The sequence below is a fragment of the Prionailurus bengalensis genome, chromosome C1 (assembly GCF_016509475.1).
Source record: "Prionailurus bengalensis isolate Pbe53 chromosome C1, Fcat_Pben_1.1_paternal_pri, whole genome shotgun sequence".
NCBI lineage: Eukaryota > Metazoa > Chordata > Mammalia > Carnivora > Felidae > Prionailurus > Prionailurus bengalensis.
The window spans coordinates 108253746-108325834 of record NC_057345.1 but is presented as its reverse complement, the minus strand read 5'-3'; the positions used below and the strand labels follow the sequence as shown (position 1 = coordinate 108325834).

The 72089-nt window shown below is 42.2% G+C and overlaps 1 protein-coding gene and 1 long non-coding RNA gene across 2 annotated transcripts; both read left to right on the top strand.

Moving 5' to 3' along the window:
* The first annotated feature begins 26001 nt into the window (after positions 1-26001).
* LOC122481205 lies at positions 26002-30703 on the top strand. The gene is made up of 2 exons (XR_006296783.1): positions 26002-26088; positions 28252-30703. It is a non-coding gene; the product is annotated as an uncharacterized LOC122481205 (long non-coding RNA).
* Positions 30704-35056: 4353 nt separating this feature from the next.
* On the top strand, positions 35057-49344 carry PGLYRP3 (peptidoglycan recognition protein 3). The gene is made up of 10 exons (XM_043576409.1): positions 35057-35400; positions 36349-36590; positions 36825-36920; positions 38070-38177; positions 39001-39202; positions 41959-42077; positions 43240-43392; positions 44633-44831; positions 48017-48135; positions 48802-49344. Exons 3-10 carry the CDS (start codon positions 36866-36868, stop codon positions 48978-48980), a joined length of 1134 nt encoding a protein of 377 aa, XP_043432344.1. The 5' UTR covers positions 35057-35400; positions 36349-36590; positions 36825-36865; the 3' UTR covers positions 48981-49344.
* Positions 49345-72089: the final 22745 nt, after the last annotated feature.

Below are 72089 nucleotides of genomic sequence, written 5' to 3'. Positions count from 1 at the left end.
TATGGGAATACCCCGATGCTGAACTCTGAAACTACACTGTTTGTAAATTGTCATTCAATTAGCTTCTTTCATTATGATACAGGTGTTTATAAGGTTGTACATGGAAGCTTATGGGAGTAGCCATATGTTTAACCCAATTTACACTGGGTATGAAGACTCCTTTAGAAGACAGCTGCTTTCATTCAGATACAAGTGTTTGGAAGCATATGGAAACATTTGCTTAACTCTTTGAAACTACACTGGTTATAATTCATCCTTCAACTAACATTTTTCATTCAGATATAAATGTTGGGAAATATATGGAAATGAGTGTATGGGAATAGCTGTATTCTTAACTCATTGAAATGACACTGTCCAAAAACTCTCAAATAACATCTCCTTTCATTAAGATAGAAGTGTATGTAAAGTTATGTGTAGAAGCATATGGGAATACCCCTATTCTGAATTCTCTGAAACGATATGGTATGTAAACTGTCATTTAAGTAACATATTCTTTCATTAAGATATAAGTGTTTGTAAAGTGTGTGGAAGCATATGGGAATAGTTTGCCTAACTCATTGAAACTACACTAAGTGTAAACCATCTTTCAACTAACTTCTTCTTTAATTTAGATACAATTGTTCATAAGTATGTGTAGAAGCATGTTTGAATAGCCTTGTGCTTAACTCAATAAAGTTACATCAGGTATAAACCTTTTTTCAAGTAACATCTTCTTTCATGTAAGTGTTTGTAAACTTGGGTGTAGAAGCAAATGGAAATAGCCATATGCCATATGCTTATAGCAGCATTAACAATAGCCAAATTGTGGAAAGTACCCAAATGTCCATTGACTGATAAATGGATAAAGAAGATGTGGCACATACACACACACACCGTAGAATATTATTCAGCCATAAAAAGAATGAAATCTTGCCATTTTCAATGACTTGTTTGGAGCTAGAGTGTTTGCTAAGTGAAATAAGTCAAAGACAAATACCATACGATTTCACTCATATGTGAAATTTACAAAATGAAACATATGAACATGGGAAAAAAGAGAGACAAACCATAAAACAACTCTTAACTATAGAGAATGAAGTGAGGGTTGCTGGAGGAGAGATGTGAGGGCATAGGTCAAATCGGTGATGGATATGAAGAAGTGTACTTGTGATGAGCACTGGGTGTTAATGTAAATTCATCAGTAAATTCTACTTGTGAAATTAATATTACAGTATGTTTTAGCTAACTGGAATTTAAATAAAAACTTAAAACTATAAAAAAATAGCCATATTCTTAACTCATTAAAAGGGGCGCCTGGGTGGCGCAGTCGGTTAAGCGTCCGACTTCAGCCAGGTCACGATCTCGCGGTCCAGGAGTTCGAGCCCCGCGTCAGGCTCTGGGCTGATGGCTCAGAGCCTGGAGCCTGTTTCCGATTCTGTGTTTCCCTCTCTCTCTGCCCCTCCCCTGTTCATTCTCTGTCTCTCTCTCTGTCCCAAAAATAAATAAACGTTGAGAAAAAAAAAATTTATAAAAAAAAAAAATACACAGTGTATAAACCTTATTTCAAGTTACATGTTCCTTCATTAAGGTATGTGTTTATAAAAGTATGTATCGATATATATATGACCAGGAATATGCTTCACTCATTGTCACTACACTGTGTATAATATATCCTTCACTTAATATCTTTTATTCAGATACAAGTTTTTAATTTTTTATTTATTATTTTGAGAGAGAGAGAGAAAACACGTGAGTGGGAAAGGGGTAGAGACTAGGGGTGGGGAGAGGATCTGAAGTGGGCTCTGTGCTGACAGCAGAGAGCCCAATGTGGGGCTCAAATTCATGAATAGATCATGACCTGAGCCAAAGCTGGATGCTTAACTGACTGAGCCACTCAGGTGCCCCCACATACAAGTTTTTAGAAACTTATGAGTAGAATCCTATGGGTGTAGCCATATGCCTAACCTATTGAAACTACACTGTATATAATGCATCCTCAACTAATATCTTTCATTAAGGTATAAATGTTTGTAAACTTATGTTATAATCACATGGGACTCTGTATTCCTTCTTCATCTTTTGACACTACACTGTGTATAAACCATTGTTCAAGTAATGTCTTCTTTCACTTAGGTATACGTTTTGTAAAGGTATGTATACAAGCACATGGGTATAGTCCTGTGCTTATCTCATTGAAAATTTTCTGTATATAAACCATATTTTCACGTATTGAAAGTACACTATGTATAAACCTTCTTAAAAATGACAGCTTCTTTCATGAAGATAAAAGTGCTTGGAAACTTATACGGAGCTGCCTATAGGAAAGCTGCATACTTAACTCACTGAACATACAGTGTACATGAACAGCTTTCCAAGTAACAGCACTTTCATTAGGATATGTTTTTGGAGACATATGGGTATAAGCATATGGGAATAGCCACATGCCTAACTCATTGAACTGTACTGTGTTAATGCATACTCAAGTAACATTTTCTTTCATTGAGATACAAGTTCTTTAAGGTTATGTGTAGAAGCATAGGAGAATAGCCCTGTGCTTATCTCATAGAAACTATACTGTGTATAAACCTTCTTTCAATTAACATCTTCTTTCATTAAGATACATGTTTGAAAACGTGTAGAAGAACCCTGTGATCACTCTTTGAAACTACACTGTGCATAAGCTGTCAAGTGACATCTCCTTTCATTAAGGTATGTTTGTAAAGTGGTGTATAGAAGCATATGGGAAAAACCATATCTTAATGCATTGACACTGCATTGTGTACAAAGTGTTTTTGAAGCCACATAATCTTTCATTAAACATAAGCATTTATAAATGTATGTGTACGAACATGTGGGAATGGGTATATACTTCATTCACTGAAACTACACTGTGTGTAAATTGTCCTTCAAGTAAACTCTTTCATTAAGATATATGTGTGTGTATGTATGTGTAGAAGCATAAGGGAATGGCTCTATGATTAACTCTTTGAAACTGCATTGTATTTAAACCGTCTTTCAACTAACTTCTCCATTTATTAAGATAAAAATGTTTGTAAATGTATGTGCAGAAGCATATGGGAATAGCCCTGTGCTTATTTCATTGAAACTACACTGTGTATAAACCTTCATTCAAGTAATATCATTTTGATAAGTGTTTGCAAACATATGTAGAAGCGTATGGGAATAGCCGTATGCTTTTTGAAACTACACTGTATATATTTCATCCTTCAACTAGCATCTGCTTTCATTAAGATATAGGTGTCTGGAAACCTACAGGTAGAAGCTTATGGGCACACCTATATGTTTACCTCATTGAAACTGCACTGTGTATAATATGCCCTTCAACTTACATCTTCCATTAAATTATAAATGTTTTTAAACATATGTGTAGGGACATGTGGGAACAGCCATATGCTTAGCTCAGTTGTACTACACTGTGTGTAAACCGTTGTTCAAGTAAATTTTCTTTCATTAAGATACAAGTGGTGGTGCCTGGGTGGCTCATTGTCAGTTAAACATCTGACTTCAGCTCAGGTCATGATCTCACAGTACGTGAGTTCAAGCCCTGTGTTGGGCTCTGTGCTGACAGCTCAGAACCTGGAGCCTGTTTTTTATTCTGTGTCTCCCTCTATCTTTGCCCCTCCCTCTCTCACACTCAGTCTCTCTCACTCTCAAAAATAAATAAACATTAAAAAAATTTTTTAAGATACAAGTGTTTAAGGTGTGTATGTATAAAAGCATTTAGGTATAGTATTCTGCTTAACTCATTGAACTTACACTGTGTATAAACCTTCTTAAAAGTAATATCTTCTTTCATTATGATATAAGCATATGTAAACTTGTGTGTAAAGGCAAATGAAAATAGCCTTATGCTTAACTGAGAGTACATGGTGTATAATCCTTATTTTATGTAACATGTTCTTTCATTAAGATATGTATTTGTGAAAGAAGGTGTGGAAGTAAATATGACTAGCTGTATGCTTAACTCATTGAACCTAAAGTTTATAACCTTCCTTCAAGTAATATTTTCTTTCATTAAGATATTTGTGTTTGCAAAGGCTATTTGGGAATAGCCCTGTGTTTATCTCATTGAAATTATACTTGTATAAGCCATCTTTCAAGTAATGCCTACTTTTATTAAAAGTGTTTGTAAACCTCTGTGTAAACCAAATGGAAATAACTGTATGCTTAACTCACTGAATATACACTGTGTATTAACCTTCTTAAAATTAACATCTTTCCTTAAGAGACAAATGTTTGGAAACTTACGTGTAGCAGCCCATGGCAAAAGCTGCATTCTTTTAAAAAATTTTTTTTAAATGTTTATTTACTTTTGGGAAACAGAGACTGAGTGGGGGAGGGGAGAGAGAGAGGGAGACACAGAATCTGCAGTAAGCTCCAGGCTCTGAGCCATCAGCAAAAGCCCAATGTGGGGTTGAACCCACAAAGCCCAGGATCATGACCTTGGCCAAAGTCGGATGCTCAACTGACTGAGCCACCCAGGCACCCCAAAAGCTGCATTCTTAACTCATTGAAACTAAATGGCATATGAACAGTTTTCCAGGTAACATCTTCTTTCGTTAAGATGTAAGTGCTCAGCAAATACAAGTATATGGGACAAGTATATGGGAATAGCTGCATGCTTAATTAATTGAAACTACACTGTATATAATACTTCCTTCAAGTATTATTTACTTTTATTAAATATCATTTTTGTAACATTATATATAGAAGCATATGGGAATAGTCATATCCTTCAGTCATTGAAACTAGACTCTGTAACCATCCTTAAAATAACATATCCTTTCATTAAGATACAAGTATTTGTAAATGTATGTGTAGAATTATATGGGAATAACTCTATGCTTAAGTCTCTGAAACTACAATGTGTATATACCTTCTTTCAAGTAACATCTTTTATTAAGTCATACATGTTTGCAAACATATGCTTCACTCAACACTGCACTGTGTATAAACCATTGTTCAAGTACCATTTCTTTCATTAAGGTATAAGTGTTAGCAATGTTGAGAAGCATATGGGAAAGTCCATATGCTTAAATCTTTGAAACTACACTATGTATAATGCATCCTGTAACAGACATCAGTTTTCATTAAGTTACAAGTGATTGGAAACCTGGAGATGGAAAATTGTTTTCTTCTGTTTTGTGAGAGTACAATTCATCTTTTTCTTGAGAACCTGCATTGCTGATGCTAAATAAATATGTACTCAATAAATATTTCATTTCTATTTTAAAAAGTTATATGTATTTGCAAACCTGTGTGTAGAAGAAAATGAAAATTGCTATAGGCTTAACTCTTTGGAAGTTATATGTGTGTTTTGTGTGAGGTATATATGTTGTGTGTGTGATGTACATGTGATGTTTGTGTGTTTTTTAAGTCTTGTGTGTCTTGCGTATATGGTGTGTGTGGTGAGTGCGTGGCTTATGTATTTTTTTTGTGTTGCATGTGGTGCATGTTAGTAACATATGTGGTATATATGTCATGTATGTGTGGTGAACGTGTGTCCATATTTGTGTGGTATATGTGTGCTATGTGTGGTTTGTATGTCCTGTGTATGGTATACATGTGGTGTGTACAAGTTATATGTGGTGTGTCATGGTAAGGATTGGTAATTTTGAGTTATATGTGTGGTATATGTGTAATGTGTGTTTAGTGACATTGTGGTGCATGTGGTATATATGGTATATGTGTTTCATGTCTTTTGTGTGTGTGGTGTGTGTCTGAAATATGTCTTTTATGTGTGATGTTGTGTGGTGTCTGTGTGGTGAAAGTTTGTATATAGTTTGTGCATGGTGTATGCTTTGCTTATGTGTGCATGTTATATGTATTTTGTTTATGGCATGTGTGTGGTACATATGTAGTGTATGTGTTGCATGTGTTGTGCATGAGTAGTGTACTTGGTAATTGTATCATCTGTGTGAATGTGGTCTATGTGTAGTGTTTGAGTGGTGTTTCTGTGGTGTATGTGTGTGTGAAATAGGTAGTGTGTGTGTGTGTGTGTGTGTTAGACTCTGGGTCTGGAGTTCTCTCATGTTCAGAAAGAAAGCAGGACACAGGATTAAAAATTCAAGGGAGGCAAAGTTCCCAGAGAAGACAAGAGCCCCTAGTAAGGGTCCTTACTCCATTTTTATTAGGATCAGAAGGCTCACAAACGTGGTGATGGGCATGCACAAAGAGACAATGAAATTGTGAACATAACTCAGGGCATGAGGGAAAGGAGGTCTTGAAGATATTCGGGGTTAGGGGTTTGGGTTAATACAAAACAAAATCTTGGCACTGGGCAGAAGGTTGTGTACAGCAGATGTGAGGCATCACCCGTTTACCTAAACTGGTCTAGGAGACAAGAAAGAGCATGCTACCTCAGGGTCAATAAGGCACCTTTCTTCTGCTAATTAGCTCTGCTCTGGGACGTTCTATAGCAGTCTACATCCCTATTTACCTGTTCACCTAATTTGGTGCCTCCTTCCAGTGAAAGCAGCTTTGTGCTTTGTACTAAGTTGGGGGGTTTTTCCAACCTGAATACCTAATCTTCTTTACCTCATCTTGGATGTTTTCATCCTGAGATTCCCGATTCCTATACCTTTGTCTTATACTGGGACATTTGCCCCACTTTACCTATTCTGGGAGCTTTTGCCTTGTTTACCCAATCTTATTTACCTAATCTTGTCTATCCAAACTTGGGTGTGTACATCCTATGGCTTTTTATTTCTTTATGCCTTGTTAACCCATCAGTGTAAGCTCAGGGAATTCCTAAGCTTATTCCCCAATGTGTGTGTGTGTGTGTGTGTAGGGGCTATTTTTATGGTAGTCTGTTTTGTAGTATATATGTAGTTTGTGTGTGGTGTATGTGTGGTTTGTGTGTGTTATTGTGAAGTGTATGTGTAGTGTGTGGTATATATGTGTTGTGTGTGGTATACCTATGATCTATGTTTGGTGTATGTATATTGTGTGTAGGGCTTGTGCACATGAGCATGGTGTATGTGTGATGGTTTCCTGTATCTGTGGTATGTGTTTGTATGTAATATTTTTGTTATGTGTGTGTGGATTCTCTGTGGTGTGTGTAGTGTATGTGTTGTGTTTATTATGTGTGTGTGTGATCGCTTCTCGGCCTTTTGGCTAAGATCAAGTGTATTATGTGTGTGTGTGGTGTATGTCTTGAGTGTGGGTTGTGATGTGTGCTGTGGGTTGCTATTATATGTGTGGTGGTTGTGTGGTGTATGTGTCATAGATATGTGCTGTGTGTGTGTAGTATATGTGTAGTCTATGAATGTTATATGTTTGGTTTGGGTGGTATATGAGTTGTGCGGGTGAAGTGTGTGTTATCTGCTTATATTTTGTGTGGTAGGTGTGTGTGGTATATGTATGGAGTGTGTGGTGTACTTATCTCCTGGATGTGTGGTATGTATGATTTTGTGTGTTGTATGTATTGTGTGTATGGTTCTTGTGTGGTGTCGGTGTGTGTTTGTGGTATATGTTTGTGAAGTATGGTGTATGTTTGGAGTGTTTGTAACATGTGTGGTCTGTGTTTAATGTGTATGTGGGGTGTGTACTTGTGTTTGGAATGAGTGCTAATGTATGACATATATGTGTATTATGTATTATGTATATATTATGTATATTACATATATACATATATATATGTTATGTGTGTGGTATATGTGGTGTATGTGTGTATGTGTGTGTGGTATGTGTATGGGGTGTGTATTGTATGTATGTTGAGTGTGTGTGGAGGTTTGTCCTGTTTGTGGTGTATTTGTGGTTTGTGTGTGTGATGTAGATGTGATGTGTATGAGTGTATGTTATATGTGTAGTGTGTATGAATATTACAAATATGTGGTTATTGTGTGGTGTATATGTGGTGTGTGTGTTTGTGTGGTATATATGTGTATGGTGTATAGGTGTGCTGTATTTGAGGTGTGTGAAATGTATGCGGCAAATGTATGAGGTGTGTGGCATATCCATGGATACATGTGGTGAGTGTATGATGTGTGTTGTGTGTGTGATGTATGTGTGGTGTATGAGCAGCATGTGTATTTTGTATATGTGTGGTCTTTGAGTGTGTTGAGTGTGTATGTGTGTAACATATGTATGTTTTCTATGTGACGTATATGTAATGTATTTGGTGTGTGAAGTATATGTGTGATGTCTGTGTGGTGTAAATGGTGTGTATGTGGTATAATTATTGTGTGTTGTGTGATTATTGTGTGGCATAAGTACTGTATATATGTTGTTATGTGTGCTGTATGTATAGTGTATGTGTGGTTTGTGGTATGTGCACGGTGTGTATGTGCTCCTTGTTTACTGTGTTTGTGTGGTATTTGTGTGGCATGTGCATTGTGTGTTGTATGTGTGGTGTTTGTGTGACATGTGTGTTGTGTCTGTATGTGGTATAAGTGTGAATTATCATTGCGTGTGTTCGTTGCATATGTAGTGTATGTGTGGTACACCTATTGTGTGTATGTGATATATATTCAGTGCATGTGTATTGTGTGGTGTGTATGGTTAGTATACACGTGTTGTATGTGTGTTGTTTGTATATGTGTGGAATAAATGTGTGGTGTGTATGTGGAGTAAAAGTGATGTGTGTGTGCATAATAATAATAAATGTGTGTATGGTGCCTGTGGTGTGTGTGTTGTGTTGGTGTGGTATTTGTGTGATGTGTGGTGTGTGTGTGCTATATCTGTCCTGTGTGGTATATGTGTGGTGATTTTGTATGGTATATGTGTGATGTTCATGTATATATGTATAGTGTGTGCTGTGCATGTGATGTGTTTGTGTGTGGTATATGTGTGGCATGTTTGTAGAGTATGTTGGTGTGTGTATTGTGTATATGTGTTGTATGTGTATGTTTGGTGCCTGTGGTACCTTTGTGGAGTGTCTGTGGTATGAATGTGTTGGTTTTTTGGTATACTTGTGTTGTATGTGGTCATTTTGTGTGAGGAAGTATAAGTGTGAGTGTGTGGTGCACATATGATCTATGTTGGATATGTTTGTGATATAAACATGGTGAATGAGTATTGTATATGTGGTGTGTGTGTAATGTATGTATGATGTATATGGTGAATGTGTGGTATGAATGTGTATGTGGCACTTGTGTGGCAACTGTGGTTTGTGATATGTGAGTTTTGTATGGGGTGCATGTGTTAAATGTGTGATGAGTATGTTGTACGTGTGGTTGTATGTGCTGCATGTTTGATATTTCTGTTAGTTTGTGTTATCTGTGGTGTGTGTGTGTGTGTGGTAGTTGCGTGTTGTGCATGGTAGTTTTGTGTTTTGTATCTGTGCTGTGTTTTGGCATATGTGTGGTGTGTGTACAGTGTATGTTTGATGTCTACGTGTTGTATATGTTTATTGTGTGTTGGTATATCTGAGGTTAGTGTGCATTTGTGTGGCATAGTTTGTTACGTATAGTGTGTATATGGTCAGTGTGTGATGTGTCTGGTGAATGTGTGCTGAGTGTGCTGCATGTGTGGGGTTTGTGGGTTTTCTCTGTGTTGTATGTGTGCAGTGTGTGTTGAATGTTTTGTATGTGTGTGTGTGGTATGTGTGGTGTGTATAGGGTTTATGTATGGTGTGTGTGTGTGTGTGCGTGTGTGCATGTGTGTTGCTTTCCTTTGGTACACATGTGGTGTTTGTGCAAGTGTCATATGTGTGGTGTCTGCAGGGTATCCATGTTGTATGTTTTGGTGGTATATTTATTACATGTGTGTTGTGTATGTTTGGTGTTTGTGCTGTATGTTCAGTGTGTATGTGAGGTGTATGTGTGTTTCTGTGTGGTGTATGTAAAGTATGTGTGTTGTTTATGTGATGTGTGAGTGTGGAGTTTGATATATATGTGTTATACGTGTGGTTAGTGCTTGTGCATGTGTGGTGTGCATAGTATGTTGGTGGTGTGTTGTGAGTGTGTGATTACCATGTGGTGGATGGGTTTTGTTTGTGTGGTGTGTATGTAGGTAATATATGCATGGTGTACGTGTTGTGTGAAGTGACTGTGGTATGTGCCATGTATGTATGCTGTTAGTGATATATATGTATGGGTTTTGTGTAATATATGTGCAGTATTTGAGTGGTGAACGTGTGGTACATGTGTGTTGTATGTGTGTTGTGTGTTTTTGGTTTGTATAATGTGTGTGTTGTGTGTGTTTGGCATGTATATGGTGTCTGTGTAGTATAAGTGACATTCATGTGTGGTTTAAGTGCACTGTACAAGTGGTATGGATGTTGTGTATATGTGGTGTATGTGTAGTGTATTGCGGTGTGTGTTGTATATGTGTGATCTGCATGTTGTGTTTCTGTGTTTTATTTGTGATGTGTGTATAATATATGTGTTGAGTTTCTGCAGCATATGTATGGTCTTTAAGTTGTGTATGTGTGGGTTGTGTAGTATCTTTGTGGTATGAGTGGTATACAGGTCGTGTGTTTTTGTGTGGTATAAATGTTTTGTGTGTATGGTTCATTTGGGTTATCTGTGTATATGTATATGTGTGTATATGTGTGTTGTGTCTGTGATGTGTGCAGTGTATGTGTGGTATGTGTTGTGGTATGTGTACAGTGTGTATGATGTATGTGAGGAGTTCTATAGTTTCTGTCTATGGTATCTGTGTGGTGTCTGTGTGGCATGTGTGGTATATGTGTCATGTATCTGAATGTGATGGTGGTATATGGCTGTAAGTTTTATAGCTTCTGTGTGGTGTGCTTATATGGTATATGAGGTGTGTGTGATGTGTGTTTTGTATGTGTGGCATATATGTCTCATGTAGTGTAGGTATTGTGTATATTTAGTGTGTATATGGCATGTGTAGAGTGTTTTCCTGTGTGGTATGTGTGTGCTGTATGTGTATGTGTATGGCATGTAGGCTGCATGTGTGGTATATGTGTGTGGCATGTGTGCTGCATCTCTAGTTTATGGTGTTTGCGTGTGTGTGGTTTGTGTATGTGGCATATGTGGTGTGTATGTGTGAGGTATATGTGTGGGTGTATGTGTGATGTGTGTGGTGTGTGTGTTTAATTGTGGTTGAAGTGTGTTGTATATGTAGGATGTGTAGTATATTTTGGCATATGGTTTTATATATGTGTGGTGTGTTTGTGGTGTAATTATGATGCACGTGTGGCTTATTGTTGTATGTGCATTGTTTCTGTAGTTTGTGTGTGGTACATGTGTGGTGTGTGTCATATGAATTGTGCATGTGGCATATGTGTGCTATGAATAGCATGTTTGGTTTGTGTGTCTTCTCATGTATATGTGTGGTTTGTGTGGCATATATGTGCACATTTTGTAGTGTATGTGTGGTGTGTGTATGTGGTATATATGATATGTATGATGTGTGATGTTTAAGTGGTGTGTGTGTGGTATATGTGTGGTGTATATGTTGTGTATGTATGGTGTGCTTATGGTGTGAGTGTAGATTGTCTGTGTTTGGTATGTTTGTGGTGTATATGGGGAAAACGTGTGCTGTATCTATAGATTTTTTTGATGCCTGTGAGGTTTGTGTGTGTGTGGCATATGTGTGCTAATGTGTGTGACGTGTGTCTGGTGTGTGATGTGTATAGTATAAGTGTTGTGCATGTGTGGAGTAGGTGTGATTTATGTGCAGTGTGTGACATGTGAGTGTGGTGAAATTGTGGTGTATACATAGGTGTGTGTGGTGTACATTTGTTGCATGTGACATGTCTGAGCTGTATGTGTGGTATAAGTCTGTTACAAGTGTGTTCTTTGTGTGTTGTGTGTTTGGTATTGTGTCATGTGTTTATGATGTATCTTTGGTGTGTGGTATATATGTGATGTCCGTGTATGGTTATTTGTGGTGTTTGTGGGATATATGTGGTGTGTGTGTGATATGTATGGTGTGTGTTTGGTATGTGTGGTTGGTGTTTGTCAAAAGTGTTTTTTGTGTGGTGTATACGTGGTTTGAAGTGTGTGTGTGTGTGTGATGTGTATGTGAGGTATATATATTATGTGTGGCATAAGTGTGTAGCTTATGTGTGTGTGTTGAGAGAGTGGTATATCTAAGTAATATATGCTTGTCATATGTATAGTGTATGTGAGATATCTATGCATTATGTGTGGTGATTGTGTGGTATATGTGTATTTTATGTCTGGTTATTGTGATGTGTATGCTGTGCAGTGTATGTGTGCTATTTGTGTTGTGTTTGGTTGTATATCATGTGTGTGGTGTATGTGTTGTTTGTGTTTGTGTTATATGTGTGCGTGTTTTGTGACCTATGTGTCGTATGTGTGTTTGTGTATGTTGTATGTGTGGTTAGTGTGTGGTGTCTGTGTTGTGTACCTCTTCTGTGTATGTTATGTATGTTTGTGTAATATACATCTTGTATGTGTGGTGTGTATATAGTGTATTTGTGGTATATGTGTAGTGTTTGTCATATATTTGTGGGATGTGGGAGGTATATCTCTAATATGTGAGTGGTATTGTGTATTGTGTGTATGTGAGGTTATGTGAGGTTTATATGCTGTGTATGTGTAGTGTGTGTTTGGCCTGTGCATGCAATGTTTTTCTCTGTGGTATATGTGAGTTGTGTGTGTGGAATGTGTGTGCTGTATCTGTAGTTTTTCAGTGTGCGATTTGTGTGTGTGTGGCAGGTGTGTTGTGTGTGTGTGGTGTATGTGTGGTATGAATTGGTGTGGGTGTGGTGTATATCTGTGGTATTTGTGTTGTGTATGGTGGTGTGTGGGTGTGATATATGTGTGTATATGAGTGGTGCTTGTGAGATGTATCTGACTCTATGTGTGTAGAATATATAATTGCTCATAATATTCTATTATCGTTTGTATTTCTGTGGTGTTGGTTATGACCTCTCTTTCATTCATGATTTTATTTGGGTCCTTTCATTTTTCTTTTTGATAAATCTGGCTAGAAGTTTATCAATTTTGTTAATTCTTTCAAAGAACCAGCTCCTGGTTTTGTAGATCTGTTTTTTGTTTTGGTTTTTTTTTTAATCATTGGTTTCTGCTCTAATCTTTATGATTTCCCTTCATCTGCTGGTTTTGGGCGTTATTTCCTGTTCTATTCCTAGTTCCTTTAGGTGAAAGGTTAGGTTGTGTATTTGAGACCTTTCTTCCTTCTTTAGGAAGGCCTGGATTGCTATATACTTCCATCTAATGACTGTCTTTGCTGCATCCCAGAGGTTTTGGACTGTTGTGTTTTCATTTTCACTTGCTTCCATGTACTTTTTAAATTTCCTCTTTAATTTCTTAGTTAACCCATTCATTCTTTAGTAGGATGTTCTTTAATTTCCAAGTATTCATGGTCTTTCCAAGTTTTTTTCTTGTGGTTGATTTAAAGTTTCATAGTGTTATGGTCTGAAAATATACATGGTATGATCTCAATCTTTTTGTACTTGTTGAGGGCTGACTTGTGACCCAGTATGTGATCTACTCTGGTAAATATTCCATGTGCACTTGAGAAGAATGCTGTTTTAGGATGAAATGTACTGAACATATCTTTAAGTCTATCTGGTCCAGTGTGTCATTTAAAGCCATTGTTTCCTTGTTGATTTTCTGCTTAGATGATCTCCCCATTGTTGTAAGTGGGGTGTTGAAGTCCCCTACTATTATGGTATTGCTATCAATGAGTTTCCTTATGTTTGTGATTAATTGATTTATATATTTGGGTGCTTTCAAGTTGGGAGCATAAATATTTATAAGTTAGATGTTCTTGGTGGATAGACACATTAGTTATAATATGATGCCTTTCTTCATCTCTTGTTACAGTCTTTGTGTTAAAATCTAGTTTGTCTGATATAAGTATGGGTATTCTGGCTTTCTTTTGATGTCCATTAGCATGGTAGGTGGTTCTCCATACCCTTACTTTCAATCTGCAGGTGTCTTTAGGTCTGAAATGAGTCTCTTGTAGGTAGCATATAGATGGATCTTGTTTTCTTATCCATTCTGATACCTGATGTCTTTTGATTGGAGCATTTGGTCTATTTACATTCAGAGTGATTATTTAAAGATATGAATTTAGTGCCATTGTGTTATCTGTAGAGTTGGTGTTTCTGATGATGGTCTCTGGTCCTTTCTAGTCTTTATTGCTTCTGATCTTTTTTGCTTTGTCTTTTCTCCAAAGAGTCCCCCTTAGAATTTCTTGCAGGGCTGGTTTAGTGGTCACAACAAACACCTTCAGTTTTTGTGTGTTGGGAAAGTCTTTATCTTCCTATTTTGAATGACAGCCTTGGTGGATAAAGAATTCTTGGCTGCATATTTTGCCAATTCAGCACGTTGAATATATCCTGCCAATCCCTCCTGGCCTGCCGAGTTTCTGTGGATAGGTCTGCTACGAACCTGATCTGTCTTCCCTTGTAGGTTGACTACCCCACCCCCACCCCCGCCTTGCTGCTTTCTTAATTCATTCCTTGTCAATGTAATTTGTAAATTTGACTATGATATGTCTTGGTGAGGTAGGTTTTTGTTGAATTTAATAGGTCTTCTCTATGCTTCTTGGATTTTGATGTCTGTGTGCTACCCTTGATTAAGAAAGCTTTCTGCTATAATTTGCTCACATAAATCTTCTGCCCCATTTCTCTCTCTTCATCATCCTATGATTCGAATGTTATTCCTTTTTAATAAGTCACTGAGTTCTCTAAGTCTTGTATCATGATCTTTTGCCTTTGTTTCCATCTTTTTTCTGCTTCATTATTTTCCATAATTTTATCTTCTATCTCACTGATTTGCTGCTCTGCTTCATCCATCCTTGCTGTCAAGGCATTGATTTGATATTGCATCTCAGTTATAACATTTTAAATTTTGGCCTGACTAGACTTTCATTCTTTTATCTCCACAGAAAGGGATTCTCTGTTGTCTTCCATGCTTTTTTCAACCCTAGCTAGTATTATTATAATCATGGTTTTAAATTCTAGTTCAGACATCTTACATATATCTGTGTTGATTAAGTCCCTGGCCATCATTTCTTCCTGTTCTTTCTTTTAGGGTAAATTCTTCCATCTTGTCACTTTGGAGGAAGAAAAAAATTAATAAAAGAAGAAATAAAAATTTAAAAATTACAAACAAAACAAAATAAAATCAAATAAAGGAAGCTATATCCCTGGTGTGTTTCAGTCTGCTTGTTGAAAGAAGCTTGATAGAATACAGAAAAAAGAGAAAGGAAAGAAAAAGAAGTCTAAAAAAAATTAAATAGTAAAGTAGAATAAAATAAAGAAAATAGAATTAAAGTTTTTAAAAAATTTAAAAAAATAAAAAAGAACTTGCTCATTCTGTATCCAAGAAAGGGAAAAGAAAGGAAGAAAGAAAGAAAAAAACAAAGAAAACAATTTAAGCAAAAACATAAGCAAAGAAAATGAACAAATGAAGGAACCAGCAAATACAATGAAACCCAAATGAGGTTATACCCAGTTTTCCCTATAACTGAATCTTTTTTTTTTTTAATTTTTTTAACGTTTATTTATTTTTGAGACAGGGAGAGACAGCATGAACGGGAGAGGGGCAGAGAGAGAGGGAGACACAGAATCAGAAACAGGCTCCAGGCTCTGAGCTGTCAGCACAGAGCCTGATGCAGGGCTTGAACTCACGGATCGAGAGATCATGACCTGAGCTGAAGTCAGATGCTTAACCGACTGAGCCACCCAGGCACCCCCTAGAACTGAATCTTTAAAGTACAGTATAGTCCATCGATGAAGCAGGTGGAAGGATTTGTGCTGGTCTTCTGGAGGATGTGCCTGGAGGTTGCAGTTGGGCAGGGCTTGGTGTAATGGTTCTGTTCTCCACTTGGTGGTGCTGCTTAGCTTACTGGAGTGGATCCGTGTGTTTGAGTGCAAGTGGGTGTACCAAGCTGTCCACCTGCCAGATGGTACCTCTCTCCAGAGTTTTATCTCAGATAGGTGTGTCTTCAAAACCCCACACTTCTGGAACCCCCACAGCTTGGTCCTGTGCTGATTCCCTGGGGGAGGGTCTTGCTGAACAATGGCCAGGTACCAGCCTGCCCCAGAAATGTTTGCACAATTGTGCAGTGGCAAAGGTTCAGAGTTTATGGCAATCACAACACATACCTGGTGCCAGGTCTCACTGGACTCTTGCATCTTTGTCCTGATACCAGCAAACATGGCTACTCTCTGGGGTCTACCGACACCTTTGCCCCCAGGGAAGCCATATGGCCTCTACCAAATGCACTCCAAGCAGGAGAACCACTTATTCCAATGTCGCACATGGACTCCTGAGACCATGATGCCTGCTGCTGGGGTTTCGCCCTACTTCCTCACCAAAGCACCTGAGCTCTGAACCTTCAGACTCTGCACCCTACTGTTTATATACTGATGCTATTGAAATCCTCTCCTTTCTCCCCCACAATGGTTTTGGGAAACAGATTTCTTGTCCAGTCCCCTGCAAATGTTTTCACTCTTTCTCTCTTTTTTTCTAGCTACTTTTGGGGGAACTGCTTTTCTTTCATGACCTTGATGTACCACCTTCCCTTTTCTCTTTCTCTCTGTTCTCCCTCCACAAAAAGGGCTCCCTACTCTCACAGCTCTGTGGCTTTTCTCTCCCCCAATTCACCTCTCCACACCATGTACCTGCCAAGTTCTGTGGCTTAAGTTATGCAGAATGTTTCATTAATCCTCAGATCAGTTTCCTAGGTGTTCCAAATGGTTTGATGCTGATCTAGCTGTGTTTCAGTGACAAGACAAATTCAGGGTCCCCGAGCTGCTTTGCCATCTTAACACCTACATCTATTACTCTTTAAAAGGATAAGACTTTTTGTTAATGATGAAGAGACTCATGGGGCACCTGGGTGGCTCATTCGGTTAAGCATCTGACTTTGGCTCATGTCATGATCTCACAGTCCATGGGTTTGAGCCCCGTGTTGGGCTCTGTGCTGACAGCTCAGAGCCTGGAGCCTATTTCGGATTCTGTGTCTCCCTCTCTTTCTCTGCCCCTACCCCACTCTCACTCTGTCTCTTTCTCTCTCTCTCAAAAATAAATACACATTAAAAAAATTTTTTTAAATAATGAAGAGACTCATTGCTTACAAAACTTTCCACAGAGTATTCAAATTCATTTATTTGGGGCCTGAAACAATTCTATTTTAGTCCATTTGCTTCTTAATGAGTTTAAACAAGCTGCACTTCTTTAAAGCCAATAAAACATTAAAAAGTAAAAAAAAAAACCAAAAACCCTACTAGTTCTCCAAACCATTTAGCATTCTGGTCCCTAAGAAATGTTTACCACCAATGCAAATCTCTAAATGGAATACCATCAACTCATAAAAATTATGTGACTAAGCATATATACTAGCAGGGAAAATTTTAAAAAAATAACAAAAACCAATATAACCAATAAAGTATATTAAAATAAGAATATGAATAGTACTACTTTTATTGTGGAGTTTAAACTACAGGGAAAAATGCAAATCCTATAATCCATACAAGAATCCATCCAATATCTACTGTAACTTATATAGTAGATAATGAATCTAACAGAGCTTGCTTGAAATATTTGGTGCCAACATTAGAAAGGCTCCATATATTCTACATCTTTGGGTCACCCATTGTACAACACATCTTTGCTTTTCCTATATTTTCACAATCCCAGTCACTACCTACCAAACACAATCACTACCTTAGTGTTCAAACACACAAGTTCACACTTAGTGTTCACATCAGGTGAGGGCAGGCCAACTGATCCAAATCTCCTTTAGCATCAGTTAACCATTGATAAGAACTATCAAGGTCAAGGGAACCTGGATGGCTTATGTGATTAAGCATGACTCTGGATCTCACCTCAGGTCATGGTCCCAGGGTCCTGGGATTGAGTCCCTCTTTGGGGCAGAGCCTGCTTGGGATTCTCTCCCTATCTCTCTACTCCTCCCCTGCTCTCTCTCTCTCAAAATAAATAAATAAACACTTAAAATAAAATAATAATAATAATAATAAATAAAAGGGAGGCAGATTGAAGAACTGTCAGCCTGCACTATTGCCATAGCACTGCTACAGACTTACTAATAAGCATCATTCTTTCCCCTCTATGTAATTCTTTGTAAAGACACAAAATTGTTTTGTATTCATGTCCACTTATCTCACTGTGTACTACAACAAATCACCTTTCTCTTGAGGTATAAAATATGACCCACCTGAGTAGTGTTTAAGCATTTTTAAGCATAACTTTAAAACTTTTCTTAAAAAAATATTCCATCCTCCTGAAAATAAAAGGACTACTTTTACGCAGCTTTGGCATAACAGATAATAAAACTTCCGGTGGGTCCAGGGGATGTGGACACTGACTGGATCACAGAAGCATGGCAGCTACTTTCCTATCTAATCAACACCTCCAAGGATGGTGTCCCTTGGAAACGGGGAAGACACACACTTTCCCTTGCCCCCACCCATAGTGGAGATGTCGAAGGGTAACAATTCTCCAGAATGGTCAGCATCCTCTTACAGCATTCAATAACTATCATTATTTATTCTTATAATTTGGATGTAATAATATCTTGCTTTACTAACTACCATTTGTCAACTGAGAAAAGAGGCAGAACTGAAGTAAAACAGAAACATTTATTTAGGGTCTTATAATTGCAATTTGAAGCACAGATTCAGGTAGCAACCCAAATTGTGTCCCTTTAGGGAACAAAAGTTAAGGGCTCTTAAAGACAAAAGGAAATGCTTGTATACGTTTTTTACAAATAATTGTGATTGGTATTGCTGGCAGAAAACTAATCTCAGCTAAACAGAATTAAGACGATCACTGAGCAAAAGTCCATTACGTTTGCAAGTTGCAGGTGTTTCTGAAGAATCCCTGGAGTATTCATAGTTTGGTTCTGTTCAAAGGTTCATGGTCCACCCACTGAGGACATTAATAAGGCCCACCTCCTTAATGGCCTCCTGGCTCCATTTTAAAATCCCTTGACATAAATCACCCCATTTTGTTTCACCTTTCACTCATTTCAAATGATAAGAAGGCATATTTGCCACATATTTATACTTCTAATATAAAAAAGACAGGATATTTTTATTAAACAATTTTTAAAGTTTATTTATTCTGAGAGAGAAAAAGAGAGCACAGGAAAGGTAGAGAGAGAATGATAGAGAGAGAATCCCAAGCAGGGTACACGCTGTCAGCATAGAGCCTGCACTGGGCTCAAACTCATGAACTGAGAGATCATGACCTGAGCCAAAACCAAGAGTCAGACACTTAACTGACTGAGCCACCCAGGTGCCCCAAAACTTAGAATGTTTTCAGTCACTAAAATTGTATCCTATAGCTATCAGGTCACAGGCAATACTTGTTTCTTCCTAATGGTCCCTTAATGCTAAATTTTATTAACATTAGATTATTACTTGTAATGCAAAAGCAGGGATGAACAGAGTAGTACAATTTTCTATTTCCTTTATCTCTTCTTTTATTGCCAATAAATTTGTATTTAGGAACCCAGTTACTATATTACCATTGCTATTTCAAAATCAGTTGACAAAAATAGAAATAGATGTTCTCTCCACACAAGTTCTATCAAAGTATCATTCTATCTTCACCATTGATTAAATCACACTTCAATCAAAATAACTAATTTCAACTAACCAAAACTGTTAGTAATTTTCTACCTTAAATTCAACTAGTGTTAGTTACCAGTATAAAGCCTAGACACCCAAGTTGGCTGTTTAAAATAACGGTAAACAAGATGGCTAACTGACACATGAAAATATGCTCAACATCACTCATCATCAGGGAAATACAAATCAAAACCACAATGAGATACCACCTCACACCTGTCAGAATGGTTAACATTAACAGCTCAGGCAACAACAGATGTTGGCGAGGATGTGGAGAAAGAGAATCTCTTTTGTGCTGCTGATGGGAATGCAAACTGGTACAGCCACTCTGGAAAATGGAAAAGAGGTTCCTCAAAAAATTAAAAATAGAACTACCCTACAACCCAGCAATTGCACTACTGGGTGTTTATCCAAGGGATACAGGTGTGCCGGTTTGAATGGGCACATGCACCCCAATGTTGCTAGCAGCGCTAGTGACAATAGCCAAAGTATGGAAAGAGCCCAAATGTCCATCGACGGGTGAATGAATAAAGAAGATGTATATATATACAATGGAGTATTACTTGGCAATCAAAAAGAATGAAATCTTGCCATTTGCAACTACATGGATGGAACTGGAGGGTATTATGCTAAAGGAAATAGAGAAAGACAAATATCATATGGCTTGGAACTGGAGGGTATTGTGTTAAGCGAAATTATCCAGAGAAAGACAAATATATGACTTCACTCTTATGAGGAATTTAAGATACAAAACAGATGAACATAAGGGACAGGAAGCAAAAGTAATATAAAAACAGGGAGAGTGACAAAACCTAAGATACTCTTAAATACAGAGAACAAACAGATGCTTGCTGGAGGGGTTGTGGGAGGAGGGATAGTCTAAATGGTAAGGGGCATTAAGGAATCTACTCCTGAAATCATTGTAGCACCACATGCTAACTAACTTGGATGTAAATTAAACAATAAATAAATTTTAAAAAAGATTATTCCTGTTCAGATGACTCACCTAAAGAAAAATAAACAAATAAATAAAAATAAAAAATAATGGTAAACAAGTATTCCTAAAGACCTCAGTATACTTAGTGCCCATCCTACTGCCTGGCACACAGCAAGCACTGAGTAGATGGGTGTGGGTTGGCTGACAGAGAGCAAATGATGAATGGACAGAATCAGGTAAGCAGGTGAGGAGGAAGAAAAAGCAGAAGGAGGTGAGAAAGAAGACCCAAAGGGTCCTTAAATCCAAGAAGCATATGTGAAATGATACAGGTAGTAAGTATGGAGACATGCAGACGGGGCCAGTTAGGTCTAGCTAGTAAAGATATGAGAGGATATAGGAGTTCAGTCAGCCCTCTCAGACACTAAACCAGGAGAGACAAGTAGTGTGCTCCAAGAGTGTCTTCACTGTGTCAGCCAGCAGAGTTTGGCTGCTGTGCCCTCCAGACCTGTTGGGCTCAGGCCAGTCTTCCCAACCTGTAGAACCCCCACAGTGGGCAGTGCCCACTGCCTGAAAATCTTTCTGAAATGGCACCTTTAAACTGACACAGTTACCCCCACTTGGATTGGCTGCCTGATGGGGTCCCAGGCTTACCAGTAATCAAGGCTATCAGCTGTTACCAGAAGGTATCTCAATCCATTTCACACTGCCATGAGAAGGCAGTCCATATTCCTCCAGTTGTGTCATCAGGGGGAATATGCACATTTGTGCAGATTAGCACTTAGAATTAGGCAGTGGTCAGGTCCCCCAAGTAACTCGCTAATGGAACCTAGCCTCTCCCTACAGATGCCCTGGTTCAGATCCCAGACTCCCCTGACCTGTGCCACCCATGCATGTGTAGCATGTATTCTGTCAGCTGTCCTTTAGCTCTTGGGGCCCTCCAGGTCTGTTGGGCCAAAGCTGGTCCCCAAAACTTGCATATCATTCAGGGTGGACAGTGCTCATTTCCTAAAAATCTTCCTGAGATGGCAGCTTTAAACTGGAGACTGTCAGTACCCATTTGGACTGGCTGCCTGATGGTGTCCTGGGCTTACCTACAGTAATCAAGTCTCCCTGGTATGCCTTAATAAAGGATGACCCAGCTAACTGGCTGCGCTGATGCTGGCAATGCAGTACAATTTCTTCCATCCCAGCCTTCAGCGGTAATATGCACATGTGTGGAGAGTAGAGCTTGCAGTTAGGCACACTCTTGGCCTTGCAAGAGCTGGATCCTGAGACCTGGCCTCTATAGACCCTTGCCTGTTCCAGATCCCTGCCAGCCCTAATGCTCAGTATACACTCCTTCAGCAGGTCTTGGACACTGGGGACCTCCAGGCCTGGGGAGTTGATGCCTGGCTCCAAATGACTGCATGGTCTATAGGGTGGTGGAAGCCCAGCCACTCAAATCACTCAGGCAGCAGTTGTAAATTGGTGACAGTCGGTCCTGTTAAGGTTCCAGGTGTCTCTTATTGGAGGATTCACCAATAAGAGGATTCCTGCCTCACATTAAGAAGTCCACTATCCTCCAGCTCTGCCTACAGGGGAAATGGGCACATTTGTCCATCCTAGGGCTTGTGAATGGGCATATCCCTTGTTCCCCCAAAGCTATCTCCTGTGACCTGCAATCTGCAGACTCTTGCCCTGTTCCAGCTCCCTGGCAACCCAGACCTGCATAAACCACTATGCTCTGTTCATGTTCCTTCAGGAGGTCTTGGTTAGATAAGGTGCTCCACTCCTGTGCATCCAGGGCCTGAATCCAAACACCTGCATAGTGGTGTAGTGGGATCTCACCTCCCAAAAATTTTTCTGAGGCAATGAAACTGCAAATTTGCCACAGTCAGTCCCCATTTGGACCTGCAGCCTGATCTGGTCCCAGGTGTCCCTGTACCACGGCTCCCGGGTGTCAGTTATTAGAGGAAATAACAGCCAGCCACCCAGTCCTGATCCGAATAGTCACTGCTAAGGTGGAAGATGCTGGGCTTCCAGGTTAGAAAAGGGTTTCACAGGTCAAGCAGGCCTATGTCTGTGCCTCATTCACATACGAAGTTTGAGCCCTGTGGTCAGAAAAAAAAGTCATCTCCCAGCCCAAGTGATGTCCATGGCTACGTCTGCCTTCTCCCAGGCCATGCAAAAGGGACCAAGGCTTGAGTGCTCATCCAAGGCTTGTCACTAACTGGCCCTGTGGCTTTGGCTGGCCCCTCAGTCTCTGTGAACCCACCACCCCTCATCTGTAGGAGGTGGCATTAGACTCAGGGGATCTCTGAGCACCCAGCTGCCTTGCCCCTCCCTCTCCTCATTAAGTGAGCTGGACATGAACTTCACAGGGGACTTCTCTGCACCATGACCTCTCTGTCCTACAACAGGCTGTTTCTACATGTGCATGTTTCATGCTAGGCGCTTCTGTTCCTGGGAGTTCAAAGAAGCCATCATTTTGCTCTAAGTGAACTGGGGAGTGAACTGGCTCCCGAAGGGGGAGTGTGGGATCCGGGCAGTGGCTCTGAGCAGGGCCATCATTACCTGAGGTGGTGGAGAAGCTTTCACTCTAACCCAGTGGCACCAGAGGCTCCTCAGGACGGCAGCCCCTCCCCTCAGCTCATCCTCCTGACGGGCTGTCACTGAGCACCTGGCCCTGCGACCACCCAGCTCTCACTGCAGCTCAAGGAGCCACCAGCAGGGCCTGACAATGGACTCACCCTGTTGCATTTTTGTCTCCAGGTGAAGTCCCCGAGGGCTCTGCCAGGTACCCCAGTCTTGTGACCCTTGCCTTCCAGGAGTCACTCAAGAGGAGAAGCCTCCAGAGGTCCTTCAGGCAGCAGGAAGGATGGGCCCGTCCCCTTGTTGTGCAGATCCCACCTGCTGAGGAGACCTGGGCCCCACTCCTCCACACCTGCTGGAGGGTCCAGGAGTCACAGGTGTGGCCTGGTGCAGGAGGGCGAAAGGCAGAGAGCCTCTCCTACAGTTAAGGACACCATCAGCCAGGGTGTGCTTGGTCCAGTCATGAGCAAAACATACATATGAATAGACACTTTTCCAAAGAAGACATCCAGAAGGCTAACAGACACATGAAAACATGCTCAACATCACTTATTATCAGGGAAATACAAATCAAAACCATGATGAGATATCACCTCACACCTGTCAGAATGGCTAAAATTAACAACACAAGAAACAACAGGTGTTGGTGAGGATGCGGAGAAAGTGGAACCCTCTTGCACTGTTGGGAATGCAAACTGGTGCAGCCGCTCTGGAAAACAGTATGGAGGTTCCTTAAAAAGTTAAAAATAGAGATACCCTATGACCTGGAAAAATAGAGCTATACCTATGAACTATTAGGTATTTAACCAAAGAATATAAAATTACAGATTTGAAGGGGTATATGCACCCCAATATTTACGGCAGCATTATTAACAATAGCCAAACTATGGAGAGAGCCCAAATGTCCATCGACTGATGAATGGCTAAAGAAGATGTGGTGTGTGTGTGTGTGTGTGTGTGTGTGTGTGTGTAATGTAGCCATCAAAAAGAATGAAATCTTGCCAATTGTAACAAAGTGGATGGAGCTAAGTGAAATAAATCAATGAGAGAAAGACAAATACCATATGATTTCAATCATATATGGAATTTAAGAAACAAAACAGGGAAACATGGGAAGCGGGGGAAGAGAAGAAAAAGAAACAAGCCACAAGAGACTCTTAACAATAGAGAACAAACAGGGTTGATGGAAGGAGGTGGTGTGGGAGATGGGATAGATGGGTGACGGGTATAAAGGAGGGCACTTGGGATGAACACTGGGAGTCCCTTTTGCTGTATGATGTAACATATTCACAGGTCCTGGGATGAGACTGGGGACCTCCTAGGCAGGGGGCATCATTCTGCCAACCACCACACTATCAACTCAGGTGACAACTAATGTTGGATGCCCCCTACCCCCAAATCTTTTCTTTTCTAAGTTTTTAAAAAAAATTCTTATTTATTTTTGAGAGAAACAGAGACAGCACGAGTGGAGAAGGGGCAGTAAGAGATGGAGACAGAGAATCCCAAGCAGGCTCCACACTGTCAGTATAGAGCCAGATGCTGGGCTCGAACTTACAAAACCGTGAGATCATGACGTGAGCCAAAAGCAAGAGTCCAACACTTAACTAACTGGGCCAGCCAGGCGCCGTTTTCTAATTTCAGCAATTTAGTAAAAGTCAAATACACGTCAAGGCACAAGGGAGACAAAGGCAAATCAGAAACCAGAGCGCGGACAGGACCATGAAATTGCCCCAGGACTAGACTCTTCCGAGTAGGTGTGAGAGGGCGGGCCTACACTGGCCCATTCCATCTTGTTCTGTGTCCTTCACCTTGACCACACCTCCTCCCCTTGAGTAAACCCTCCCTCACCTGCCTAACAGGACTCAGACCCTTCCCCAGGACCCTTCCCCAGCCAATCGGCTGAGGCCATAGCCATTACCTCACCAACTGCCCCCAGGCCCCAATAAAACCTTTGTCCTTTTGAAACTCGCTCTCTTTCCCTGGTATCTCACCGCTGCGTCAGTGCAGGTAGGGGATTGAGCTCGAGCTAGCTCGAATAAAGGCTCTTTGCTTTTGCATCGGACTCGGCTCCCTAGTGGTCTTTGGGGATCACAAATTCTGGGCATAACAGGTGCTGCTTTGTTTTCCAGACCTGGCTTTTCCCCACGGAATGCGGACTTTGCTGGCGGAAATCTCCTCCAAGGGGAAGCGCGCAGCGGGGGAGGAAGGGAAGGCAGAGGCAGAGTGGGGCGCCGGGACCCCACTAACCTCTGCTGTGACCCCTGGGGGCGGGGGAGGGTCTAAGTGAGTTCAAGGCAGGTTTTCGTGGACCCTCCCTCGCCTCAACCTAGGGATCCTGGTGCGCCTCCCCCTTGCGGCCACGAGGGGGCGCCACGGCCCCGCCCCGCGAACGCACCTGCGCAGAAGCAGGCCGCGGCAGTTCTCAGCCCGCAGGTGTGGGTTCGCGCGCCCAGAGCTGCCAGACGTTCGGTTCCCCCAGCGCGGGTGTCCAGGCACGGGGTGGGGGGGGGGGCGCGGGGGGACTGGCTTGGGGGCTGAGCCCCTCAGGTGGAGTCATCGCATTGTGTCTCCTTCAAACCGGGCTCTGAGCAGAGCGAGAGCGCGAGGTGTGTGGGCGCTTCTCCAGCTGGGGGACGTCCTCCCTCGTGTTTCTCTCAGGCGAGCGCAGTCGGCCTGGTGCTGGGCGCCGCGTGAGCGCCCCGACGGGCGGAGGGGGCGGGGCGGGAGCTGCTGGGAGAGGGAAGACGAGCTGTAAGCAAATCATTGTGGAGGGGAGAAGTCGGAGGAGACCCGCAAGGAGAGGAAGGAGGCGGGGGGGGGGGGGGGGGGAGGAGAAGCATCAGAGTTGAGATCCCGGTGGGAGGGGAGCTGGGGTCAGGGAGACCGGGTGTGTAGAGCTGGGTGGTGCGGAGAGGGGCGGGGAGAGAAACGGGGTGGTTGTATTCTGAACGGGGCGTGGCCTTATGTAAATGAGGCCGCGGTGGGCGTCGTTCCGGGAGGTAGAATTCCACAGGCTGTGGAAATGCCCGAGCGGTTGCTCGGCTTGTCTGAGGAAAACGTGTGTGGGGTGAGAATGGCTGAGACGAGAGTGGGTGCAGAGGGTTTGGGGGTGCGGGGAGGCAAGTGACCGTGTCTGTACAGTGTGAGGCCTGTGAGGCTGTATTGGGGCGGGTTGAGAACACAGCACATTTTCTTGGTAAGAGATAGTGAATCCAAGGACGTGATACTTCCCAGAGTGAGGCTTTTTCAGTGCATTTTGGACTTCGTTTTCCTGCGTTGTTTCCTAAATGTGGAACTGTCCCGATTGCATTCGCGCTTTCTTATGGTAATCGGTGTTTAAAATGTCTGATGCGTTTTGGTGTTTGTTTTGCCGTGTGTTTGTTTGGCTTGTTCTTTTAATTCAAGTGTTTTATCTCCTACTGTCGGAGATTCTTAGTGAGTAAGCACCAAAATGGTCCTTCTCCTCTACTTTTGTTCACTTGTTCGCTTACTTTTAGTTTGTGATTCATTTTCAATTTCTCACTTGCTTTATGTAGAGGATAATTTAGAGTAACGTTCAGGACGGGAGTTTGTATTTAAATGATTCAAGTTCGTTTCAACCTTGTCTTTGGTAAGGAGATTTTACATTTTTGCATATTTATTTTTGGGGGTAGTGGTGCTGGCTGGCCCAATGCGCGGGTGCGGGTCAGTTTTAGGGTTGGAAGTAAGGAGCCAAACGTTTGGCGGGGAGGGGGGGTGGTCAGGCTGAACCACGTCTCAGGATCCCCTCCTACAGCTCCATCCCGGGGTGGAAATGTCATGGCGAAAATGTGGCTTCCACGGGGAGATCTTTCCCGTTGGTCACTGGCCCCCATCCGATCTTTCAGACATCCTTAGGGCCAGAGCCCTGGCCAGAGTTAGGGTTAGGTCCCAGGAGGCCCCAGGCGCCGAACCCCCTCAGTGCAGTGGTCTCCCCGGGGGGCTGAGTGGAGGACACATGGGAGGTTGCGGGTCAGGCTTTGTCTCCGCCCTCAAGGGCCCATCTAGAGTGTGGGTCACGCTGGGTCGGGCCTCATTTTCCTCCTGGCGCAGTCGACGACCCTGCTTTGGAAATGTCATGGAGATCTTCCCAATTCCACGCTGAATCATCCCGCGCTGGTTTTGGGGGGAAGGGGTAGGGAGAGCGACTGGGGAAGAGGGGAGGGGGAAGAGAGGCCTGTTGCGTCATGAATGGGGCGTGACCTTATGTAAATCAGGTGGTTCTGGGGGGTAGAATTCCTGGGGCTGTGGAAGTCCCAGAGCTGTTGCTTGGGTTGTCTGAGGAAGACTTGTGTGGGGTGAGGATGGTTGAGATGGGAGTGGGTGCAGAGGGTTTTGGGGTGCAGGGAGGCAAGTGACCGTGTGTGTTCAGTGTCAGGCATGTGAGGCTATGGGGGTGGGAGGAAATTGCGGTTATGCTACCCAGTCAGGACAGATACTACCCCTGGAGGTAGTTTTTCTGTGTTTCTCCATTGCGTTTTGTTGTGCCAGTTAATTCCCTAAAGGTGGGCAACTTGGTTGTGTGTCTTGTGACAGAAGTGTGCTGAGTTTATGCTTTTTTTTTTTTTTTTTTTTTTTTGGTTGTTAGGGATTTGGAGATCAAACTTGGTTCTGTAAAGTTGTTGAATTTCTTTGTTCTGTTTTACTTTAATAAAAATAAAGCCTTTGGGTATATATATAGCTCTTCCCCCCTTTTTTCTTTTTGTAGTTTTCTAATTACTTTTTGACAGTAAAGAAAACGGGTTCACTTTTAGGAGGAAAGAAAGTGTAACTTTGGTGAAGTTGTTGTGTGTCTCTTCCCAGAGAAGAGAAGTTAGTTGGGGTTGGCTGTTACCTGTACAACAATCCCCAGAAAACTCAAGACAAAACCCAGACTTCCCATCAGGCCACAGCATTTGTCTTGGGCCTTCCTTAAAAGACTTTCAGGAGAATACGATTTAATGAGATTGACACACCTCTAAAGAGGTATGGCAACTCTGGCCACATGGACAAAGGATGGGTTTTCACCATCAGCTCTGGGACAAAAGGTGGTGGGCCCTGTGCTTGCTCTCAAGCTTAAGTAAAAACTGTCCTTACAAACCTGCATTGATTTGTAAATATATGTTTTAAGGGTTTTCTGGCTTTACGTTTTCACTGGGGCTGTGGCTTTTACTCTGTAAAAGTCTCTATTGAGAATTTACATTGATGGTTTCCAACTTTGGTTTTCACTTAGGGGAACCACACCATTATGGACTCACAGAAACTGGATTTACTCTCTTGTCTATAACAACAACAAAACCACACAAGATATACAAAATGCAGATTTCCAAGAGACTGGGCATCAGGCAAAAGAGGACAGCAATTCCAGACACTTGGAAACACACAGGTCAGCCAAGCCCTACACAACATATGTGCTGCCTTGAGAGAGTTTCCAAGTAAGGTGCAGGGAGGGGAAACTGAAGAGGAGCCCAGTGTACTATGTGGAGTTGAGGACACTGAGCTGCGAGTCCACAGGGCGATGTGGTGGGGAGGGCAGAGCTGTGAAAGTCAGTTAGCAAGAGCTGTTGGGGGGCCCTAAGTGTGCAGCACAGTCCTGCTCTGTGCCTCCATGGGCGCCAACTCCAGGAAGTCAGGGAGCAATCTTGTGAAAGGATTAGAGGGAACAGAGCCTGTACATCAGCACTGGAAATACAGCCTGTTGCCAACAGATAGACTGGAAAAAGTAACCCCCCTCACTCACGAGGCAGGAGGACTCAGGGAGGTCTTGCCACAGGGTTGGGAACTCCTAATTAGCCCTCTGCTGAGCACTGCTCAGGACCACTGAAAAATCATTAAAGTAACACCAGACATGATCAAACTGTTTCCAAGTAACTGAAATGCATCCTTGATCAAAGCTCAGGATTATAGAAAACACAAAAATATCCAGCAACCAAACAAGGTAACATTCCCACTGGCCATTCCATCCAAGATTTTGAGGTGTGCAGAGCAACAGGGGAAATGACCCTTAATGAGGAGACAGTTCAATCATCTGAAAATGACCCAAAGCTGACACAGGTATGAGAATCACCAGAGGAGGACATTAAGGTGTTTCTTATAATTGTATTCCATCAGTTCAGAATGTTCAACAGGTAAATGGAAAGTGTGAAAAAGACCCAATCTCATGTTAAGCGATGAAAACCACAATGCCTGAAGAGAAGTGTACTGCAAGGGGTTGACAGCAATAGAAAATGCAGAAGAAAGACATTTCATAGGACTTGTTTTGAATCTGCAGGCCTTGTCGATTAGTATTGCCCCCTTCACTCCATTAGAAAACACAGAAGAAAAACATTTCATAGGACTTGTTTTGAATCTGTAGACCCCGTTGGTTAGTATTGCCGCCTTCACTCCATAAAATCTAATCCGTGAACACAGGATGTCTTGCTATTTCTTTAGTTTTCTCTAATCTCTTACAGCAGTGTTGTATAGTTTTCACTGTAAAAGTCTTTGCTTCCTTGAATCAGTTCATTTATAGATATTTTATTGTTTGGGGTGCTATTGTAAGTGCAATTGTTCTCTTAATTTCCTTTTCAAATTGGTCTTTGTTGGTGTAGAGAAACACAACTGATTTTTGTCTATCTTGTCCTCTGCAACTTTATAGAATTAGTTTATTGACTCTAGCATTTTTGTTTGTGAAGTACTTGGGATTTTTCTCTAGATAGGAGGATGCCTTCCACAAATAGAAATAATTTTATTTATTCCTTTCCACACTATTTTTGCTCAACTTCAATTCTGAAAGATATTTGGGCTGGGTGTGGAAGCCAACAACCGCCACAGGCCACCCCTGGATTTTTGGGACCGAGATGAGCAGTGACAGGAGGTTGCCTATTTTGGGTCACCTCAGCCCGGGGTCTTGGATGAGCACACACAGCCTGGCCAGGGAAATAGAGTCCTTGTTCTTTGCAACCACCTCAAATGAGAAGGACCAAAAGACCCCTTGAGGCTCCTGCAGGGAGGGTTCCTGCCCCTTCCCGACCTGGGAATGGCCCAGAAGTGAGAAGTCAGAAGAGGGAAGGGGCTGGGGTGGCTGCTGACTCCAGGCCGTGGGGGGCCCCTGAAAGCTGTGCCTAATTCCACCTGTAGAGAGCAAAATGGGATCTCACTCAAGCAGGGGCCTGGGTCAAGCAATAACACAAGCAGTTAAAGATATTGCAGCTAGGAGGTACTGCTAGGACCAGCATCAGCTGACACCCCAGAACTGACAATAATTAGAAACAGAGGAGGGGGCAAGACTGATTAAATCCCTTTAAAAAGGAGAGGATTTTTACAGCAAACTGTCAGACTCTTCAGACATGACCTCTCTATGTCCGACCACTTCAAAAAGGCAGCTACTGCTGAAGGCTCTGCCCAATTGATCCTCAAACAGAACTGCGATCCTTCACTGCTTAAACATAATAAGCAATAAGTGGCATGAACTGTCCTGGACCGGACCAAGGCCAGAGGACTGCATGCCCACAGACTGGCTTCTACACTTTCTGTCATCTTGTTTGTTGTATGGTTTGTCTTATGTTCTGCTCTCTGTGTTGGGTAAGAAGCCAAGTTTAATCACTTGGTGAAATGTCATTGAATTTGGAACCCTGAAATTGCTTTATAATAGTGATTAACTTTGCTTTATGATCGAATAAAGCTGACATCGTGGAAAGACACAATTCTGTGTGTGTGCCTTATTAGTGTGTGCATGACACTACCTCACCCTCCTGCTCCTTGGGCAGAAAGGGGAAGCCACCAAGCCCAAAAGGCAGAACCACACACACTTGCATAGGGAGCTCTTTCTCTGTTATAATTTGAATTCAAACCCAAGCTACCAAGGTTCCAAACCCCACACCAGCTATACCATGACCACTACATGCCCCCCATGACCTGCGGTGCTATAGTTGAATCTCAGCATTTGAGGTCAGTAGCAGCTAGAATTGAACCAGTCTCCCTCTCTACCTTCCTTCCTCCCTCTTTGTCTCCTCCTTCCCTCCCCCTTCAATCTGTCCTTTCTCTGTCCCTTTCTTTCCCTCCCTTGCTCTCTCCCTCTTCCTCCTACTCCTGGTTGCCTACCCTCACCTTCTTTCTCCTCTTCAACTTTCTTTTTTACTCCTCTCCTTGCCACCAACACACTCAGACTGAGGCTGCTGCACTGCCATGTTCGGAATAGGAAACCCATTGTCTTTCCAGGTGAAGCCCTCTAGACATCTATAGAACTTTTACCTGGTTCTAAACAGCTGCTAGAATAAAGGTTGTTAAGAGCAGCCAATTTGAAAGACTTTTCACCTGACCCCATCCCAGGGTTCCTCTAAGACTGAAAACTTAAGAGCCCGCAGTAGAGCTCTTAGTACTCCACCCCAGGCCCCATGGCAGAATGTATCCTTCATGGGTGCCTACCTGGTGACAAGCCCTGCTCTGGCCACTTGGTGAGCAAACCCTAGGTCATTGCACCATGAAGCCTCCATTAGAGGCCTGCGGGTGGTGCAGTGGGGGCACAGCTGGTTAGTTTCTTCCCATTATGGGGCCCATGCACCCCATCTTGGGGAGACTTGCTGTGAACAAAAAATGGATGAAAGCTGACCAAGAATGGGAAATGTGTGACTTCAGCCTCAGAGGCTACTGGTCTCACCTGGAGCTCACCTGCTTGCAAGACAGTTCAGAGGGCTTGCAAGGTAGGGAGGGCCTTGGGCCCAGGATTTCAATTCACAGTCCCCAGGTCACTCCCTGAAAATGACCCTGAGGCAGCAGCTGCAAATTGGCGACAGTCAGTCCTATTTGGACTTGTTGCCCGATCAGGTCAAGTACTCTTCTGAATCAGAGAACCCAAGAGTCTCTTACTGGAAGAATCACTGCCTAGCTGACCTGTACTGCCCTGGAAATACAGTCCAGTATCTTCCAGCTTTGCCTTCAGGAAAAATATGCTCGTTTATGCAAATTATGCCTTGAGATTAGGCATATCCCTTATCACCCTAGACGCTGATCCTATGACTCAGCCTACCTCACCAGATTATTAACTCCTCGAGAGCAGGGATTCTCATATTTACCCAGTCCTGGATGATAAGCTTTGCATTTGAGACATCTGATAAACATTTGCAGAATTATACGTTCCTGCCTTGGTTTTGACGGAACGCACGCTTAGAAGATTACTTCCTGTAATTGAGAGGTTGTGCCTCCCAGGAGAGTGCAGAAAAGGAAAGAAAAGAAGTGGGAGGTGCAGTGGACAGGGATGTGGGGAGGCCCGTTTAGAATTACTGCACAGCATGCTGCCCCCTTGTGGCCTACCAGCTACAGGTCAGCCCATGACATTCCTTGGATCCCAATTCTTACACTTTTGGCTCTCAAGACCCTTTTACACTAAAAAAAATATTGAAGATACCAAAGAATTTTTGTTTATGTGGGTTATGTGTATTAATACATATAATATCAGAAATTTTAAAGTCAAAATACTGATTCACTTACACTAGTGTACTAAACCCATATTGACACATTTTTAAATGAAAAATATTTTTCAAAGCAAATGGGTGGTATCACTTTTTACATTTTTGTATACCTCTTTAATGCATGAGTTAAAAGAAGACTCCTGAATTCTCATATTCATTTCTGCGTTCAATATGTTTTCTGTGTTGTTTTGGTTGAAGATATGAAGAAAATCCAAAATTACACAGATAAGTAGTTGGAAAGGGGAGGAATATATTAATAGTCTTTAAAAATCAGTGTGGATATTCTTCTTTGATAAGACACCAAAACTCAACAAGTAGAGGTTTCTTAAGGTTAGTTGCAATGTAGAATCTGAAACCATATCAATGAGTCCTTTGTATTCTGTTACATTGAAATCCATTGTCTATTGTGAAATTTGAATGGGTCTTTATTCAGGCATCATTTTGTAAGTTCATATATTGGTCACTGAAAAATATTGATTCACTGAGTTATCCACACTTTCCAAATGCTGACACATTTCAATCTTTAATATGTACATATATAAATCAGATAAATTAATATCACTGATCTTATCAGAAAAGTCTTAAAGTATTGGGAGACTGTCAAACTCATGATAGCCAACACAAATTTTCCAAAAGTCTAATTTTTGTTTGAAAGTTCCAATTTCATTATTGCTAACAAATTTCATTCGTTGTTTTCCTTGAAGTAAAAGGTACACTGTGTTCATTTTTGAGATGTCTGAGATATATACATAGATAGATAGATAGATAGATAGATACACACACACACATATATGAATATCCATGGGTTGGCTGTTAATTGTTCTTTCAATATACTTGAAATGGTGCTACATGAAAAAAAGTGGCTAGTTCAGCTCACCATGCAGTCACACAAGAACTTTCCCCTGAGACAACTATGTTCAGAGAACATTCAGGAAAGGAGCTGCTCTGGCCAAGAGAGGTGAGTGTGGCTGGGAAGCATAACTGGACCTGAGTCATTCAGAACTTAGCATTTTAGTCCTAAATGCACAGAACCAGAGAGGGACAGCCCACATTCTTTCTCCCTCCTGATGCCATCATACAGAATGGGCCCCTTAGCCCTAAGTATTCGCTGCCTGGGTGCTATTTGCTTCCTCTTGGCAGCCACTGCCTAGTATTCCCATCCCTCCTTCACCAGCCAAGATTCCAATCCCATCCCTGACGTTCTCATTTGCAGGCCCACCTGCAGAAGGGGACCAGTCTCCTCAACTGTGGAACTGGATGCCCCAGAGGTGAGCTTCTCATTGCAAGAACTTTATTACTAGTCAAGGTGGGGATATAGCAGAGGTAAGGAGAAACAGCAAGTCAGCAAAGTTTGGGAAACTGATGGGGTCCCTATAGTATTATCCCAGACTACAGCTAAAGTAGCCCCCTGCTCTCTTTCACACTGCTCCTGGGGCCTTTCTCCCCAGCCTTGGGTCTTGTCAGTTAAATGGGGAGAATGGCATTTGGAAGTGGTTTATTTGTGCAACCCCCCTTTGAGGGGGCTTTTCCAGTTCCCACAGGCCTGAGAGCAAGACTGCGGTCCCACTAAGGGCCACCTGTCTGGATTTGGGGCATTCCCTCAGAAGGGTCCTTTCTGCAGTCTCAGGAGGCTGCCCCCACCCCCTGGGAGGTGAGAGCCGTGCAGGTCCTTGCAGAGATATTCCCCTCATGGGAAGTGAGCTTGGAGTGGGTGAGGGACCAGGTGTTCTTGGTGGGGCTGGTGGATGCATGGGCCAAAATAAGTACTAGTGATGATAGCACATTGTGGATATCCACATTGTGGATAGCACATTGTGCCTTCTGGAATGTACCTTTCTGTTCCTCTGCCTCCATCCTACCTGTGCAGGTGGCCCTGGTGGAAGGAGGGTGGGGCAGTGGCCCCCATCCACAATCTTGACACTCCTGGAGCAGGTCTGTCTTGTTGGGGATGAAAAGTTTTCCTCTGCCTTTCAAAGTTCATTAAATGGACTAAAAATTAAATTGACATGAGACAGATTAATAGGAGAAAATCAAGGAAAGCTTAAGAAATTGTATACTTCCTATATATACATGGCAGAGCCCCAGGAAAACTGAGTAACTCCCTGAAATGGCCAAAGCCATCACCTTAGATACCATCATTAACTAAAGACAAAAGATGTTGGGGGCAGGAATTCAGTTGTGGGAGGTTCCCAGGAAAAGTACAGCAAACAAGGGCAAAGTTAAGCAGATATAAGTTATTGCTTTCTCCAGTGATAGCAGCTTCTGGAGATTGACAGTCACACCTGCATCCTAGTGCTGAAGGAGACACCCTTGCAAGTGGAGATTTCCCTATTCATGTAAGTGTCTCTTACAAAAGTGTGACTTCTTGGTTTTCAGAACTTCTCATGGCTCTTGTGTATTTCCTTATAAAATAACCAGTCTGGAATAACCAATATGCCAAAAAGGCGTATCTTAGGGTAGCAAAGTTTGACCCACTCAAGGCCAAGAAGTTCCCAGATGTTGGGTTGGCTGGGCTTCCCAAAGGCTGGGGATGAGGAAGCAGCTCAGGGAGCCTTGGGCAATTATGCTCTTTCCCAGGGAGGCGGAACCTGGGCTTATTCACAGGGTGACGCCTTGCTCTCAGTTTGAGTCTGGTCTCTCCCAGTTACTCTGGGTGCCCTGCACGGAGCCTCCTGGAAGCCTCAGAACTCTGTCCCCTCTTCACCTTCTATTAGGAACCCAGGTGTTCTTCTTCTATCCAGAAAGCCAGGACCCAGGTGCTCCCTTACCAGGGAGGGAGTGCCCTCTGGTGAGAGGCGTCCTAAAGGCCTGGGAGGTGGCAGCTGGAGGAGAGCAGGGCCAGAAGCCAAGTCTGAAGGAAGGAACTGCCAGCCAATGAAGGGCGGGCTGCCTGTACCCTGACCTGTGGGGCTGGGACAGCATGGGACCCATAGGTATTTCTGAGTGTGAGTGTGAGTGTGTTCCTTGTTGAGAAGCCCTCTCCCTTGGAAGGGACTGGACTCTTCTATCTGGCTAAAATATTAATATGGTGGAGAAAGTTCCTTGATCTTCCCTTTTGAACTCTTCCTCCAAATAAAAAAATTCTATTTTAAATTACACTAAATGAGTTTAGTTCTACCATGCCTGGATCTTTCCTGCCAACGTTGTGTGTCCTGGAGTTAACTCTACTCAATTTCTTTCCTTTCTGTCTAGCTCTGAATCCCTATTGATTATGTTTCACTTGGTCCTTATTCTGCTATTGCATCTTTATTTTAAGGATACAGAATGCATAGCAGTGTGAACCAAGGTAGATGAACTCTGGCAACAGGCAGGGTTGTGATTGGAGGTGGGGGTGGGAGGTGCCACTAGTCTCTGCCCTGGTGTGATGAGGGGCTGGGCTCAAGCCTTGTAATTTCAGCTGTGTGATGTGACAAGCTCAGGACAGCATTTGCCACTTAAACACTCATGGTTGGGAAAGTACCATGAGCAAGTGACCAGGATCCAAACCTTCTGTTGACCAGAATTGATTGCTGGTTTCTAAATAGCTTTGCAAAAGGCCAACCTGTTTTCTGGGAGGCCAGCCACAGGGCTCCATATTGGACAAGCTAATCCTTACCTCTCATTTGGCTAAAGAGGAAGGCTGACACTTTCCCACATGTTTCCTACTCTCATCTGCAATTGGCTCATTTCCTCTTAAGTGACAGTTTTTCCCAAATGAATGGAATACTGGGTATTATTAACCAAGAGATTGCTGGTCCTGATCCAGGAAGTTCCTATATGCTCAGGTCTTAAAACATGGTTCTAAACATTTTCCATCTGGGGACTACTGATTATAATATAAAAACTCTGGAGGACAATGATATACCTCATTTTATCTGAAACTTCCCTCTCTCATTTCTCAGTAGGATAACCAGGAGAAAAGTTGATGTTTTGTTGTCATCTTGGGGAACTGGTACTTCATTTTGATTGAGCATAAGCAAGCAATTCATTTCTGCCCAAGAGAGCCAAAAAGATTCCTGCAGCCAGAAGAGACCACAGAGATACTGGGGTTTAACCTCTTGGGCCCACGTTGAGAATCTCCAGCATCAAAAACTTGGACAGACTGTGGCAAAGTTCCAGGCAGAGGCTGTGGAGACATACCTGGGTATGAATCCTGATCTGCCACTACTGGTTGGGTAACTTTGGGCAAGAGCTGCTAGCACCCTCAACTTTACTGAGCACCTGCTGAGGGTTAGGCTCTGTGCTGAGGACCCTGAGACCTCTAGGCAGGTGCTGGCTCTCAGTTTGGTTGAGAGGCAGGCAGGAGTGCCATGCAGTGGGGTGGGTAGCCTGTTTGAGGAGTGAGCACAGCTGGGTTAACTGTTGACATCTCTTCCAGGGCCAAGGCCCACACTAACCCTGTTGGCACCCTGGGACCACATGAGGATGCTGCTGTGGCTTCTTATTTTCCCTGCTTGGGATTTTGGAGCTTGGGGTGAGTTTTCTTTCATTGGGTCAGAAGTGCTTTTCGTACTAATTGTAAGTCATCCTCCTTATCGCTCATTGATTGTTCCTTCTGGCCAGTCCTTGGCTCCCCATTAGAGCCTAGCTCAGGTGTCCCCTGCCCGACTGAGAGTGGCGCCAGTCCTCAGTAGTCTCCTCAGTCTGCCCAGCACACCTTGGCTTTAGTTTCATGGTCATGAATTTGCTCCTTGATGATTTCACAGAAGGACAGAATGGAGGCCCTTAGTGACCTTGACTTACAGACAAGGATACGAGCTGGGCTCCATTGCAGTAGTGACTTATCCAAGGTCATCTGACAGCTTTGGAGAGGTCACCAAGTATAGTGGCAGTGAACGCAGCTTGGGTCAGACAGCCTAGGTTGGAACCAAGCCCATGGCTTAAACCCATAGCATCTTAGACAAGTAACTTAACTTCTTTGAGCCTTAGTTTCTCCTCTGTGTTGAGGGAGTGGTTAATTTTCTTTGCTTATCACATATACGTGTTTTAAGCCACAGATCTGGTAAGGCTCTTGAAAGTGCTTGGTAAACTATAGAGCTGCCCTGTGGGAGGTGATGTTGGTGACACTGCTGGTTCTAGTAGGTTTTGCTCCTATGATCTCTGGTACTAAACAGGCAGAGGAGAATGAGGCATGTTGATGATGACTAATCCTCAGTTAATCCCATCTCAAAAATCTAGTTTGTGAGGTCAGTCACAACAATCTGCAAATTTCTGTATTTCAAGAACCTTGTCTGGATCAATACATGCTTGATACATGTGTACATGTTACTACCAAATAATGATGACCACCTTGGTATGTGACCCTCTGATCTGAACAAAGGTATGTAGGTGAGCCAGGAGAGCTAGAGCTGCTCAGACGAGGGGGCAGGAGAGATGGCAATTCCCCTGGAATGGAGGGGATTTGGGAGGGCATGAAGGTCTCACTGGGGCAGATGTGGGAGGCAGAGGTGGGGTGAAGCCAGAAACATCTGTAGTTCTCTTTTGTGTTGTTTCCTAGAAGATGTCAGGGGACTTGGGGGAGTGGAGAGGCTGTGGACTTTGGGGTGGGGATGTCGAGTCTATTCCTCTTCACTGGTCCAGGTATTCTCCAAGGACCAGCACTAAGTGCAATGTTCCTTTGCAGGGGATTCCCCACTGTTCTCCTGGAATGAAACCCAAGCCAGAGGATTATCAGAGGGGCTTCTAGACTTTTTTGTTGGCATCTCTCAGCTCATTCACAAGGGTCAAAATGGTGAGGTGGTTTGGGGTTAGCTAGGGATCCTCAGGTAGCCAGAAGTGTTTCTCGGGACTTAATTATACTTGGGCTGGGTTGGTAGGTGGGGTTGAATCCCACAAAGCTCCCATGGATTGCCATGAATCCTCAGGCAAAGGTGGGTTCCAGGAAGGAGGGAAAACCCAGGGACTAAGAACAAGGCCCCCAGTCTCCAGCTGTCAATAGAAGGGTAGAGACACCCTATCCCTCAGAAAGCTCCCAGATGCTTCCAACATAAAGATAGTGAGTCCTCAGGGGTCCTGGGGTCCTGTGCAGGGCTCTCAGCCCTGTCTACAGTGCATTTTCACATGGGAGAAAGACATGTACCTGATGCTCAAGGAACTTCCTAAGGGCTCGAATCTGAGGAGAGAAACAGAGCTTTCCTCAGAGAGTCACCGTTCTGAGGGGAGGCCCAGACAATAGACAGGTCAGAGACCCAGGGAAAATGCCAGTTAGGACAATGCATTCATACTGGGGTGCTTTAAGAGATGGCAGCTCAGAGTCCCATGGTTAGCACAGAGTGTCACAGGGGCTACTTTCTGGAGGTGGGAAGTGCAAAGCAGGCCAGGGTAGGGCTGAGGGGGGTTTGTCCTTTAGGATATACAATGAGGGAGTGTATGAAAACCAAGACAGCTTTACTTCTAATGCTGATGTAGAGACTGCATGGGGACTGCTTTTAGCCAGAATAGGCTATGGAGATGAGTAGGGGGGCTGTGGGTGGTGGAGGCATCCAGGGGACGCTCCCAGGCCTGCAGAAGAAATAGTAGTGCTTGCTGTATGCCATCCTGTGGTCCCCTTGCAGAAGCTCCCACCATTGTCTCCCGCAAGGAGTGGGGAGCGAGATCACAGACCTGCAGGGCCCAGCTGACACAACCTGTGGCCTATGTCATCATGAACCAGCTCACAGGGATGGAGTGCCAGGAGCAGGATGTTTGCAGCCAGAGGCTTCGGGGCTTTCAGTCCCATTCTGTCTACACCAAAGGCTGGTGCGACGTGGTCTACAAGTAAGCAAATGGGTGGGTCCTGGGGCCACATTCAAGTCTGCCTCTGAGGGGGCCACCCAATTTCCCTCATCTAGTTTCCCATCTTCCCATTCATGTTGCTTTTATAATGGATAAAAAATGTTAAAACAAATGAACAAAATCCAGAATCCTCAGAGGTGTTTAGGAAGGATGGCTCAGAGCCATTTATTCAAAGATGGTCTCAGACACTGGAGGATTCTGGAATAAGTAAGGGAGGTTGTGTAATAACTACAGTTGCCCATGGAGCATGTAGAATATTACAGTTTACAAAGGTCTTCACAAGCATTACCTAGGCCCTCCCATCCACTCTGAGGAATGGGTGGGAGAATGGGAGAACTTTACCACCCCCTGTGTCAAAGGTACGGATGCCATGGTCTAGAGAAGACAGAGAATTTGTTAAGTTAGGGAGTGGGACCTAGAGCTGTTTCCAGACTGCCTACTGATCCAGCAGTCTACACAAAGACAGTGAGGAGCATTCTCCCACTGGGTTCCTTGGAGGGCCACGTCACACTGAGGTCTGATCTCACAGGGAATGGTGGTGGGGATCGAGAGGGGAGAGCCCCATGTTAAAACAAATGTGATGTTGGGGCGCCTGGGTGGCGCAGTCGGTTAAGCGGCCGACTTCAGCCAGGTCACGATCTCGCGGTCCGTGAGTTCGAGCCCCGCGTCGGGCTCTGGGCTGATGGCTCAGAGCCTGGAGCCTGTTTCCGATTCTGTGTCTCCCTCTCTCTCTGCCCCTCCCCCGTTCATGCTCTGTCTCTCTCTGTCCCAAAGGTAAATAAACGTTGAAAAAAAAATGTGATGCATGGAGAGATCCTGAGGTTGTGTATCAAGTGTCCACTCAGGATTACCAGTGGAGGCCCAGAAACTCTTCCTTTCCCCCTTAATAATGAGGATAAGAGCGCCTGGGTGGCTCATTTGGTTCAGCATCTGACTTGTTTTCAGCTCAGGTCATGATCTCATGGTTTGTGAGATGGAGCGAGCTTCAGTCATTGGGCTCTGCACTGACAGTGGTGATCCTGCTTGGGACTCTCTCTCTTCCTCTCTCTCTGCCCCTCTCCACATGCACACCCACTATCTTTCTCTCAAAATAAATAAATATAAACTTAAAAAAATTTTTTATGAGGATGTGTATATAGACACACATAATCTCCAGTTTGTACGGTACAGCTGAGTGTTGCCATAAGGGACAGTTCACATTGGACTAACCAAAGGCTGCTGAAGAGTGACAGAGATACTTACTGAAAGTCTGGGCAGCAAAGTCTTCCCAATCAGTGGGCATACTAAGGCCCCACCCGATCCCCAGGCCATGTCAGTGCAGGGTGGGAGGTGGGCTCACCTCCATTCAGAGTCTTTAGGCATCCTTGAGAAAGTGTTCTTTCTGTGTTCCATTTGCTATGGAAACTCACAGTCTATTAAAAGTAGAATATGGCAAGAGCTGTGAAAACATAATTTCTGAAGAGTGTAGTTGGGAAGTGGAGAGTAAGAAAGTTAGAGAGACAGAAAGGAGGCAGGAGGTAGAGCAAAATAATAGATATATTGTTTTTAAAAGAAACTGAAAAAAAGGAATATTCTAAACAAATTTCTGTGATACAGAAGAGCTTACAGGTATTCCTAAGGAGAAACTGAAGATAAAGCCAATATTAAGGGATTCCTGAACTCCAACTGTTTATTTATTTATTATTATTTTTTTTAATGTTTATTTTTGACAGAGAGAATTACAGAACATGAGAGGGGGAGGGGCAGAGGGAGAGGAAGACACAGAATTTGAAGCAGGCTCCAAGCTCTGAGCTGTCAGCACAGAGCCCGATGCAGGGCTCAAACTCACAAACCACGAGATCATGACCTGAGCTGAAGTCAGACGCTCAACCGACTGAGCCACCCAGGCACCCCTTCAGTTGTTTATTTTAAATGTTCATGTGCTTTCTCCTATAATTAAAAAATAGGATGAATGAGTTCTCATTGCCCTGGAAAAGTGTTGAAATAATGTTCTCAGGTGTTTAAGAGTCACACATTTGAATTCCACTTTGAACCAACTGAATATATTTTTTTAATTTTTTAAAAATGTTTATTTATTTTTGAGAAAGAGTGAGACAGAGCATGAACGGGGGAGGGGCAGAGAAAGAGAGAGAGGGAGACACAGAATCTGAAGCACACTCCAGGCTCCGAGCTGTCAGCACAGAGCCGGATGAAGGCTCGAACCCATGAACTGGGGGATCACGACCTGAGCCGAAGCCGGATGCCTAACTGACTGAGCCACGCAGGCACCCTAGAACCAACTGAGTATTTTTTTAATTAAAAAATTTTTTTACCTTTATTTATTTTTGAGAGACAGAGAGACAGAGCACAAGTGGGGAGGGGCAGAGAGAGGACACAGAATCCAAAGCAGGCTCCAGGCTCTGAGCTGTCAGCACAGAGCCCAATGCAGGGCTCGAACTCACAAACCATGAGATCATGACCTAAGCTGAAGTTGGACGTTCAACCAACTGAGCCACCCAGGCGCCCCACCAACTGAGTATTTTTAAAGTGAGGTTCTGGGACACACAAGTAAGCTAAGTCACAACATAATTTAAAGTATATTCCCACATCTCTTGGAAATTTAAATGGGTTATCTATGTCCCACTGTTAGGTAATTAAAACATAGTACTTATTGATGAGCGTTTAAAACACTTTTCCACTCTGAGGGTGGGTGAGAGGTCTTTAATTTGCCTTTAAATCCATGTTTCCTTGCCCTGCAGCTTCCTGATTGGGGACGATGGCAGGGTGTATGAAGGTGTCGGCTGGGATGTCCAAGGCATGCATACCCAGGGCTACAACAACATCTCCCTGGGAATTGCCTTCTTTGGCAATAAGATAGGTAATGGTTGTCCCCTCGGACCTTCTGCCAGAGAGTTTTCCACACTCTCTTCCTCCACTCCCTTGTCTTAACACTCTTGTCTCTCCAGTCTACAACATACTGGTCCTCTCTAACCATCACCCTTCTCTCTCTCTGTCTCTCTTTTAATGTTTATTTTTGAGAGAGAGAAATAGAGCATGACTGGGGGAGGGGTGGGGGGGGGGAGACACAGAATCCAAAGCAGGCTCTAGCCTCTGAGCTGCCAGCACAGACCCTGATGCAAGGCTCAAACCCACGAACTATGAGATCATGACCTCAGCTGAAGTCAGACACTTAACCAACTGGGCCACCCAGGTGCCCCATCCCTTCTTTTGAGTTCTTTTCTCCCTTGGATTCTATGATATAGCTTTTTTGTTGTTGTTCTCTTCTTCCTCTCTGGTCTGCACTCCTGTTTGGTAGCTGAAGCCACCACTGACACCGCTTAAGCTCTCAGTTCTTACCATCACTTCTGGAGTCTGATGTTGTATGGCACTGAGTCTATACCTATGGATGGCAGAGGCAGAAAAACATGGCTTCTCTCTTGCTGGAACAGCAGAACCCAGCCAGAGCTGGCAGCAATGAGGTCTGGGAAATGTAGTTTGAGGTTTCTAGCCCCTGCGAAACAGAGGAGGGCTCAAGAAAAAAAATGGAGTTAAGAGCTAGTAAGTGAATAACTGGAACCTGCCAGGATCCTCATTTGCCAACTGGGGCTAGGAATAGCATTTATCTTGGAGGTTTTCAGTGAGAATTATATGAGTTAATGGCTATAAAGTGCACTTGCCACATGCCTGATTGTGGGAGTTCCTAAATTCTGTTCCCTTTTCCCGCATGCTAAGGCATACCTGATTTAGTCAAGTTGGCCTTCCTTTGCATGTAGCTTTAATTGCTGCCCAGCTCTTTCACCTAGAGATGGAGTATAAATAAGGTCCCAGTTTGGCAATTGGAAGAGGTCACCAATTTGGCTTCTAAGAGCTCTGTCCAAGTAGCTCCTTGTCTCTTAGGCCCCATTTTGGCTACTGGATTTGTTTCCTGTCTTCCAGTCTATCAGTTATTCAGACCTAGGTGACTTCTTATCCTCTCCCAGGTCTAGATCAGGATGGAATGTCTTGCTGACAGTTCTTGGTCCCACGTTATCCTCTTTTAGGAAGCAGTCTAAGCCCTGCTGCCTTATCAGCTGCAGAGGACCTGATATCCTATGCCATCCAGAAGGGTCATCTGTCACCCAGGTATATTCAGCTACTCATCTTGAATGAAGAGGTCTGTCTGGTCCCTCAAAAGCCAGTGATGCCTAGGAAAGGTAAGACCCTCAATCTTGCCTCACCTTCCTGCCAGTTATCACTCAACCACATTAGGGAATGCTGTGTCCTATTGGTGTTCACTGGCTTCTTGGATCAAGAACACCTCATGCTGAGATCCAAAAAATTCTGACAGGCTAGCTTCCTGGCCTCCTCTCCTTCCCACTAGTGTGATATAGCCGTGAGACCATTCTTGTTAGCAATATGTATGTGCACACACTTTCATTCAAGCAACAAATATTAACTGAATACGAGGCACTATTCTAGGAACTGAGAACACAGCTGTGAACAAATATACAAATCTGCACATTTCAGTGAAGAAAGACAGAAAATGAAGAACTCAACAAGTAAAATACATATGATGTCAGATTGCATCAAAACTATGGAGAAAAAGGAACCATGATAATGGGATGGGGTAAACATTTATACAGTTTTGTGTATAGCAGGTGAGTACACACACATACACACACACACACAGCATTCTAAGAGCAAAACCCAGCCATCCTGCAGCATGACCACACACCGAGAAAAACGAGTCAGCAGGTAACACTGACATCAGAGTGAATATTCCAAGAAGTAGGGTAATAAAAATCATGTGCTATTTTGGAGTGAGCAAGCAGTGACCTAAAAACAGTACAATATATCTAGCTTTCTACTAGAGTGGACCTTTTCTTGGACTCAAGGATATTTTTATTAAGCTTTTTTTTAAACTAAGTTTTTAATAAAATGCTTCTGGCTTTCAGATGGATGCTATCTTCAATAATGATATTTTTAGCATTTTTAGAGTTTTTTATATATTTTGAATTATTTCCATATACACATGATCAGTTCAGAGTCACAGCTGATTTCTTCACATTGTCATGTTTCATAGGTCCACACACCTACATAAATGTGCAATATATCAAGTAGGTAGGCAATACATCAAGCAGGTAGGCATACTTTGTCTTTTGAATAAAATGGCCATGCCTCTGTACAATCAACAGTCCTTCCCCTTATGTTCATATAATGATTTCCACAGTTGTTATCAGAACCTATAAATTTTTGCCTCTGTCCCTTAGCTCCAGGCACATGACCCAGAAAGTTCCTGTCTGGACTTTCCTAAATTCCAAATCTTGAGCTTACATCAGGAAGTGGCAATGGGTGCCAGAGGTTGGGGAGACTGAGAAGGAATCCAGTCTGCAGTTATGAGTTTGCCCATAAGTAGGTGTGTTCCCATGCTCTTGGTTTTTTACCTTACCACAGCTTGCCCCAACATCATTTCACGGTCAGTATGGGAAGCCAGAGAGACACACTGCCCTAAAATGAGCCTCCCAGCGAAATATGTCATCATCATCCACACCGCTGGTACAACCTGCAATGTATCCATGGATTGCCATATTCGTGTCCGAGATATACAATCCTTCCACATGGACACACAGCACTTCTGTGACATTGGATATCAGTAAGTGGGATTGAAAACATGCCCTCCTCTTGTTGGGATGAGCACTGGGTGTTGTATGGAAACCAATTTGACAATAAATTAATGTTAAAAAAGAAAAGAAAACATGCCCTTCTATTCTTCAGGACTGTAGGAGGAAGGCTGGGGAAGGAGCTGATATTTATTGAACCCTTCTTTGGTAGTGGGTGCTTCACATAAAACATCACATTTTATTCAAGCAAGTCTCTGGACTGAGTATCAGTTAGATCATAGCTAAGGGTTAGTTATCTCTCCTGGGCATATTCTCTATGAGTGGTTGGGAAGACTCTGAAAAGACATTAACAACAATAATGATAAAGCAAGACCATGAGACCCTTACGGAAGGCCATTGGAGGATTGTGCCTTTTTATGCAATCCCTTCCAACCACTCAGGGTCACAGGCCCTACTCACCTCCTACCTTACTCTGGCCCAACCTCAAACTTGCTCCCTCTGATGTTAGAATCCTATAATAACTCTGGTATAGTTTACTCCATTTTATAGATACGCAAACTTTTCACCTTCCTGGGCCTCTTTTGCCTCATCTCTGCAACAGGAACAATAATACCTTATCTATTTGAAGATACAGAGTGAAGTAAAAATGTTCTTTTTTGGTTCCTTTAATGCCAGATCTATAATAAAGAAACACATTAAGTTAGTGGAATGGCAGAAGCCACTTGGAAGATGACTTGGAATTTTCATGGAAAGAATTTAGGTTTAGCATATGATAAATTTCAATTACTCATCCATGACTTAGTTACAATAAAACCATAGTCTCAGATAGATATGTGTCTTTTGCATATGTGTCATTCTGGGCTGGTTGCTGTTCTCCTTTTAACTCCCATTTTAAAAGTAGCCTTTGCCATCTAGATGTCTTCTTTAAAGAAATGTCTGTTCATATCTCCTGCCTATTTCAAATTGGATTATTTATTTTTTTGGTGTTGAGTTGTATAAGTTCTTTATATACTTTGGATACTAACCCTTTATTGTATATGTCATTTGCAAATATCTTCTCCCATTCCATATGTTGTCTTTTAGTTTTGTTGACTGTTTCCTTCTCTATGCAGCTTTTATTTTGATGTAGTCCCAATGGTTTATTTTTGCTTTTGTTTTCCTTGCCTCAGGAGACATATCTAGAGAGATGTTGCTATGGCCGATATCAGAGAAATTACTGCCTATGCTCTCTTATAGTATTTTTATGGTTTCAGGTCTCACATTTAGGTATTTAATCAATTTTAAGTGGAATTTAAGAAACAAAAAAATAAACAAAAGAAAAAGAAGATAGATAAACCAAGAAACAGACTCTCAATTATTGAGAACAAACTGGTGGTTTGTTACCAGAGAGGAGTTGGATGGGGGATGGGTAAAACAGGTGATGGGGATTAAGAGTACACTTATGATGGGCACTGAGTAATGTATAGAATTGTTGAATCACTATTTTGTACAACTGAAACTAATATAACACTATATGTTAAATGTACCAAAATTAAAATTAAAGACTTAATTAAAAAATTAAAAGCAGCCTTTGCAAACAGGAGGAAACAGTTGCTGCATTTTGCAGGATTTCCCACAGCCTTGCTATGATTAATTAGCACAGACGAGAGAGTTGTTCATAAATTTGGAAATTCCAAATGGCAAATGCTCAGGGAATGTTAGTTTTCCTTTTTCATTCAGTCTTCAAGGACTTCATCTTCATTCCTTGATTTTACGGTATCTCCCTTTCATTCCAGCCTCATGGTGTGTTATCTCTAACATTGAATGGGCTCCAGTTAAGACCTTCTTGATCACCATTTTCTAACATTTTAACCAAAATTTATTGAGTGTTTGCTATGTGCCTGGTGCTTGGCAAGATAGATATGGCTCCTTCCCTCATGGAGTACTACAGAGAAGACAGTGAATAGTAATGACAATCCTTCATGTTAGACACTGTGACAGATAAGGAACAGGATAGGCAGAGGATGATCTTCTAACAAGACTTTGGTGGAGTTGGCAGTAATAGGAAAGGGCTTCCAGAGGGAGGGGTATCAAGGCTCTGATGTGGGTAAGGAATGGGGATTAGTGGGGCAAATAAGGGTGAGGAGTGCTCCAGGTAAGGGGAGCAGCATGCTCTCTGGGGTCCAGAAAGGGCATATCCTTGAGGAACTAAAGGAGCTTAATTCATATCTAAAAATACATTTCAGCAAGAGGACTGGTGAGAGGTAAGGCTGGAGAAGCCAACAGGGACCATATCAGAAGAACTCAGACAGACTGACTCTATTTGAAAGGCAACTGGAAGTCATGCCTAATGATTGGATTTGTATTTTAGCAAAAGCACTTGAGGTGCTGTTTCAGGAATGGATTAGAAGGAGGTAAACCTCTGGGCAGGGAGCTATTGAAGTAATCCAGACAACAGGTTATGGTGACTTGGAGCAGTATGATAGCAGTTGGCATAGAGAAATGGAGGAATCAAGGTCAGAGATATAGCCACGTATCCTGATAAACCATGACCAATGATTGGATGGGACTGGGAGAGGGAGAGAGAGGGGGAGGCAGTAAGATGATGTCCACTTTTTTGGCTGAGAAAATTGCAGAAGATGGGTTCATTTGGACATGTTGATTTTTATAGATAGTAATTAAAGCCATTGGACTGGGCAACTGTCCCAGGAGACTTGCTGAGTGACAAGAGAGAAGGGGAAGGCCAGAATCCTGAAGAGCACCATATTTTAGGAAAAGGAGGTGGGTGGAAGAGAGCCCTAGGTGGGGGGAGCAGCAGAGTAGAGGAAAATAGGAGGGTGTGGGCTCCTGGAAGCTCTGGGGTGAGAACATTTAAAGAAGAGTGTGGCTAACAGGGTCAATGTAACCAGAACAAAAACAAGTTTCCATTGTATTAGTATCAAGACAGTCACTGGTCACCTTGGTGGTGTCAGACTCAGTGGAGTTGTGGGAACAAAACCATGTTGGAATGGGCGGAAGTTGCTGTTATTGCTTGTGATTATCTTCAATTCTTGGGTTCAGCGATTATGGAGTTTTTGTTGTTGTTGCTGTTGTTTGGTCTCATACACATTGGCACATAAAAGATGTTCACTCTATACCTGATAAATGGAAGAAAGACTGAATTAATGATTTAAGGGGTGAATGAAGCTAATTCTCCTTCCAGGAGTGACTTTCTCTATTTTCCTTTGTCCAACCCCAGCTTCCTGGTGGGACAGGATGGTGGTGTGTATGAAGGAGTTGGCTGGCATATCCAAGGCTCTCACACCTATGGCTACAATGATATTGCCTTAGGAATTGCCTTCATAGGCAACTTTGTAGGTAAGGGGTGAGCATGAAGCAGAGAACATTCTAGGGGGATGAAGTTTAATATACAATGTCTGGGAAGCATGGGGGAAAAGGCAACATTGAGGTACTTGGCAGTGTGTTTAGAACATTTCAGATTTAAAGTGGACTCTCAATATAGGACACAGGTCCCCCAGAGTCCCTGCCAGGGAGAACTTTCCCCCAAATTCACCTGTCCCCATACTCAGCCCTGTCTTTATAGCCATACGCAAGGCAAGCATGGATCAAGAGAGAACACCATCCTTTGCAAATATGGTGTTTTTCTGGCTCATTTGGCAAATGTATTCTCCTCCCTGGTGAATGTTGGGGAGCCCCACTGCCTGCTATGGCAAAGCAGTGGATGGTCCAGTGGTGCCATGTCTGCCTCACGGTGCTTGCTGTGGAGTGTTGTGTTGTACTGGAGCTCTCTTCTAGAGTAGTTTTGAACTTTCTGGAAGGAGCTTTGCAAGGAGGAATCAGAGAACAAAATGACTTTGTTTTCTCTTTGTGCTTGGCTGCCACAATTAATGTGAATTTGTTGGTTATGGTAGTGGTAGGTATGGTAGGGGTGGGGACAGTGGGAGACTGGAATCTAGGAGCTTGTCCCTTCCCTAAGCATGTAACCTTAAGACCCTAAAACTGATGGGAAAATGTGTTTTGCAGAAAAGCCGCCCAATGCTGCAGCCCTGGAGGCAGCCCAGAACCTGATCCAGTGTGCAGTGGACAAGGGGTATTTAACTCCCAACTACCTGTTGGTGGGGCACAGTGATATTGTCAATACACTGTCTCCTGGGAAAGCTTTGTACAACATCATTAAGAGTTGGCCTCATTTCAAACACTGAAGGAGCCCCTGCTCCTTCTGAGATTGCTTCTCCTACCGGGCTACTAGGTCTCCCCTGTCCTCACCCTCTATCCTGACTCAACACCTGGTGTTGTCCCCTCCATGTCAGCCCCATCCTGCCCCTCCTTTCTCATGTTAGGATGATCCTCTCCTGCTAGCACCACCCGCCAGCAGCCCCAAACCCTAGAGCTGGGCATACCCAGCCTTTGAGTGAGCCCCACCTTCCTCACTCCTCATTTTCTCCTCCCCTGGGCGCCCAGCTCCTAAGCCAGGTGGGAAGATGGGCTGATCCTTGTTTGACTTCTCATTCCCTCTCTGGCTGCCCCTCTGCCCCATGTACCTTCCCCTGCCATCTACCCAGCAGGGTAGATGATAATGTTTTCATTAAAGTTTGTGGAGCTATGGTTATTCTTGTTGCTATTGCTGTGACTTTGTCCCAGGCAATAGCTTGTGTAGGGGTCAAGAGCAGGCTGTCCCAAAGTGTGCCTCTTGGGCATACTGATTATTTTAACTGAAAGTCACGTCAGGGGCACCTGGGTGGCTTAGTCCATTAAGTGGCGACTTCCATTCAGGTCATGATCTCGAGGTTTCTCTAGTTTCTCTAGCAGAGTCCTCTCTGCTGTCAGCATGGAATCTTCTTGGGATCCTGTTCCCCTGTTTCTCTGCCCCTCCCCCACTTGCACGCTCACTCGCGTGCTCTCTTTCTCTCTCAAAAATAAATAAACATTTAATAAAGTCACTTCAGAGACAGCCTGTGCAAGAAGGACACTCAGACCCTCCTCCACCCCCCTGAGAGAAGGAATACATCTCCCATGTGAAAGGTACCCTCCCTGTAGCAGGAGCGAAAGAGAGGAGGCTGTATAACAACGCTTGTTACTTTTTACTAATTTACCACCCCGGCCCAAAATCTGTTTAGAATCCCTTACGAATTGAAGCTCCCAGTGTTAAGTTTTCTTGATCCTGTTAATACCTCACAGACTTATTGTCTATTTGTCTGAAAAGTGTAAAAACTGCCTGCATGGTTATTTCTTTGGTCTTAATTTCATTCCTGGACCTCTGTGCACATTTAATAAAACTTTGGTTTTTTTCCTACTGTTAATCTGTGTCCTGTAAATTTAATTGTTAGTCCAGCAAAGACCTTGAGGGTAGAGAAGAACTTTCTCTTTCCTTCAGTATCTACTAGTCCTATTTGCAGCAGGAAGGATGTGCCTTTGCAGGCACCAGCTGAGGCAGCCGCCAGGAGTCTGGCACTCCCTAGGAGAGTAAGCTGGCCTGAAGCTTGGGGCGCACAGGCCTTGGCAGGTCTGACAGAGTCCATGGTGAAGGAGGGACACCTTTTTCACAGTGTCTGGCTGTCAGGTTGTGAGGGGCTCTAAAGGTCATCTTGACAGTTGTTTTCAACAACTGTAAGCTGGGGGGGAATAGCCAAATGAAGTTTTATTTGATTCCAGAATAAAATACTAATCTGGCTAATGCCCCACATTTTATTAAAAACTGAACCCAAAAGGGCCAGACGACCTGTTCAAGTTCATTCAGTGAGTTAAAGAAAAGAAGGAGCATGGCACCATTTCCTTCATACTTCTGGTCAAAATCATTTTATGGTCCCTCCTTTCTGACAGGGTAACGTAAAAAACTCAGCATGGCAACCAGGGCTTTCTACAATCTCACTCCAAGTTACCTTTTCCCATAGAATGAGCCCAAGTGGTCAAGGTATGGGCTCGCTTCTTGGGCTTGCCCATCTTGGAGCCTTTGCCCATGCTGTCCCTGCCCTGCTCTTAACTACTGCAATTCCACCAGCTTTTAAGACACTTAATCCAGGCTAGTTCTTCCAGAAGCCTTCTTGCTTCTTCAGACCAGAAGTCACATTTTCCTCCCCCAAGTGCCCATGAACTTTACCTGGGGCTCGTGGTTGCTCATCACTGCTCACCCCCTTCTCCCTCCCAACCCTGACTCTCCAGGCTGTGCCTCACCTGTCAGGGCTCAGGATCTCCAAGAGCACACTGAGGACACCTTTGTGTCTGAGCAAGAAGGGAAGGGCAGGAGCTACACCCGGGCAGGGCTGAGTGAACACAGGCAGCATTCCCAGTCCGGGAGGGTGGCTGCTTTTCCCTCAGCTGGGCCTGAGATATTTGTCAGACTGGAAAATCCCCATGTCTTCACACTGACTGAAACTACCCACTGTTGCAGCCCATTAGATTTCTCACAGGTTCCTTCCGTCTTCATTCCAGGCCATTCATTGCTCCCACCTTCCAGTGCCCCATCCCCATCAGTGAGAGTTGGGGAAAAACATTCTTCACCACCAAAGTTCCCTTACTACTCTTGGAGGCTTCTGTGCCCTTCTCACTGTGGAGGCCACAGCCAGGGTTGGGGGTGGCCACTCCCCTGCCTAGCCCCCACCTGTGCTCCCTGGCTCTTCCTCTGTCTCTTTGACTTCTTTCTTCCCCACTTTGTGTTTTCCTCTCTCTTTTGTATCTGTCTTCCTCCCACCTGTGCCTGTCTCTTTTTCTCCTTCTCTCATGCTGCCTCCCCTTCTCTCCTCAGTGCTTCTCATTTTCTTTCTTTGTCTGCCCTTCTACTTCTGTGTCTGCCCTGCTTTTGCCCTTTTCTCTTTTGCTTTCTCCAGCATGCAGAATATGGCAGCATGAAAGCAACAGCCAAAAGGGGTCTGAGACTGTAGACCCCTGCCATTTCACCCCACCCTGCCCCAGGGCTGCCAGGTGGCTCTGGGGAATGCACACATTTTCCAGAGCTTAGAGCCACACAGAAGCAGAGGCGGGACAGGTGTTTCTGGCTCAGCAGGTTCTGCCTGGCAGGGCTGACTAAGGGCTAGGCCTTAATTAGAAATGCTGGCTGGGAGAGAAGGGAAGGTGTTATTATCTGGGAAGAGTGGTAGGTGGGGGTGGGAGGTCCTGTGAGGTGTGGCAGGGACTTCTGAGGGACTTTCTGCAGAGGCTAGAGTAAGAAGTGCCTCCCCATGGTAGGGAGCTGGTAGTTCCTTCTCAGGGTGTCTGGGAGCCCTTTGGTACCCAAGAGTGATGCAGCTGTCTGTATGTGCGGCGAGCTGGGAAATTTCTTAACTCATCCTCCAGGCTCAGCTTGTTGAGTTCCTTCTGCTCAGAATCCATCTCTTGAGGCCCCCAAATTAGGATTCTCCTATTCGGTTCTTCTTTGGCACTCTGTTCATTGGTAATTATTTTTTACATAATTATAAATCTGTGTGTGTACCCATGTGTATATATGTTTTATATGGTCTGACTGACCCACTAAATTATGAGTTATGAGAGTGGGGACCATGTTTCCCCCATTCATGTCTGTATCTCTTCCTAGTGCATAGTAAGTGCTTGGTAAACATTTTAGACATGCAGAATTCCAAGGGGGAACAAGTGCTGTGATTGTTTAATGACTTGTCTTGGAGCAAGTGGCAAGTGTTTGGTCTGTCCTGGATGGGGTCCCTTCCACTGGCTCATCACACGGAGGGTGGGAGAGGGGGAAGGAGCCAGGGTGTGAAGATGGGGGGATCAGAAGGAAACTGACCTGGGGTCAAACCAGATCACAACAGAGCCACAGAGTGGACACCCACACATGGATAATTGAGATAGCTGAGTGCCTACTAGTATTCAGTGGTCTTTTCTTTATGCAGTTGGGCACATGATATACATGATTTCATTTAATCTTCAAGACAGCTCTGTAGGGCTCTTAGACAGCTGAGGAAACTGAGGCTGGGCTTGGAGAGATTATGTCACCTTCCTGTTTTTAATTTTTTTGATTTTTGATTTTTTTAATTTTATTTTTTAAATTTACATCCAAACTAGCATATAGTGCCACAATGATTTCAGGAGTAGATTCCTCAATGTCCCTTACCCACTTAGCCCATCCCCCCTCCCAGTAACCCTCTGTTTGTTCTCCATATTTAAGAGTCTCTTATGTTATCCCCCTCCCTGTTTTTATATTATTTTTGCTTCCCTTATGTTCATCTGTTTTTTCTCTTAAAGTCCTCATATGAGTGAAGTCATATGATATTTGTCTTTGACTGACTAATTTCGCTTAACATAATACCCTCTAGTTCCATCCATGTAGTTGTAAATGGCAAGATTTTATTCCTTTTGATTCCCAAGTAATACTCTATTGTATATATATACCACATCTTCTTTTTCCATTCATCCATCGATGGACATTTGGGTTCTTTCCATAATTTGGCTATTGTTGGTAGTGCTGCTATAAACATTTGGGTGCATGTGTCCCTTTGAAACAGCACACCTGTGTCCCATGGATAAATGCCTAGTAGTGCAATTGTTGGGTCATAGGGTAGTTCTATTTTTAGTTTTTTGAGGAACCTCCATACTGTTTTCCAGAGTGGCTGCACCAGCTTGCATTCCCACCAGCAATGCAAAAGAGATCTATGCCACCTTCGTAAAGTCACATAGCTAGTGCATGCCAGCACTGAGGTGAGTTTCTGTTCCCCAGGTTGTTCTCTAGGTGGCTCACATTCCTTTTACAATGGGTAGAAAAAATACCCAGGGATCCCTTACTCAGACAAAGTTCACTGGACCAATTACTTCCCTTGATCCAACAATGTTCTTTAATTTATAAGGTGATACCTGCAAAATCCTGTGTAAATGGTGTAGTTCTGAATCCATGTTGTAATAGTGACAGCATCAGCAAAGAAACAAACAAAGAGACTCATATACAGAGAACAAACTGGTAGTTGCCAGAGGGGAGGTTGGTGGGGGGGATGAGTGAAATAGATAAAGGGGATTAAAAGGTACAAACTTCCTGTTATAAATAAATAAGCCACAGAGAATACAGCATAAGGAATATAGTCAGTAATATTGTAATAACATGTGGTGACAGATGTTGACTACACTTACTGTGGAGAGCACTGAGTAATGTACAGATTGTTGAATCACTGTCTTGTACACCCAAAACTCATATAGCATTGCATGTCAATTATACTTCTATAAAAATAATATTAGCAATGCATTCCAAGGCTGCCTTTTGGTTACACTGTCTGTCCCACTGGCCCAGTGGATCCTTCTATCACAACTGCCTCTAACCTACTTCTTGCCCTCACCAGGCCCATTTTTCAACCTAAGTGTGGGACTCCAGTTTGTCCTGATTTAGTGTTAAAGAACTATTTCCTCATAGTTAAAATCTGTTGAAATCTTTTGGATTTTTATTTCATCATTGTCTATGAGTCATAGCTCCTTCTTCTTAAGCATTTTATTCAAATCCTTCATGGTCACCTCCCAGACATCCACAGGCGTTGAACAACCATATCCAGGCACTCCTACATACATTGCCCCATTTGACCTCTGCAAAAAGGTGCAAGGAGGGCACTGTGCTCCCATTTCCCAGATGAATAACTGAGGAGATGTGGTCAAGGACCTAGATTGAGGTCCCTCTCCCTGCACCACCATTGCCTTGTATAGAAATCTACCTTGAGGATGCTAATCATCTGCTAGTCACAAATCTCTGCTATTTGTTGCAGAAACTACAAATATGATAGCAAGTGCTATTGATCATTTACTCCCTATAATTCTACAAGTGCTAAAGGGAGACACAAATTGTGGCTAAAGTGTATGTGTGTGTGAGGTGTGCTGTGTGTGGTTTGTGGGGTGTGTGGGGGGTGGGTGTGTGGATGTGGATGTGTGTGATATGTGTGTGGTGCATATGTGTGTGTGGTGTCTGTGGTATATATGTGTGTGTGGTGTATGTAGGTGTGTGTGTGTGTGGTATATATGTGTGTATGGTGTGTGTAGTGTATGTGTGGTGTGTGTATGTGTTGTGTATATGTGTGTGTGGTATGTGTGTGGTACATATGTGTGGTGTGTGTGTGGTGTGTATATGTGTGGTGTATATGTGTGTGTGTTGTATGTGTGGTGGTGTGTGTATGATATATATGTGTTGTGTGTGTTGTATCTGTGTGGTGTGTGGTATGTGTGTGTGGAGTATGTGTGGTGTATATGTGGGTGTGTGTGGGTATGTGTGGTGTGTGTGTGTGTGTGTGGTGTGACAATGCCATTTTTCATTCCTATCAATTAGTCCATTTCATAATGGAGCACCCATAGACATTTCACTTTATATCAGTATTCTTATGAACTCCAGATATGGAATTTTTATTCTTGTTTTTTACTAAATTTAACTCCATTCTTAACTATTCTCCCTTCTTCTCTCATGTCATGAGATTCATGTATGCATCTTCTGGTATGTATTAGGTGTACATCTTCTGGTCTGGTGGCCATGGATCTGGATGTGGCCCCTTAACTCTTCAAGTTGTCTTTGGGCATTCCAGCCTGTTACTGACTCAGGCACACAGGGAATAGTGTATGTATATATAGGAAGCCAGATATGACAGGTCCAAGGACTTTCCTGAGTGATGTGTAGCTTGTGGAGGGTGGATAGAGCTTCATGATCTGTAGACTTCTGGTGTTTGAGGAAATTAAAGGTACATGGCTACTTAAAATCAGAGAATCTTGGTTTGGATTCTAGCCCAGTGAAGCCAAGAATACTTGTTGAACTCTTTTGCTTTGTTATTCTGTCAAATTTAGGTAATTTGGTAATTACCAAATTTAGGTAATTACCAACTCTGGGTTGGTATTTAAAAGGGAAAAGAGGGGCGCCTGGGTGGCGCAGTCGGTTAAGCGTCCGACTTCAGCCAGGTTACGATCTCACGGTCCGGGAGTTCGAGCCCCACGTCAGGCTCTGGGCTGATGGCTCAGAGCCTGGAGCCTGTTTCCGATTCTGTGTCTCCCTGTCTCTCTGCCCCTCCCCCATTCATGCTCTGTCTCTCTCTGTCCCAAAAATAAATAAACGTTGAAAAAAAAATTAAAAAAAAAAAAAGGGAAAAGAGGAAGAACTTGCAATGTTACAACTAAGCGGAAGTATAAAATACCACATATTCTCACGCTTGAGTAACCTAACTTATGGAAGTTTTCATCTGGAGATAGGAGGAGGGGGGATACACTAAGGAAGTGACATGAGTTGAGATAGGGTCCTACTGGTCATGGGCTGTGGTTCTCAGGGCCTTCTCTGGAATGTTCTCCCACACCCCCCTCCATTTTTTTTGCCTGGCCACTTTCTATACATTCTTTAGTTCCTGGTCTAAACATCATGTCTTCAGAGAGGAAATCTCCCCCTACCATCCACTAACCACATACTCTTTCAGAACTTGCTACTTTCCAACACTGCTTGATTTGGAACTATATCTTTTTAAAAAAATTTTTTTAATGTTTATTTATTTTTGAGAAAGAGTGAGTGAGTGAGTGCCAGTGGGGGAGGGGCAGATAGAGGGAGAGAGAGAGAAAGAGAGAGAGCAGGAGACACAGAATCCGAAGCAGGCTCCAGGCTCTTCTGAGCTGTCAGCAGAGAGCCCGACGCAGGGCTCGAATCCACGAGCTGTGAGATCATGATCTGAGCCAAAGTTGGACGCTCAACCAACAGACCCACTCAGGCGCCCCAGGAACTGTATCTTTAATTCTGCGATTTTCATTTCATAACTGTTTTCCTTACTAGACATTAGATTTATGAGGCCAGGGACCTCCCCAGTGTATCCCTAGCTCCTGAGATGGTGTCAGGTACAGTAGCACATAATGGCAGCCCAACACATATTTGTGGAACCAATGAATATCCTTGGTCTCTTCTCTGCAGCAGTGGGGTTGAATCAGGTAACCCGGGTATTTTCCAGTTATAGGGGTCCCAGTGTGTGCTCTGACTCCCTTAGAGGTTAGGGTAGAAGGTGGATGAAGAAACAAAGCAGAAGGGAGCTGGAATCCTGCCCCAGTGTGACCAGGAGAGGGTGCAGGCGGGCTGGCTTCCTGGCGGGGCCTGTGGTGGGGGGGGGAGTGCATGCAAGCCCTGGTGGGTGTGGAGTTGGAGCATCTGAGGCCAGCACATGGGTCCTGGGAGGCACAGGCACAGGGAGGAAGGGAGAATGGTAGGAGACGTGTGCAGACCTGTTGGGGCACTTGCTGCAAGGGCATATCACGGTGTATCGTGTGTTGGCATCTTGTACTTCTGGCCACAAAACTTCTTGGCACATCAGATGACCAGTGGCAAGGTGGCCTGTCCTGAGATGGAGGTCACAGAGGAGCCCTACCCGCCATCCTGATAGGTTCCCAGCACTGCCCTGGGGCAAATCTGCTTGCTTTAGTTGGCTTCTGCTTCCTGGGCCCTCACAGCCCCACATTCCACTTCCTTCTCCAGGCTTCCCTCCCCACCCTCTTACTCTCACCTTCCTGCAACCTTGCAAATATGCCTGCAACCCCGTTCCCGACGTTCTCTTCACATCAGTCTCTGGGGGGAGAGACTTCCGTTAAGGTCCAACTTCCGTTAAGGTCCAACTTTCTACACCTTCCCTTGATTTCCTGCTGCACTCCTTTGGGATGTGCCTTTTTAACTTATCACTTTACCTCCCAAATTTACATTTATAGCCAAAACATCTATTTTGAGCAAAAGTTCCAATTCTAAATCTGTGCTTTTTTCCATTTGGATATCTAATGGCATCATAAACATTCATGCCTGAAACTGAGCTCCTGATAGAGCTTCTAAAACTGCTCCTTCCAGTCTTCCCCAGCTCAGTAAAGGGAAATATCATGCTTCTAGTTGCTCAGGCCAAAGTCCTTGGGCAACCCCTTCCTTTCTCTCATTTTCTTCATCTGTCTGATTCTACCTTCAAAGTGCATTCAGCATTCAGCCACTTGTCAGCACCTCCTTTACTGCCACTCTGGTTCAGGTCACCACCATCTGTCACTTGAAATGATGCGCTGGTCTCCTAATTGATCTGCTAAATATGCTGTCCTCAGCCCTGGAACCTATTCTCAATACATAAGCCAGAGAGATCTATTGAAATCCAAGTCAGATCACAATTCTCCTCTACTCAGAACCCTCTGATGGTTTCCCATTTCGCTCAGAGTAAGAGCCCAAGTTCTTATAGGCCTCAAAGATCTTACACAAACTGGCTCCTTGTTTTGCTTCCAGCTACCTCTGCTACTACCTCTCCTCTCTTTCACTTCACTCCAGTCTTACTGGCCTCCTCCACTGCACACACACACACACACACACACGCATGCACACACACACACACACACACACTCAGTGATGCTGTTTCATCCATTTGTAATACAGTTAGATTTAAAAATCACATTATGCATTCTATTTTGGAATTTTTCTTTCCTACTAAATTATTTTTTTTAATTGCATACACTTAGGATCATTCTTGCTAACATAAAGTTCAAAGGGTTTTGACAAAGCACAAGTGCAGTATCGCACAGAATAGTTTCACTTCTCTCCAAATCCTCTCTGGTTCACCTACTTAACCCTCTCCTCAGACCCTGAACCCCTGACAACCACTGATCTTTTTACTATCTCTATAGTTTTGTCTTTTTCAAAATGCCATATAATTAGAATCATACAGTAGACAGCCCTTTCAGACTAGCTTTTTCCCCTTATCAGTATGCATTTAAGAGCCACCCAAGTCCATTTCCTTTTAACTGATGAGTAACTGATGTACCACAGGTGACGTAGCCACCTATCAAAGGGCATCTTGGTTGCTTTCGGTTTTTAGAGATTATGGATAAAACTGCTATAAGTTTTTGTCTGTACATAAGTTTTCAAATCAGTTGGATAGGTACCTAGAAGCATGACTGCTAGTTAATATGTATTTAACTGTATTTAACTTTGTGAGATTATTATCTTCCAAAAGAGTTATACTATTTTGTGTTTCCAAAGCATTCAGCAATGAATGAAAGTGTCTGTTGCTCCTCATCCTCTCCAGCTCAGTTTTTTTTTTTTCAGATTCTAGGCATCCCAATAGATATGTAGTAGTATCTCATCACTGTTTTAGTTTGCAATTCCTTAATGATAGATGGTGATCCCTTTCTGAGCTCCAGATCCATTTGTGCAATGGACTGAGCAATGACTGTCCTAGCTCTCACGTGTCCAGCAGTGAATGTACCTCGTTTCCCCCAAAGCCTTTCCAAGGTGGAAAACTCCATGGCTCTCTTTCCTCCTCCTCTTCATCCACACCAAGTATGGAAAGCAGTACTGATACTGGCTCAGGACTTATAGTTTGGAGCTGGACTGACACTGAAGCCACATCTAAGCCCCAAGGTTATTATGAGGACTGCACAAGATAATGCAGATGAAGTGCTTACAAGCAATTAGCTGTAGTCTTCTGGTTATGAGCTAAGAAATGTCTCCTGACTCTAATCTCTCCTTTCCTTTCCCATGCCTCAGTTATTTCCATCATTTCTCAGCCAAGTACTTCATTAGTCCCATTATTGCCTCTTCATTTTTCAGAGTGCTTATGATGCAACCTTTCTTAAAACAAAGAAAGCAGTCAATCAAACAAACAAAAAAGCCTGATCTGTCAGGCTCTTGTTGGGGTCTTGTTACTCATAGTATGATATGAAAACTTCTTATCTTGGGATACCGGGCATTTCATTCTCTGCTCTCAGACCTCCCTCCCTTCCTTCCTCATTCCCTTGATTCTCTCTTGTCTGAGCCAACACACCTCTTCCCTGAATATACCAGACCCATTCTCAGGTCTGCCTTTGACATGTTCCATCTCCTTGGGTGTTCCTTCCCTTGCTCCTCTGATAACCTGATGGCACTTAAAAACCCAGCACAAACATCACATCTTCTATTTATCCTTCCTCCAGCCTCTAAGACAGAGGTCCTTGATTTGAGACCTTGGAAACTCTTGCTTTTCATTCTGTGTTAGGATTTTGCCTTATTTCCCAATATCACCTGTGAAGTTGTGGGCTTTGAGGAGGGTGACATTCTGTATTATTTTGAGATGATCCTCCAGCCTATAAGGGATCAATAAACATCTGTGGCATGATTCATAAACTAATGGTATTGTTATCTATTTGCTTTCCCACTAGAAGTTGAGTTCCAGAAGGGCTAGGACCTTTGTCCATCTACCTTTGTGTCTTCACGGTCGAACCCATTCCTGAATGTGGTAGTTGCTTAATAGCTTGTGTGAGTGAGCAGGAAAGTGAGAAAATGAGCTCATGAATAAGGGCAAAAAGATGCCCTCAGGTTACAGTTGCATGGATGATCCTAGAGTGTGAGGGGCTCAGGCTGAGTTAGATCCCAGCAAAAGATCTGGGAGTCTGCTGGAGGTTCCTTGAAGCAGAATTGCCTTAGTCTGTGGGAATGTCTTCCTGGTTTTTCCTTCCAAACCCTGTCCCCCATCCATTCCTCCTCTACCATGATGGGGTTTTGCTTGATCCTAAGGTGATGTTAAAATAGACAACAAAAATAATAGAAATAAAAATAAGCTTGGTGTCTTAGATTAATCTCTTGGAACCTCAGTTTCTTCATCTGCATCTATAAGATAGTTGCTGTGGGAAATTCATTCTGTTTACAACAGTGATGGAATGACAATCCTTTTAGTAGTATGAAAATGTTGGTCTTAATTGACACATTTTGTTTCTCTTAATATTTTGGTATTTTCTTTAAAATGCAAGTGGCTTCAGAAAGCTGATGACCAAGTGGGTCTCAATAAATGCCAATGAGGAGTCCAAGATGGCTCAGCTACTAAGGGAACAGGAAAACAAGCCCATCTGACTTCAAAGCCAGTGTACTTTTTTCTAGTCTGATGTCCAGTAGAGATACAGGGGTACTCTACCACTCTCTTGCGAAACCTATGACAAAGACCAATGAGCCCTTGTCAGAAAATACCACAAGGGTACTTGTAAAGTGTTGAATGTAGGAAAACACTTGCAGGTCTAGGAAGGAAACCTCCAAACTTTGGCTCCAAATGACATAGAGAGAAGATGCAGGGCTGCTGCTTACTAGTAGGAGGCAGGAGAGTCTGTGCTCACCAGTGTGGGAGGCAGGAATCAGGAGCACTGAGTCAGGGACTCTCAAGTAGGTTGATATCATGAAGCAGTAACAATGACTTCCATCTTGATAGGGATTTATAGCTAAGAGTGCCATGGCAGTCATGTGAGATGGACTTTATTGACCTTATTTTATAGAGACTCAGATAGGTTGAGTGGTCTAAGGCCAAACAGGCTTACAAACCTTGTGTCCCCACATCCAATTATTTTACTGCACATCTTGGGCTCTTTCTGGCACATTGCACTGGTAGGTCAAACAATTTTAAACACACACACACACACACACACACACACGAATATTGTGAGACTTCCCAGCAACAGGGAAATCCCCAGCTTGAAATGCTTTCTTCAGGAGCAGAGAGAGTAAATTTTTTCAAAAACAATGATTTATTTCATTATATTTTAGGGGTTTTTGGCTTAAATTTTTCAGTTTTTAAATTTATTTAAATTTTGCTTAGCACACAGTGCAGTATTGGTTTCAGGAGTAGAATTCAGTGATTCATCCCTAATATACAACACCCAGTGTTCATCACAAGTGCCCTCCTTAATACCCATCACCCATATAGCCTATCTCCCACCTACATACCTCCATCAACCCTTAGTTTGTTTTCTATTGTTAGGAGTTTTTTGTGGTTTATTTCCTCCTCTTCTCTTTTTCCCCCTTCCCTTATGTTCATCTGTTTTGTTTCTTAAATTCCGTACATGAGTGAAATCATATATTTGTCTTTCTATGATTCACTTATTTCACTTAATACATTCTAGCTCCATCCACATAGTTGCAAATGGCAAGATTTCATTCTTTTTGATGGCTGAGTAATATTCCATTATATATATATATATATTCCATTATATGGTAAGTTTGAAAGAAACTGTCCAGGTGCTGCTGCTTCTTCTGGGTCTGGCTGCAGAATTTAGAGAAAGCTTTTGTTTATTCATTTATCAAATAAGTGCTAGTTATCTACTGAGTAGTCAAAAACTCTATGTCTTGGTCATCTTGGGCTAAATACCATAGACTGTGTGGCTTAAACAACAATTATTTTCTCATAGTTCTGGAGTCTGGCCATCCTGGAACAGGATGCCAGCAGCATTGGGTTCTACTGAGAGCCTCTTCCTGGTTTTCAGGCAGCTGCCTTCTTGCTGTGTCCTCACATAGCAAGGAGAAAGAGAACACATCTCTTCTTATAAGGGCACTAATCACATCATGAGGGTCCATTCTCATGACCTCATCTAAATCATTTGAATTTTCACTGAGATTTGGGTCTCCCAGATCACCTCACCCAGGGCTCTGGATCTGATTCTGGCCCTGAGCAGTGACCTTAGCTAAATGAGTTTAACTATTCTGGGCCTCAGTTTCTTCATTGATAAGATGGCATAATTTCCACTCTACTTCACAGGAGTAAAAAGTCAAATAGGATGCGGCCATGGAAGGTGCTTTGTAAATTGTCATTGTTGTTATTACATTGTTGTGTATCTGAAATGAGAGCTCTGGACACAGGGCAAGAGACCGAGAGAAGAGTAGCCAAAAAAGGTAAAAGCATTCCAAATGAATAGACACAGTGAAGAAAAGAAAATGACCAGAAGAGCTGAATTTGAGCTGTGTGAATGTATGTGTATATGTGTGTATATGTTCATCCTCTTTTATCCATAGTCAATGAAAATAGATTTTGCTTTCAGCAGAAAATGGAGGCAAAACAAATGGAGTCAGGGGCTGTGGCTTTAGAATTGTGTGGGGTAGAATTAGCACAATTCAGGAAAGACTTCTAAGTTAGCTTCTCCCATAAATTGAAAAACTCCAGTAGCCATGTTGCCTAAGAACCAAATTCTTGCAAAAGTTTTCCTAAAAGTCTTTAGTTCTGATTCCAAAAGTCAAGGTAGTGAGAGAGCTCAGATGTTTTTTAAAGAGGAAATTCCTGGGTTCAAAAAATGAAGCTATTTTAACCAAATAACAGGAAGATTTCTAAATGAGAATTGTCATTGCCTTGAAAGATCAGAAGAATAAAATCTTCTGAATAATGACTGTACATATTCTTCTCCAATAACCTTTCACACCCTCTCAAAATAATACAGAATCCTCTTGGGCCCTCATGTAATTCAGTAAACAAGCATTAAATAGTATTAGGCATGGTCTCTATATTTCAACTCTTCAGTAATAAAGATATTGAGGATAGGTGACAGAACTAGATTTGGAACCCGTCTCCTCCAACCACAAATCTAGGACTCCTACCTTCTTTCTACTCATCCTGATAGAAGTTGTAGGGGCCAAGGGCAGGCTGTCCCAAGATGGGCCACTTAGGCATGACGACTATTTTGAGCTGAAGGCAATCAAGACCCTGTGGGCTCAAGAGAAACTTTTGCCCCCCCCTTTAAGAGGAGAATCTAAATTGAGGGTCTTTTCCAGAATAATGGGCATTACCAGAGGTAAGTTTTATCTGAGTGACCCACCTGTATGGCAGGGCAAACATCTATTAAATATCTTCTCTTCTTTTTGTTGTCCTGTGTATTACATTCTTTCCCTTTGAAGATAAAAGTTCCCAACCCCTACCCCCTTCTGCTTAGATTACATGTATACCTTAATTTGCTTGACTGTCTTTGGAATTTCCATGACAGTATGGGATTCCCTGTACATATGCTACTAAATCTGATTTTCTTCTATGAATCTGCCTCATGTCAATTTGATTTTTAGTCCAGCTAGAGAGACTTTGAAGGGTGCAAGAATTCTTCCTCCCTGACAAAGTCATCTCATAATTTTTTGGTATTTTTAATTACTCAACCACAGGAAATATGCTTAGTGGTTCTGGGTGTGAATTTAGGCATGTTATTCTTTTAAGTATCATATTTCCTGTAAATGGAGATAATAGCTGCATCCAATAAACTTCTTTATATCTGTCAGTATGTCAGATTATATACTCTGGATGACCCTTTGAATTGAGCCAACTAAAATGCTTGCAACAGTTAAAAGGAAAACTTATCAAAGTGTAGTCCTGAACTGGTACAAAACCAAGAAACCCGCAGAATATTAAAAATCAAGTGAAAGCAGGAAATGGGAGAAATTTGAGTGCCAAAGCTAGCTTTTGCCCTAAAGGTTTCTGCTCAACCACAGAGGTACTGAGTATCTGCTTTGACAATAGCATAAATGTATCAGGGTTCTCCAGAGAAAGATAACAAGTAGGTGAGAAAGGTGGGTGAGGGGAGAAGGAGGGATATTTATCTTAAGGAATTAGCTCATGTGATTGTCAGGGCTGGCAAGTGTGAAATCTATATGACAGAAAATTCAGGCAAGATTGCTGTATGACAATCTTAAGGCAGAATCCCATCTTTCCCAAGAAATTTCAGTTTTTGCTCAATTAACTGATTTAATGAGCTCTAGGGGCCTAGGGCAGCTTGCCCCAAGAAAGGCCACAGTGGCATATTGATTATTTTGAGTTAAAGTTACCTAAGAAACAGCCAGTGCAGGAAGAACATTATGACCCTCCTTTGTCTCCAGAAAGCAGGAAATAGATCTCCCATGTGAAAAGTACCCTTTCTGTACCAGGAGGTAAACATCCTTATCATCGGAAATAGGGAATACAGGGCCAAGAAAGCTGTCTAAGTAACCTTTGTACTTTTACTAATTTACTGCCCTGGGCCCAAATCCTGTCTAGGATCTTACGATTTGAAGCTCCCAAATATAAGTTTTATTTGTACTGTCAATTCCTCAGAGATTTATGTCTTTTTGTCTAAAATGTATAAATGCTACATGAGTTGGTCATTTCTTTGGGTCTCAAGTTTATTGTTTGGTTTCCATATGCATGTAATTACACTTTGTGTGTGTTTTTTCTCTTGCTAGTTATTAAGGTAACTAATTTAATTCTTGGACTAGCTGGAAGAATCTTTAAGTATAAAGAAAAAATTTTCCTTCCCAAGAAGGCTTACCCACATTATGGAGGGTTATCTCTTGTTTTTAAAGTCAATTGATTATAGATAATGGCTATATCTACAAAATACCTTTCCAGCAACACATAGATGAGTGCTTTATGAAATGAGTAGCATGGCCAAGTAAATACTTCAAACTAACCATCATAGATCCCAAAGGACTACTCCTTCAGTATAAAGGTAAATGAAAAATAAACCGATCCTGCAGAAGAGAACAAAATATTTTATTGAAAATTGGTAGTATCAAGGAAAAAAATCCTTTCAGAACTTGTAAGTACCAGCTAGAATTCACGTGAGTTTGTGATATGAATGCATGCTATAAATGTGATTGAAAAATTGAAAGCGATTACATGTTAGGAGTCCCCCCAGGGGATTGGAAGAACTGGTATACATTCTTTCGGGGGGAGCTGTGTCGCAGACTATGAGTCTAGAGTTCTCTCTTGTCCACCAAGAGAGCAGACACAGAATTGAATACGAGACAGGCTAATGTCTATTGGGGAGACAAGAGCCCTGAGTAAGGGTCCTTTCTCCAAACTTATTAGGATCTTGAAAGTTTACATACATGATAGACGTGCAGAAAGAAACAATAAAATAGTAATCATTAACTCATATGTGAGAGATAGAGTCTGGAAGGCAAAGGCATGTGGTGTTAGAGGTTAGGGTCAAGAAAAAACAACATCTCAGGACCAAGCAGAAGGCCATTGCCTGCAGGTACTTCATCTGGTTGTCTGACTTTTCTAAGGACTAAGATAAATGGAGCATGCTACCCTGAAAACAATAAGTTACCCAAGATTCCATTACTACGTGTATATCAGCTGTTCTCTGAAGCTTTCATCCTGTTAAGACAGCTTTCTGCTTCTAGCTGTTCTGGGATGCTTTAGTCATGTGGAAGCAGTTTTTCACACTATGCTTTGTTCTACTTAGTGACTAGCCTTGGGCACTTTCTCCTTGAGGTGGCTTTCCACCCTAAGCCTTGTTAACCCATTGGTGTAAGGGGAGAGAATTCTTTTTGTTTTATTTTAAAAAATGTTTTAACGTTTATTTTTGACAGAGAGAGAGAGACAGAGCATGAGCGGGGGAGGGGCAGAGAGAGAGAGAGGGAGACACAGAATCTGAAGCAGGCTCCAGGCTCCAGGTTCTGAGCTGTCAGTACAGAGCCTCATGCAGGGTTCGAACTCACAGACCGTGAGATCATGAACTTAGCCGAAGTTGGACGCTCAACCGACTGAACCACCCAGGCACCCCTACGGATAGAGAATTCTTAAACCTATTTCCCATAGAGCTGAGCTTCAGCCTCAGTCTCAAAATATTCCTACATATTAAAGCTCCTATTAAATTGAGCATGACACAGTCAAAAAAAATCACAAGACGTAGAAAGAGACAAGATACAATGAGTAAGAATTCTTACAAAAAGTAAGAATCAGCAGAAACTAGAGACAGAAGAATTAGCTCCATAAATGGATCATATATTAAAATTGTCAGACATGGAATAAGAAATGACAATGGTTATTTATATTAAAAATAGGTTAAAAACTCTGAAAAATCAATAGGAAAAACCCTACAATTCAATAATAGAATGAGCAAAAGATAAGAATAGACAAATCACAAAAGAGGATACCTACATATCTAATAAATGTATGAAAATACCCTTAACTTTATTTTTCATCAGAGAAATGTAAATTAAAACTATAGTGAAATATTGTACACAAGTTGCATTTACTGCTTTGAATTGTAGAGAACACACACTTTTATAGTAATAGAGGGTTTACATAAAAACTTATGTCAAATGAAATAAGCCAAATATTTAGCAAGATGCAGAATATTACTTGCCCTTCTCTAGAGTTATGGAATGCATTTGTCCTTTACATTTGGGAAAAATGGTTCAGACGCTACAAGAATTGCCAAGTGGTCTGCTCTTTTACAAGTTGAATAATAAGCAGAATATTAATGCCCTTTGTTTCCAAAAACATGGTTTAAAAACAAAACAAAACAAAACATGGTTTCCATGGAAAATGTTCTAAGAAAACTACAATATAATATTCAAAATAGAATTAAGAAGAATAGAACATATTCTCTTCAGCTGAAGAATCAGGGAACTTGAAGAAAAAGAAATAGAAATTAGTCAAACTGAAATAGAAGAGGAAAATAGAATAAACAAAACAGAATAGTATTTAAGACATGTGGGGCAATATCAAATTAGCTAACAAGTGTGTAGAATGCCAGAAAAAAAAAAAAAGAACAGAAGCAGGGAAAATGGGGAAGAATAAATCTTTGAGGAGATAATATTTTAATTCATTAAAATAAAGAATCACATCAAACCACAGATAAAAGAAATCCAGAGAATGCCAATCAGGGCAAATAAAGAGGAGACCATAACTCAGTCTATTTTAGTCAAACTACTGAAAACCAAAGATGAAGAGAAAAAAAAATTAAGAAGTCTGCAATGAAAAGGAACACATTACCATCAGGGGAGCAATCATAGACAAAGAATCTCAGACTGGATTAAAAAAGATGGCCTTACTATATGTTATTTATAAGAGAAACATTTTAAATATAAAGATACAGAGAGGTTGAAAGTAATAATATGAGAAAAGAGATTCCATGTGAAGAGTAAGTATAATGAAAATGGAGTGACTATATTGCTATCACATAAAGCTGGATTCAAAACAAGAGATTATGATAGGTAAGGGGAAACATTTCATAATGTTTCACCTGGAAGATGTAACAATTCTAAATGCATTTGTACCTAATAACAATCACAGTTGGTGACTTTAACACCCTCTCTCTCAGGAATTGATAGAACTAGTAGACAAAAATCAGTCAAGATTTAGGAACACTGAACAATGTTATTAACCAATAACCAACTTGACTTAAACATCCAAGAGTTAAAATTCTTTAAAAAGTTTTTTTAAATGCACATGAAACATTCTTCAAGATTGATCATGTGTTGGGCCATAGGACATCTCTATATATTTTAAAGAACTGAAATCACACAGAATATATTTTCTTACCACAATGAAATTAAATTAGAAATGAGTAACATTAAGATATCTAGAGAGGATTTAAGATGGTGGAGCAGTATGGGGACCCAAATAAATACAATCAAGAAAGAAAGAGGAGAGATCAGAACCAACACCCCAAAAATACAAATAATAATAACAAAATATTATGAGCAATTATATGCCAACAAATAGGGCAATCTGGAAGAAATGGACAAATTCCTAGAAACATATAAACTACCAAAATGGAAACAGGAAGAAATAGAAAATTTGAACAGACCAATTACCAGTAAAGAAATTGAATCAGTAATCAAAAATCTCCCAATAAAGTCCAGGGCTGGATGGCTTTCCAAGGGAATTCTATCAAACATTTAATGGAGCGTTAACAGGTATTCTTCTGAAGTTATTCCAAAAACAGAAATGGAAGGGAAACTTCCAAACTCATTTTATGAGGCCAACATTACCTTGATTCCAAAACCAAAGACCCCAGTAAAAAGGAGACCAATTTCCCTGATGAACACAGACGCAAAAATTCTCAGCAAAATACTAACCAACCGGATTCAAAAATACATTCAAAGAATTATTCACCATGATCCAGTGGTATTTATTCCAGAGATGCAGGGCTGGTTCAACTAATGAATTGGAAATCAATTAACGTGATACATCACATTAATAAAAGAAAGGATAAGAACCACATGATCCTTTCAATTGATGCAGAGGAAGCATTTGACAAAATACAGCATCTTTTCTTGAAAAAAACCCTCATGAAAGTAGGGATAGAAGAAAAATACCTCAAGATCATAAATGTCATAATATGAAAAGACTGACATCATTCTTAATGGGGAAAAACTAGAACTTTCTCCCAAAGGTCAGGAACATGACAGAGGTGCCCACTCTTATCACTGTTATTCAACATAGTGTTGGAAGTCCTAGCTTCAGCAATCAGACAACACAAAGAAATAAAAAGCATCCAACTGGCAAGGAGGAAGTCAAACTTTTTCACTCTTCACAGACGACATGATACTTTATGTGGAAAACCCAAAAGACTCCACTAAAAAATAAAACTGCTAGCACTGATACATGAATTCAGCAAAGTCATAGGATATAAAATCAATGTACAGAAATCGGTTGCATTTCTGCACACCAATAATGAAGCAGCAGAAAGAAAAATCAAGGAATCCCATTTGCACCAAAAACCATAAAATACCTAGAAATAAACCTAACCAAAGAAGTGAAAAATCCATACACTAAAAACTGGGGAAAGCTTATGAAATAAATTGAAGAAGACACAAAGAAATGGAAAAATATTCCATGCTCATGGATTGGAAGAACAAATATTGTTAAAATTTTCATACTACCCAAAGCAATCTACATATTCAATGCAATCTCTATCAAAGTAACACCAGAATTCTTCACAGAGCTACGACAGACAATTCTAAAATTTGTATGGAACTAGAAAAGACCCTGAATAGCCAAAGTAATATTGAAAAAGAAAACCAAACCTGGAGGCATCACAATTCCAGACTTCAAGCTGTATTACAAATCTCTAATCATCATGACCGTATGGTACTGGCATAAAAACAGACACACAGATCAATGGAACAGAACAGAGAACTGAGAAATGGACCCACAAACATATGGCCAGCTAATCTTTGACAAAGCAGGAAAGAATATCCAATGGAAAAAGACAATCTATTTAGCAAATCGTGTTGGGAAAACTGGACAGTGACATGCAGAAGAATGAACCCGGACCACTTACACCATACACAAAAATAAACTCAAAATGGATAAAAGACCTAAATTTAAGACAGGAAGCCATCAAAATCCTAGAAAACAGGTGGCAACTTCTTTGACCTTGGCCGCATCAACTTCTCATTTGACATGTCTCCAGAGGCAAGGGAAACAAAAGCAAAAATGAACTACTGGGACCTAATCAAGATAAAAAACTTCTGCACAGCAAAGGAAACAGTCAGCAAAACTAAAAAGCAACCGACAGAATGGAAGAAGATATTTGCAAATGACATTTCAGATAAAGGGTTAGTATCCAAAATCATAAAGAACTTATCAAACTTAACACCTAAAAAACAAATAATCCAGTGAAGAAATGGGCAGAAGAGATGAATAGACACTTTTACAAAGAAGACATCCAGATGGCTAAGAGACACATGAAAAGATGCTCAGCATCACTCATCATGGAAATACAAATCAAAACCACAATGAGATACCACTTCACACTAGTCAGAGTGGCTAACATTAACAACTCAGGCAACAATGGATGTTGGTGAGGATGTGGAGAAAGGGGAACCTTTTTGCAGTGTTAGTGGGAATGCAAACTGGTGCAGCCACTCTGAAAACAGCATGGAGGTTCCTCAAAACATTAAAAATAGAACTAACTACCCAGGGGTGCCTGGGTCGCTCAGTTGGTTGAGCATCCGACTCTTGATTTCAGCTCAGTTCATGATCTCATGGATTGTGGGTTCAAGTCCCACATCAGGCTCTGCACTAACAGTGCAGGGCCTGCTTGATATTCTCTGTCTCTCTCTCTCCACCCCCACCCCCACTTGCAGTCTCTCTCTCTCAAAATAAATGAATAAACTTTAAAAAAAAGATTGTTATTAAAAAAAAAATAGAACTACCCTACTACCCAGCAATTGCACTACTAGGTATTTATCCAAAGGGTAGAGTGGTGATTCTAAGGGACACATGCATCCCAATGTTTATAGCAGCACTACGGACAACAGCCAAAGTATGAAAGGAGCCCAAATGTCCACTGACTGATAAATGGATAAAGAAGATGTGGTGTATACATACAATGGAATATTACTTGACAACCAAAAAGAATGAAATCTTGCTATTTACAACAATGTGCACTGCAATGCTATTTACAAACTAGAGTGTATTCTGCTAAGCAAAATAAGTCAGTCAGGGAAATAATATATGATTTCACTCATATGTGGAATTTAAGAAACAAAACAGGTGGACATAGGGGAAGGGAAGCAAAAATAAGATAAAAACAGAGAGCGAGGGGGTGCCTGGGTGGCTCAATTGGTTGAGCTTCTGACTTGGGCTCAGCATGATCTCACGGTTTGTGGGTTCAAGTCCTGCATCACGCTCTGTGCTGACAGCTAAGAGCCTGGAGCCTGCTTCAGATTCTGTGTCTCCCTCTCTCTCTCCCCCTCCCCTGCTCACACTCTGTCTCTCTCTCTCTCTCTCTCAAAAATAATAAACATTAAAAAGAAAACAGAGAGGGAGGTAAACCATAAGAGACTCTTAAATGCAGAGAACAAACTGAAGCTTGCTGGTGGGATGTCAGGTGGGGGGGATGGGCTAAATGGGCGAAGGGCATTAAGAAGGACACTTGTGGGGATGAGCACTGGGTGTTATATGTAAATAATGAATCACTACATTCTATTCTTGAAATCATTATTACAATGTATGTTAACTAACTTGGATTTAAATTTTTAAAAAAAATATCTAGAAAATCCCTTGAGATTTAGAAATTAAGTAAAGCACTCCTAATAACTCATGGGCTAAGGAAAAAAACATCACAGAAGATATAAAATATTTTGAAATAAGTGGTAATGAAAACACAGAATATTAAGATTTGGTTTGTAAAAATATAATAAAAAAAGATTTGATTTGTGGAAAACTAATCACTGACTTGAGTGTCTCAAAGCTATAACAAAAAGAAACAAAACGATTTCTAATGACAATAGAAAATACAAACTATGATATATTTACACACTGGTAAACCAAATGGTAATGAAAAATAAGAAGCTACTGCTCAAAGCAAGCACATTTCCCAGAGATAATATTGAGCAAAAAAAGCCAGACACAAAAAATGCATACCACAGGACTATATTTAATATAACCTTCAAGAATAAGCAAAATTAACCTAAAATATTAGAAGTCAGAACAATGATACATCTGACATATTTAATGACTAAGACAGGGATAAGGTTTAGTTATTGGGGTGCGTTCACTTGGTAAAAATTAATCTGTCATTTCTATTTTGTGCATTTGTACACAGATGTTCTCAACTTATAGCAGGGTTGAAACAGTCAGGAACCTTGGGAGCAAGGCCCTGTGCACCTGGAAAGCCTCCTGCTGCCTGGTGGCCCTTAGCACTTTTCTTGCAGAGCAAACTACCAGCTAAGGAGCAAGCCAAGACCAGTCCAAACCAGTCTGCACCAAGATGGTGCTGAACTTTCACCAACTTTCTCCTCATTATAATACTAAAAGTCACGCTGAGGTGTGGATATTTAACATGTTAATTTGACATGCAACTCATGAAGAATCATGGTGTTTAAGTGCACAGGTGCTAATAAATCCCCACTTCTACATGCTTAGATG

Excerpts from the sequence above, each read along its gene's own strand:
- PGLYRP3 (XM_043576409.1), top strand. The coding sequence starts at position 36,866 with ATGAGGATGCTGCTGTGGCTTCTTATTTTCCCTGCTTGGGATTTTGGA. Across the intron at positions 36,921-38,069 it reads TTGGGATTTTGGAGCTTGGG|GGGATTCCCCACTGTTCTCC; the intron begins GTGAGTTTTCTT and ends GTTCCTTTGCAG. Across the intron at positions 48,136-48,801 it reads CTTCATAGGCAACTTTGTAG|AAAAGCCGCCCAATGCTGCA; the intron begins GTAAGGGGTGAG and ends TGTGTTTTGCAG.